This window comes from Poecile atricapillus, chromosome Z, assembly GCF_030490865.1.
Source record: "Poecile atricapillus isolate bPoeAtr1 chromosome Z, bPoeAtr1.hap1, whole genome shotgun sequence".
Classification (NCBI taxonomy): domain Eukaryota; kingdom Metazoa; phylum Chordata; class Aves; order Passeriformes; family Paridae; genus Poecile; species Poecile atricapillus.
Window position 1 is genome coordinate 45373846 of NC_081289.1, and position 72089 is coordinate 45445934.

Here is a 72089-nt window from a genome sequence, read left to right on the forward strand (position 1 = left end):
CATGGTGAGCAGATGGGAAATTAGAATTTACAGCTAACTTCCTAATGCTAAATTAGAATTTTTAAGAAGAGCCAACAGTTGCATAATTCATATTTATGCTGCATCATAAAATGAAACCAAATTTATGTAGTTTTAAATACATCCTGTAAACAGTGTTATATTGCAAACTTTTCTACACTACACAAAAGAACACTGAAGAATACTATACTGAAAAAAAACCCCTTTTCTTACTTTCCAATGGAAAGTGTTGATTGTAAACAGCCAGCAATATTACAGGAATGTAAATGTACTAGTAAACGCGGATTAATTTTTGTATGAGCTGGCAGTCCAAATGTGATCATTGTGTCATGGCTGTGGGTAATGATTAGTGTCCTCTGTTTCAGTGAAGGGACCACACCAACAGACCTTCTGGAGAGGAGCTGTCACTGCTGATGCCTCTTCAACCTCGACCTTCACATGCCTGAGGAAACCCTCAGCAGAGAAAGCCTAGAGGTCACTTAGTCCAACTCCCTTATCATCACAAGGCAATTTCAAAATTAAATCCAACAACATAGTCTGAGCAGGTTCCTTTGGGTCATATCTGGTGATGTACTAAATAACTTCAAAGACAGGTTTCCATGACTTTTCTGGCCAAAGTAGAGTAAATCTACATGGAAGTGAGAACAAAATAGAAAAGACCTAAAGAATAATAGATGATGGCAGAAAGAAGTGATGAATACTTTGCATAAAGCAAAAAGGTAGCTAAAAATCTAAATTTATGCACAGCTGAGATAGGAAAAAATACTAGACACTGTAATATTTCAAACAGTATAGAAAGAGTCTTAGTATTACCTGCTACTGAAAGTAAGAGTCTATAAGCAGAAACTTCTTTGTTCTGATTAATGTAGAATTATTTGTTTATAAGACTGTCCAGATAGAATTAAGACTGTCATCTAAGAGCAGAACATATAACTAAGAAAAGCATGACCATTTCATTTTTTAAAAATGGCAAAAAAGCTCTTTAAAAAGACTATTTATTTTTTTCACTTGCCTTTTTACCATCTTTTTCACTGAAATAGTATGGTAATCTTTCACAGAGAACCTGTGTACACATATCCTTATGGACCCCTCCCTCCTTGTAGCTCATGCAAGTTCTTTTAGGCTTGTCCTGGTACTTGTCACTACATGACTGCCATATAAACTTTCCCAGGTAGATGTCAGACTACTGTTTGAATACTGTTTGAACTTCTGCATGGCTGCATTTTAGATAGAACTCTCTAATCATTACAAAACTCTCTGAAAATATTGCTAGTGTGCTTCAGAAACAAAGAAACCTCTCTGATAGCTTTACAATTTCTATCAGTTTAACAGACATTTAGGAAAAAAAATGATGCTTTTTTCTTCTTAATAGTTAGCAGTAGTGTTACTGGTTCCTGAATGGGGTCAAAAATTTCTAGTTCTTCCACATACTCCTTAGGCATAGCAAAGAATCTTATGTTTACACTTAAAATATTTTATCTTGGCAAATTCTGACTGAAGTCAAAGGGCCATTAGCTTTTCCATTATGAACCCAATTAAAATGTCCTAGTCTTTATTGATTTAAATAATATTAAGGATATTACTTAAACATAGTTTTGTGTTCATCATAGAGCTAATTTGAAATCTAACCAGCAATCGCATTTGTTCTTTCCCTCTAAACATTTTCTCAGCTTTCCAAATTATCCATAATCCTTTATTTTGCATTCCAGAGTTTGTCTGTGGTTTGGACTCCAGTGATTTTTTAATAGACTATTATGTGCTCTGAGGTTTATTTTTTGACTGTCTTGCAGTGAAGGGAATACCTGAAGAACTATCCTACAGAACACCACATCTGCCCACAGTCTGAAATTAAGTCCTGTCTTCCTTGACAAGTTTTGGCCCTCCAGGAAACTTTTAGGGCAATTGTCAATAAATCTTGCATTTTTCTCTAAGAGTGATGACAAAGGAAGTCAAGTCACACAAGTTTCAGTCATTTAAGAAATTATTTCTTAGACTGGTTTTGTCCCTCAGCCACAACACTGCAAGCAGAATTTAGCATGTACCTTGGCCTCAGAATTTAGCTTTATTAGAAATGTCTTCATTCCAGCATCATTGAATCCTACAAAAGGCTTTTGGTTTAAGCCCAAACCTCAGGCTATAAAAACCAAGAAGGTTAGGTTAGGTTAGGTTAGGTTAGGTTAGGTTAGGTTAGGTTAGGTTAGGTTAGGTTAGGTTAGGTTAGGTTAGGTTAGGTTAGGCAGGGCTGAGTAGTGCTAAATTGCATTGGTTTGGGTTAGGGGCATGATATTCAATGGCAGAATTTACATATTTCAGAGTGTAAATTTTACACAAGAATTTAATGTTGTTTGACTTCTCTGGTTTTTGAAGGTAGAGAGTGCAGGAAGAGGAGACCTCTCAGGTAAGATACAGGGCAGCGGTTCTTGCAGAGACAATTGGCAGTTTTGCCTGAGTTCTGGAAGACACTTCTTCCATGTCCTTGAAATTCCATATTAAAATTAATTTTGGAAATGGCATGCCCTATCATAAATACATTTTCCAGATTGTGACATTTACACACCGTGATTCTCAGCAACCCATAAACATTGGGTGAATATCCAACCTAGAAATTAAAGCCAGAAATTTGAGGCCAGTGTTTCAGACACACTGAGGACAGGTTTTTAGTAGTGATGATGAGAGATTCACCCAGGACTTTACTGAATGACATCTAAAAAAGTTTGTAAGGAAAATGGAAGGACAAATTGCATTTGCAATTCAATGATTTCCACATCAGTGTCACTGAGGGCTGAACTCAGACAACCTGGGAAACTGGGATCTACAGGCTAATGTAGCTTCTCCTGAAGCTGGGCACCTGTAACATCATTGTGGGTAGAAAGGAGAAGTTCATCCTTACCTCTAAGAATGTGGCTCACAGTATTCAATCCCATCATGGTTCAGAGACTTGCTCAGGAAGTGGGATCCCCCTGTCCCAGAGAGATGCGAAGTTACAAACTCTTATGTAAAAGTTACGGCCTATGTCTCCTGCTGATGCAGAGCTCATGCTTCTGGAGATGGAAAGAGATCATGCTAAAGAAATTTTAAATCTCCAGTTTACTTCTTGCAGCTCTCAGCTGCAAGATCTGAACCTCTCTACAATTTTGAACAAACCAGTTATGCTGCATCATACTGGACTAGCCAATCCCTATTTTTCCAACACAAGACTGTAAATTTATTTATACACTGAATTATTTTTGGGGCAGGAACTCTTTTAAAGTGCTTTAGTTTATTTGTTTAAGGTTTTTTTTCTGAGGGCACTTTTCTTGCTCACAACTTTCTTGACCTACAGAAACATGAAACTGTAAAATAAAAATAATAAAAATAGTAAAAATACTTAAACTCCCTTGCTGAGTTTTCACACTACAGAAAATCAATTTAATTCTTCTATTGTTACTTTTTCTCTTTACAATTTGTATTAAATAAGATGAGGCAACTTCTTCATTGAAATCTCCACATTTTAACTTTGGGGCAACAAAACACCTGATTCTTCTTTCCCCCTCCTACTCTCAAAACCTTTCAGGCAAATGAAGCATAGATGAGCACTCCCTAGGAATCTCAAAAGAAGGGAGATTTCCTACTCATTGAGACTTTTGCTAAACTATCCTTTAAAGAAAAAAGCATTTAATGTTTACCAGTACCTAGATGGACTCAGATCTCAAAAGTCCTCTAAAGGCCAAATTCATTGCCGTTACGTGAGCCAGAGAATTATAAGTCTTTGATCGAACAATAATTCATTTTACTTTCTGTGATTGTTCAGTTCCAAGTGGAGCTTGCTTACATGGTCCAGAAGCTTTTTCAAGTATCAATGACACTATAGATTTTTCTGACAATTCCAAACACAATATTGTTTGCTGAAATTGTGAGGACAAAAATTGTGGGGGAAAGGTGATCTGGTAAATAGAAGGATTTAAAAAGTATGCAGGTAATTAACTCTCTCTGCCAGCCAGGAAGCAAAAGAAAGAGGTATACATTCAGAGGCATGTCCAACAGTTAAGGGAGGAAAGCCAAATTACCAGGAAATTTAAACTAAACAAAGAGGGCTAATCTCTGAGCACAATGTGGATAATCTCTGCTTTTGAAAAAAAAAAAAATAAAACCCAACCTAGCTACAATTCACAATTACCTCACTTCCTCACATATTTGGCTTTACAAGGACTGAAAATACTCAAACCAGAGGCATGGTGTATCTGAGGAATTTTGCTGTGCTTGTGGCTGTCAGTTCCTTGACAAACAACTAGAAAGTCTCACATTCCTGATCTGCATCTTCATGAAAACAAGGCTTCTTTTCCCAAAGACTCCCCTTAGCTTGCTGTCTAAAGATACAGTCACAAAGCAAAACGCAAACTGCAAAGATCCTGAAGGGAGCAAACACAGAAAAAGACTACATAAAGCACAACACCTTCAGACACTTTGATGGCCAGAACAGCATGAAGTGATATATTTAACCACAAAATCCCAGAGGAGATTATTTGGTCTCATAATAGCATCAGGGTGCAATTTCTGGTCCTTACCCCACCTTGTTTGATTTAATCCAGGAATCTCAGTACCATACTCCATTACACACTCTATGTTCTCAACTGCAGTATTTGCCTACATCCAGGAACTCAGCTTTTACCACGAGTGTCATGACAAAAGTCATTGTAAATTCAGAGTGAACTTTAGCATCTCTTCAGTGCTTCTTCCCGCTCATCAAATTCAGTTCTGTCACTGGAAATCAATTCAGGTAATTACTCTTTCAGATACAAAAGTCAAGAACACTAAATTACTATGATTTCTAATGTTACTTAGCAGTGAAAATTTTAGTGTACAGATAGTATACAAGTTTTTCACTTTGATGTGATGCCCAACATGGTCACCTAGGCTACTGTGTTTCTGTAGGTAGCAGCTCTGAGGAAAAAAGGAAATTGGCCAAAACCTAGCAATTTTGGTGAAGGATTTTTAAAAATTTTCCTTCATTTAGATAAAAAAGCCTCATCCCATTCACAATTAGCTCTGCAAGAGAGAGAATGGATAATAAAACAAAGTCTGTTTTAATCTTCCCATAGATTATTTCTTGTAGATGTTTTTCATTTTACAAGTTTTGCAAATGTACTCATTAATAAACTCCTAATTATTCAGAAGCTGCTAAACATTGACAAATGCAAGCCTGGCATAGACTTGAGAAAAATATTTTTGAAAACAATTGTGATTCGTAATGTTTATTCAGCTTTTGTTGCCATTATAATTTCTTTTCAGGAAAGGTAATATTGCTTAGTCTAACTCAGTACAGCACCTAGGATATTCTGTGCACTGTCAGCAACTACTGCTAAGTAATCTTCTTCCCACTTATTCATGTTTATTTCAAAAGTAGTCCATTCCTCAGTGCCCAAGTTAATATCCTATTAAAAAAAAAAGTAAAAAAAAAAACATTTAATTTCCATGTGTTGAATTTCAATCTAAGTGTAGAGGGGAAATGTGCAATGACTTTTTGGGACTGTGGTGTGCAGAATAGGTCTGCTTCTGGTGCACAATTTCTGTTCCTGATTGCCAGCATTGTGCATCCTCTTTTAGTTATTAACATTCATCTGCAACTCATGTACATCTAGTAGTGAGGACACCTGTGAAGGCAAGGCATGCATGTACAGGCTTTGTACTCTTTCTTAAGAACAGTAATGCTGTTGTTCTAAACAAGTGAGGTAATTGATAATCTTTTTCCTTTCTAAAGTACATGTCAGAAATATCCAGCAGTTCTATTATGTTGACTCAGGCTATTGTTAGCGTGAAGAGGATTGAGTTCTTCTGTCGCTTCTCGCTCAGAAGCATCCTGAGTTACCAAATGAGACATAACCTTCTATATTTCATGCTTTTTCTTAATACTGATATGACATTTTGTTTTCTAAAGAAAGTCTATCCATTATTCAGATCCACATTACCTGCAGAAGGATTTCTAATTAAATTCAACTGTTTCCTTTGGAGTAGTTCAATCTTAGCTTTACATTTGATTATTGCATTCCATAGCTTTACATTTAAACAAATGTCATTGCAGATAATAAAATTAGGGTTGCAAAGATTTTTATCTGGTTAATGATTTCTAGGGGAAAAGTTCATTCAGATTATAGGGGATTAGCAAAGTATATTTGTAAAGAGGAGCTGTGTGGTCAAATGGAAAACTGGATCTTTAATTCTGAATCTCCCTTTGTACAAGACAAAAGCTTTTTTTATCACAACACACAATAAGTTTCTTGTTACCTATTTACTTGAACAAGAGAAAATCCTATCTCTCAGCTGTGATTTGGATTATATATTATAATCAGCATTATTATAATGCCACAGAATAACAGAAATCGTTGGACAAGTACTAACACACTACCCACAACTGCCATTAGGAAATTATTAGAGTTAAGAAAAAAAACAGTTAAGTGAATCCTTCACAAAATGCTAAAAGCAAATTCTCAAAATACAAAAAAAAGCATTTTAAATCTTTCAACTATGAAAACTGGCATATTTTAAAAACATAATTATACTTTAAATATATTGTTAAAAAAATATATTTACTTTAAATATACACTCTTTCTTTTTCCTTCTGGATGGATTTGACCACTCTGAATTTTATTTAACTAGGTGATCTATGCATCCTTGCTTCATTAAATTTATTCAATTTGATGATTAAAGCCTTTTGAGGGAAAAATGTTTGACACATTAATGTAAGATGATGTTTAAGAGTAACCTATGTGAATACATGTAGAATAAATTTATTATCTACACAAATAAACACCAGTTTTAGGTTTCAAGTAATGTATTTTTTTAAGTTCTATATAAGTAAGAAGTTATAGACATTAAAATAAACATCAAAGCTACAAAAAAATAACAACAACAAACAACCTTAGGCATACTGACACTTGTGTATAGCTTTCTGAGTTTGTTTAAAATGCAATTAGCTGTCCCTTGACAGGTCTTCTTTCCCAATAGCTGTGAAATATAGCATGCAATGATAATATTTTTCAGGACTGTAATGAAGGACTTCAAAAAGAAAAAAAAAAAGAGATAAATAAAACAAAAGTACTTCAAAACCAAGATTTGGGTTATTAAATTTTTTTAGCAGTGAAAGTGACAGTGAAAAGAACATAATCATTACATTTCCAATCAGAAAAATTAAGATCAGAGCTAACAGTAAGAGCATCTAAGCTGTATACTGGTGTCCACTATCCGTGACATCATGGGAGTGCACATTTTAATTTGTGTATTTTGGAACATAATGCTATCCAGGCTGAAGTGGTGACAGTAGTTCCTCTCTTCTAAGATCTCCCTGTACCTCACACCATATTTTTTTCCCATTCAGAATATAAAGGTCTTTTACAGCACTTACCAGATTTCGTGAGAGGTTCTTGTTTATTTTTTCATTAGTGAAGCATCCCTGTTAGCTGTCTTTGTAAGATTCCTCCTGTGGCTTGAAAAATAATCCATACCTTTTGTAAACTTTCAAATTTAGTGATTTTTTTCATGCAATTTACCCTTAACTTTTTAATGTCTAAATGACTTCTGCCCTTATTCAGTAGCTCCCCATAGTTTCTGACTATTTTGTCAGAATTTCTGACTATTTAGATCAAAGCCACCAGCTGCCCTTTTATCTTTTTACCTATTGGTAACCTCAGAGAGAACGGCCACAATGAAAATGTCATTATTCCTATCTGGACAGAGTCAGGTTAGCAACAGGGAAAGCAGGGGTCTTTTTTGTCCTCTACTTGTGAATACTGCTGAGAAATTGATGGCAGGGTAAAATAAAGCCCATCAGAATGGAGTATGAATTGAAAAGCATCCAGGAAACAGAAAGGAGTAAGGTGGAGGCTTGGAGAGCTGGATGTAATGAACAATGATTGAGAAAAGCCAATGACAAAAGTGGAGACTAAAGAGTCTCCAAAAGACAAAGACAAAGAAGCAACAGCAAGGAGATGAAACAGTAACTTCATTCCCTTGAGAACTATCCACTGTAGCACAACCATGTCAGCACATGGCACAAATATTGGTTACTCCAATTCTCTCTTTTGATCATATAGCTGCTTCAAAGATACCTCTCAGGATCATCTACCAACTTAAAGAAATGATCACATTTTATGAAAAGTTTTCTCAACACTCAGCAAGGTCTGATAGCACATGAACTTACAGAGAAAGGTAATTTTTTTTTATTTTCCTCTCTCCTGAGACAAGAATCAAAGATTACTCTCAGTTTAGGTGTTTACTCGGAATGTGTTCTATATTCTTTTCATAAATTTTATTATGAAAATGACATCTCTTCCCTTTAGAAAAAGTCCTCACAGAGGTTTGCTTCATTAAATTTAATCAAACAGAAAAAACTGCTCTATGGGGCCTTTATGAGATAGTGTCTGTATAGAGAGTCGATCTGAGAACTTTCAGATTATTGAATGATTATTACTATTCTTTTAATAGTGTTACAAGCTGCCTGAAGGATCAAAAGTGTCCTGATGCAAAGTATTTGGTTCAAGACACACAGTTATAGTGCTGTAATCTGCATTTAGTAAGGCATGATGTTATTTGCCCATTTTATGCCAGTACATTGCAACATGTGATAAACTCTTTTTTATCACAGTGACCTGGTAATAATACAGTAATAGTAAATAGAAGGACAAATTTTCTTTTTTAAGCTTTAGTGTTATGGACAGGCAGGAAAGATGACAGAAAATATGCGTAAAACTAGGCAGATGGAAACTCATTATGGAATTTTTCAGTCAGAATATCCTGTTTTGACCAAATTACATCATTTTGGAGAAATGCAGCAGCTTTTCCTGTTTTGTTTTCTAATGGGAAGAAGGCTCAAGACAAATGATGAGTTCTCATTCAATTATTTAAGTTCACTTCCTTCACTTGTTATTAGCTGGTGCTTTTAATACAAAACTTTAACTTCACAGAAGGGGTGAGACTATAGTGTCCTTACTCCGCACAGGGCAAAGGCTCTGAGAATCACTAGGAAAGAGAAGAAATTAGAAGGTACAGAGGACATATGGAGGGACAAGGTCAGATGCTATCGGGTCACCTGGAAACAGGGAGCAGGTGGTTAAGGATTCATGAGCTGGACTGGGAGAGCAGTTCGGACCACTGCAGCTGAAACTGGTAATCGAGTCCTTAGAATGAGGCAGTTTGAAGGGTTCTTAGAAGTAAAGAGGAGAAAGGGAGGGGATAAATGGGAGAAGGAAATGAAGGAATTCTCTTGTGTTCACAGTGGGCTTGGTTTAAGTGCCTTGTCCTTCCCACAAAGATCTTACTGATCCTAGGGTGATTCTGAATTGTATCCGTTATCCGTGTGTTTTTCAGACCCTATCCTCATTCTACCAACTTCCATGAAAATTCATCGGTGAATGAAAACACATCAGTGTTCAGCAATGACACTGAAAATAAACCATAATTTCAGTCAAAATGCAGTAATTTGAATCACAAATATGAAATCTGGTTTGTATGGAAATGGAAAAACCTCAAATAAATATTTTGCTTTATGCCAAGAAAGGCTCCTGTTTCCATCTGTGTCATGAGACTAAAGACATAAATATAACTTTGAAAATACTATCCATAAGGTGAGATATAAGACCCACTGCTAGATGCAGGTGAATTATTTTATTTTTGCCAGTTAGTTCTGAAATCTTAACTTTTTTGAGCTGAATTAAATTTTTTTCTATTTCTGCTCTAATGAAGCCACGGCAGTGAACTTCCTCAAGGTTCTCACTCGTAAGTTCTCTTAGCATTAGCAGAATACTCATCAGAGCAAGCTTCAGACGTGGCACAGATTATCCTTCCTTTCCTCAGAGCTGGCACTCGACTTTGTGTGCATGTTGATAATTCTAAATAAACTTACTGCATTCGACATGGATGCATATAGTGCCTATGTACCAGGGAAGCTTGGAATGTTAAATATCACTTCAGGAAAACTGTATTTACACACATGCTGACAGTTCTTTTCCAGGTAGGAGCTTCTCAGCTGATTTGTACACAGCCTCAATCTCTAGTCTTCCCACTGTGAAATTTTAGACAGCTTGTCTGCTGAGCTCTGGCCAGGCCTATTAATATTTATACATTCCATGCACATTTCAGTCAGAGCATGTAAGTTGCAGATCTCCCTGATTTAGAAGCTATTAAGATTCATGACCCCTTTAGCTATTTCATCTATGGTCTTAAAGCCTTTGCAATCAGCTTACACTTGAAGAAGAAAGGACAAATCATTACTGCTCAAATATTGTCTTGCACAGTGTCCATTTGTAGTCCATCAAAGAGTAGTTAAGAACTTCAATGCATTCATTTATCTCAGAGACACAGGTTATTATAGGAGCCATTTTTTCCTTGGAAGAAGAGAGAATAGGAATGTTATTTATTCAGTTGCATTTAATTTTGGATTAATGGCCTTTTTAGCTGTGGCTGCTTCTCTGCATATGAAATTGATCTAATTCATTTTTTTGTTCTCACATCTTGTCATGCATTTGGGTACATTTTACAAGGATACATTGATATTTTTGTCAAGGATATCCATGTAGAAAAAACACAGTCTGACTTCTGAAATGTAGTGGTAACTCCACTAGAAGGAGTCAGTATCCTCCCCTTCTTAAAGGTTTATATGTCTTAGAATAGTGCAGTGTTCCATCACAGACTTTTTCAGGATCCATGGGAGATCTCAAAGACAGTTTTTTTCTAAATCCAAGTCAGTTTTTCTTCTTGAACGGTTGTTCAAGAGTGATTTTGATCTCCACAGCTCTCAATGAATGCAATGAATGATAGGAATTCAGCATCTCTAAAGATTTATGTCTGAAGCCTGTGAAGGAATACATCTCTGTAGAAGAAAGCAGTGATGATAAAAAAAAAATAAAATAAATGTTAGAAGTCTGATGATACCCAGATTTCAAAACAGAATTTGTAACTATGATCTTAAGAGCCTACTGAGAGCTTCCCTTCTGTACACTTAGGACTGGATACTCTTTCACATTGGGACATCAGTGATTATCATCATACAATCAGCATCACCATTGTGCTGCTTTCTTGGAAATAACAAATGTTATACACTGGTGGATTTTGAAAACCCAATCACTTATTTTTTAAAATTCTAGGCAAAATTTTTGCCTGAAAAATTCAAAGAAAACACTGAAATTTTACTGGTATTCTTACACAGAAATAAAAATAAATTATGATTTCTTTAAATGTTTCTCTCAATAAGTTTTTTTTTATTTTGTCTTGTGTGGAAAAGCACATTATGATCAGAAAGTAATTTCAGAAATTTGGGGTTTTTGTGCTGTTTGTTTGTGGGGGGGGTTTGGGTTTTGGTTTTTTTTTGTTGTTGTTGTTGTTGTTTTCTTTGTGAAAAATAGAGTAATGCTTGAAATTTTGAAACCTGTGAAATTTTTAAAGCCTGTGGTTAGACATTCTCCTCCTGGGAACCTGAGTACATATATCATAAACACTTGTGGAAATTTTCACTACTGACTTCAACAGGAAGAAGACATATAGCATTTTTAGCATATGCAGTCCATCATATATATTTTGCACCTTTTTTTTTTTTTGCTTTTTTATGTCTAGAAATACTCAATACAATCTTTAATTAAAAGAATTTGTTCTCAGCTGCTGCCTTCTTACAGAAAGTCATAAAGTCATAAAGTTTCTGTCAGCAATATTGTTTTCTGTGTGATAAAATGATGTGTTGGCAACAGTTTAAATCATAGTTTATCTAGAAGTTTAATTCCTAAGCAGTTTGTAAAAAGTTTAGATATAACAATGTGTTCCTGTTAACAGTAAGCAACTGTTGGCCTTCTAGTGTGAGACAGGCCAACATTTTGTGCAGATCTTACAGTGTGCAACCCCCTGACTTTAGAGCACATCCCATCAATATGCTTGCAGTTTTTCTCATCACTTCACTCTTCAAACAAAGATTCCAGTTGACAAAGTGTGGCTGAATTATGACTTGTGGAGATGACACATTTGAAATTCTATTATCAGCAGAGGGAAGATCAGGTTCTAAGTAGAGCTGTCCTAAAAACAGAATATGCATTTTGCTGGAAATTCTGAAACTGTGACATCATTTTCATCCTGCTTCAGAATGGACAGGTGAAAAATATGCCATTTTTATCAGATGTCAAGGGTTAAAAGCAATATTTTTGGAATAAAAAGAATTTGAGTTAGAAATTTTGACCTGGGATCCTGGCTCATAAGCAAAAATCTGGCAAGCTCTGGAATATTCCTATTTTCTCATATTGAGAGGAAAAATATTTCCTCTGAAAAATTATTATAAATGTACCTGTTGATTCAATAAATCTTGTGATAGACAGGACAAGAAGAGAAAACTGACAGACATACTTAAGCTTTCGTAAATACAGGAGCAAATGTGTACAGGCACACAGTGATGTTTGAAGAAAACTGGGAACACTGAAGATGCTATAGGTGCCAGAACACTGTGTGGCTGCTACAACTTACCTCTGACTGACCTATTGAAGTAGTTTGTAAAGGAGATGATTACATAAAGGAAAAAAAAAAAAAAAGTAGTATTTTGTCAAATTCTCACTGAGTGTTCAAGAAATTATAAAGTCCTGGAAAATTAAAATTAAGGGTCTGGTGAGGGTTGTACTGAGTTCAGTGATGGGGTAAGAGGTGACCTAATCTCTGAGACAGGACTGGAAACCAGTGGTGCCCAGTTCTTCACAGACACCCACTGCTTTCCTGGCAGCAGCTCAGAGCCTTGTACACCAAACTTGAGTATGCTTTCAACAGGCTAGTCTCAGTGGGTAACTTTTCAGAACTGGTCCTTAAAATCTCAAGAGCCTGTGGACCCCCATTTCAAAAGTACTGAGTCTCATTCAAGGACTGGTATGCTCAAATGTTCCTGACTTTAATTTCTCTTCTGTGCACAGCTGTCCACTTCTTTGGATAGCAGCAAGGAAATCCTATGGCAAAAAAATAGTGTTCAAACAATGAAACAAAAATTCACTGAAACAGAATTCAGACCTGACAAGCCATCTGCTGCATTATAGTAACATGAGGAGTTTTTAAAAGTTTCACTAATGAAGTAAAGGAAAATAAATCATTACCATATAGACTTCTGAATAACAGTTTTAATGCATAACAAGCAGCATTTTCTGATGTCTTTAGTACAGATGTCGAATAAATGTACATTTCCACTAACAGACAGATTTGATGCTTTTTTTGGCAATGAGAATTACATGTTCCTGGCAAGGTGAAAAATCCTTCTATTAGGACTGGGCTGGCACCCCAGTACTTCCAAGCAATTGTGCAATGGGCAGTCGCAAGCTGTCGACTTTCCTATGATTATGAAGAAGACATGCTACTATTAGGAACTAATATAAATTTATAGTGCAAAATGGGACAACATAGCAGAACTTCCTTTAGAGCTCTAAAGGGCAAAAAATAAGAGCTTAATCATTGGAGGACTGTGAAAGCTGTCCCTCCCCTTTGCACCTCCCTGCAGTGCAATGTATAATTCACACACAGCAAAAGCACAGTTGCAGCTGTGCACAGTGTGAAAAAAGCACAAAATCATTCAGTGAAGAGATCTGCAAGAATCTGATTCATGCTGTCTCTTTAAAATGCTGATTCCTCAGACCCTTCTTTCATTTTCTTTACCTTCTGCTATACCACTGACAACTTCTGACCCGCCTTCCATTGCAACCAAACATTCTCTTTGGTAGCAAACCTGAGTTGTGCTTTTCAAGGAGGTTTTGCAGTACATTATTAACTATTTCGGTTTCTTGACATAGCAGGTCATCCATTTAATTATGCAAAGTTGCTGTAAAGGTTGTCATAAATTAGCAGGTTTCATTTTAGGGCCTAAATAATCCCCAAGTATATTAGGAAGCACTACAGAAGAAGGTAGAAGAATGAAAATAATATATGCATACATTTTTATGCTATTGTCATTGAAAAACTCTTATTTCATGGTAATTCACATGGTAATTGAGCTAGGAAATGCTTGTAAGGATATGCAGCTAATATGCAACAAGTGGTAATAAGATGCATTTACGTTACTGCAGCGCAAACTGTGCAAATTCAATTCTCTGGATGTCTCAAGGACATACTCACTCTGTGAGACAAACATCTAAATATAGTTTTCCAAAAGGTGCCAATAGAGAGGTATTTCTTCTGCTAGACATATTAAAGACGAATTACATTTGGAACAGATCCATTTAGTTATAAAACTACCCCATATGCCTATTTTGTCTTTTAAGGCTCCCAAGCAGAAAACCCTATATATGATAAGCCATCTGGAGATGTGTTATTAGAAAATCATTACTGTAAGCTGTCCCTGATCCAGTTCACAGGTGTATAACTCAGTTAATTTCAGTGGCATTTTAAATAATGTCTGGTTGGATACTTGACTTGCTCTTCATAGTAGGAACATTTGTCTTAATAACATGAGTATGGTGTTGCCATTTCCTTTAAGTCACAGTGATTTGGAAATTTGCATATTTGCATCATACACAAATATTCATCCTTAAAGCTTTTCCATCCCCAAGTCTGTATTTCCTAGTACATACATTTATGTGAGCAAATTACTGAAGATGTTTGGTTTGTAATAACACAGGCAGAAGATACATTTAAATTATCTGACATGGTTTATGGTATACCTTGCACAAAGGAAAAAATGTGAAACTTTGTTTTTCTGACTTTCTTTTCCTGAAGAATTTATTAATATGTAAAGCAAATAAAGCCCAGTTAGCTTCTTCTGAATAGCTTTTTAAAACCATTTACATAAACAAAAGAAAATTAAGATGGTTTGGAATAGATATTGGTTAGGCAAAATTTACTCCATTCTTGATCTTCCCTGGGAAAGAGAGAGTTAAAAATAGTATTGCAAGGTCTTTTACTTGCAAAGATGAGTTAAGCCTCAATTCTACTTAAAAATATTTGAATACAAGAGAATAGGTCGGTGGCAGGGATTCAGCTGGCAGAGATCAGACTGACTCCAGTTAAATGATAATATTTTTCCTCCTTCAAGGTTTCCAAATGTGCCTCAGAAAGGGAAATGGAATGTGTTGCAGTTTTTGCTCCCATCAATTTTTCTGAGACACTTCAAAAGAGGATTAAGTCCGGGACCTAACACAAAGGACACAGTCACTAGTTTCAGAGAGATTTTTAATGAGAAATTAAAATTAAAAATGCACATCTTTTTTTTGTTTTTTTTTTTTCTCCAGCAATGGTTACCCATTGTTATAAACTGAAAATAAAGAATATAGGAGAAATATAACCTGATATATATAAGGAACAGGGGGACAAATATGCTATTTGCATACACCATTACTCAATGGCAGAATCATCAGGGTCCTGTTTGGGTTCTAAATGGAAAAGTAATAAGAAAAATAGGATTATTTAAGTAATCAGAATTTCCCTCTAGATGACCTCCTGAAAGAGGATATGTTTATATTAGATATTAGGAAGATATTCCTTATTATGAGGGTGGTGAGGTACAGGAACAGGTTACACAGAGAAATTATGGACGCCCCATTCCTGGTCAAGGCCAGGCTGGATGGAGCTTTGTGCAGCCTGGTCTAGTGGAATATGTTCCCTCCCATGACAGGGGAATTTTAACTAGATTATCTTTAAGGTTCCTCCCAGCCCAAACCACCCTTTGCTTAGGCTGAATGTTATTCATCAAAACTTTGTACTGATGATCACTTCTGGGCAAATACCTCTGTGCTAGAAAATTCTAGTGCTTATGCAGTGCAGAATATTTACTGTTGAAATTATAAGGAGCTACTTTAATCAGATTATCATCTCCTTGAAATTTAAAATTAGACATTAATTACACTGTCTTCTATTGTCCTCTCATTCTTTAGGTTTTCTTCTTTGCCTGAATGATGTTTTTATATGAGTGCATTTATTTATTCATTTATTTATTTATTTATTTATTTATTTATTTATTTATTTATGTACAATATACATATACATATGCAGTGTATTATTTAAAAAATAAGTACTTATTAGAATATATATTGATTTAACAGTTATTTTACAAGTTTACTCTAACTAGCTGCATGTTGTATATTTGATATACAAAAAGAAGGGAATTTTTCAAGAAGTTTATCAGGGACACAGAGTCATGTCTCTTCTTCCCTTCCCCCTTTTTAGCTCCTCCCTACACAAACATGAGCCTAGAGGAGCAGAAAACCCAGCTGTAGTACCAATTCATGTCCCAGACTGTGCAGCTCAGAAAGTGTTTTGCTCATGGCTCCTAGCTCCATGTCTGGGGTTGCCTGTTTCTCTTCTGTGTGACACAACATGACAGAAATTGAAGCCTGTATGATCCCACTTTAAAATTTCATGTAGATTTTTAATTAATTCAGTTACCTTCATGAATAAGGTAACTAGATAATAAGCAACGTAAAGGTGACCTACCTGTGCAGCCAGAATGGAATTGCCCTTAAACATGTCCATCTGTATCTCTCAGAATGCGAGTTATACAGATAAGTTATTATAAATAAATAATCTGATATCCATGTTAATTATTATGATTTAATTACGGTGTCTTACTCCTTGTAGGCATATTTATGAGTTATTTTTTCTGTGTTGTTCCAGAGAACATTATTAATACACATCGAAGGACACAGTTTAACCATGAATACTAATGACCCATTCAAAGTAAAGTTATGCATGAAATTCTGTGAAGCAGTAGGTTTCACTCATTAATTCCACTTAGAGCACCACTACAGTTATGTTGTCATTAGTTAAAAAACACTAGATTGTGTATGGAAGTATTGCCCTTCCATACTCATTATAGCAATTTTTCATACAATAAATATGACTCTCATATGTGTAATGTAGAAACCATGTACTATACTAAGAAATCCCACCATTTGCAATATATTTGGAGTTGCTTTATAGCATTTATGAGTTCAACATAATAAGAAATAAGGTATAATTTTGAGCAGCAGTAAGATAAAGTTCAGTCAATTTCTTCTAGAATGTAGAAGAAATTGGTGAAAAATTAATTAACTCTTTAATAAAAAAAAATCATTAATTATATGTGCTTTACCCAATTTCTAACACAATTTTTTAAGCTACTTAAAAATTTGGAAGTAGTTGTCTCACACGTGTTCTGGCTTGACTGTCAGAGCAGCTTACTTTTTTTGGTTGTAATCAAGAATAAAACCAAAACAATGTTTTCTAGATCCTTTCAGTGTGATACTTGACTTAGTGGATCTATTCAAATGAATAAGTATGGGTAGTGAATGAAATTCTGGACACCTCAAAAATATCCCACCTAGACTGCAGATGCTGCTGCAGGAAGGGAGCCCATGTTTCATAGGTCTCTGTGCACATCTCAGGCTATTCAGGTTGTTTAGAATGGTGCTAGATGTCTATGCTTACGTTCACAACCTTCCTTCTAAGCACCAAAAAACTAAGTTCGTTGTCCAGATTTCCTGTGTGATTAAGCGAAAGCCAGGAGCATTTCCAGAGTACAATTTTTTCTTTTCCTAAAGTGGAAGTCTAAGGTAAGATGGATGTCCATCATTTATGCTTTACTGTAGTATGGTGTGGATTATCAACTTCCACTTAGACATGTCAGGCACACACTGTGACTGGAGATGCCCCAGACCTCACAGATGTGGCCTAGGAAAAAGCATGCCACTGAGAATGAGCAGGTGAACCAGGATATCCCACAGAGACTTCTAAATTGTACCAAGCATCTGTGATTGCACAGATGAACTTTAAAATGGCATCCAGGATGAGATTCAGGCATCTTAATATTAATGTCCATATTGTCTCCATTAGAATTAGTTCTTTCAACTCCAGCAGGCTCAGAGGTGATGCAGGGCATAATGTTTTGCCTGGATGTAGAAACTTAGTGCCCTGCAAGACCCCTAAGAATATTTGATACAACCTTGTACATGGACTTAGTACTGAGACAGGATCCTCTGAAATGGCATTTGGAGTCCAGGTCTCCCATCCCAGGGCATCCTAAATGGGTGAGTGAACCTACACCACTGACAATACAGACAGTGGTGTCAAGAGATGTTTACCCACGACATAAGTATCATGTCTCAAATGAACCTGCTTATGTTTAGAAAACTGAATTGCAACTTTCATTTTTGATGAGATAAGGGGAGTGTTTACTGTATTAATCATCATGGGCCTCCAGAGATCATAATGGCAACTGAGACACCCTTTAAAAGTATATACAACTGCTCTGTATTCACCTAAATTTAGATACATCGTCAAACAAGACATCGAAAAAGGAAAAATAAACCAAATTCCAGATGTTAGAGATTAAAATCTCATTTGAGGTGTTTTAAAATCATGTGTTAGTTCTTTGTCACTCCAGTCTCTCTAACAAACTTCAGTCTGGAGTGAAAACTTATGTTTGTGTGTGGCTACACACAATGTCAACAACTCAACAAGTCACTGAAGAGACAAAGTGGTAGGGGCTTTCACTCACTTATGGATGACTTTTAAAACTTGTCAGTGTTGTCAAGCATTTGTTGGATGTTCTGCTTGAGTGATCTGACTTAAAATGAGTCCTGCATGTTTGGAAGTAGTCTGCTTTAATTCAGCTGACACTTAACTACTGTTCATTGATAGAAGGCATTGGAGTAGACAGGTGCACTCCTGTAGGAGTACTTTTCTTGAATTCATTAGTTTAGTGAGAAATCTCATAATTATTTTGAATCCTATTATGTTCTGATAGAAAGAGAGAAGTAGAGTTGCAATTGAATAGCTTAAATCCTGTTTATGCTCAAGTTTCCTGGCAAATTGAAAGTGCTTGAAATAGAGAAAGAAGTCATTACCAAAAAGGTAGTTTTAGCAGAAACCCTTAAATGATAAAAGCTGTATCTTTCCCTTTGATGTACATGTGAATCTTCCACTGAAGTCAACTGGAACAGCATTCATACCTTCAGGATCTGGATTTGTTCATAATCCTCTGAATTTTAAATTCTCATTCTATTATATCAAGGAAAGGAGAGAGGATTAGTTGGCAGTATCTGAGAGCTTTAATTTTTTTATGGGATTTGTACATCTAGTAGAAAACTAAATGAAAAATTGAGAATGCATTACTCATGAAGATGAGCATTTTATAATGTGTCTTTTACAAACCTTGATTTTTGCATCAAGAACCATTTCACTGTCTTTATTATTAACCAGTAGGTAGGAAAAAAAGAAATTAGAATTTTCAACAAAGAGAGGCACTTTCTTTTGGATTGCATATACACAGATGAGGTTCACAAAATCCACATGTTCACGTTTTGCTGTTTGCCTTATGCAGAGGAGAGTCTATCCGTTCTGAATTGTAGTCTGCTTGAATTTTTCTTCTTTCATCACTTCTTTGATGAACACCATGATAGTTTTACAATATTTTATTGTTTATCCATAACAGTTGGTTTGAATACAGGCTTTTCAGAATGTCAAATATGTAGAAGATAATAGCATGCAACAGAAAAACTTATCATGATGCTCTGTTAGATCATTACCCCACAGAATTATCAGCAGTAATTTAAATCTCCCAAGTGTTTCATCTCCCACAGACAATTCAAGTAAAGCTTTCATTGCTAGTCAATTAATGTATTTTCCACTTATTTTAAGTCTATTGTTTCAAACATGTTTAATCATCGACATGTAAGGTCAGAATTCAAAATTTTTAGTTCCTAAATGTAAGGCTAAATGGATTGAAAGAGCATGGGATTTATTAAGTTACCCGGTTGCAGATTATTTGTGTATTTGTATAAAAGAAATAATAGGTAATAAGGAAAATGAAAGATTAAGCCCACAGACACTTCTGCAGTAATATGAAAAATGGTATTGGAGACAGCAGTGAAGACTAGACATCTTTGGTTTTTTGCCTGATGGGTCACTGAAGGATTTTCTCAGACACAGCCTTTCAGAGGGTCAGTCCAAAATTTGTCACTGGAAATAAGGGGGCAAGGATATAATTGTGAGTATTTTGGGATATCAGGAGGAACTTGTAAGGTTATGTAAACCTTGTTGAGAGGTGTTTAGGGGAAGCACCAGGGGTGTGGAAAGGAAAAGATGATCATGGAGGAGCAAACATGGGAGAGTGAAGAAGAAGTGGGAATAAAAAGAGCAAGACAATGTGCTATTCTGTCTGAGCCCAGAGCCTTGCTACAGCCTGTCATATTGTGCTTTATGGAGGCTAGCTTTGGAGCAAGCTGCAGGCCCCATGGCCTGCCAGCCCTGCCTGAGAAGCTAGCCTGGGAAATTCATGGGAGGATTCAAAACAATCCTCAAAGACAGAAAACAGCCTGCAGGTGCTGTTTGTCTGTTCCCGTGTTTTCCTTGCAGGAGAGGGTCAGGGGGGTGGTGAACCCCACTGACCAATGATGGTAATGTAGTATTTTACTAACCAATAAGAGTTTCCTTTCTGTACTCTTCACGAACTAGTCTATATAACATGGCTGTAGCAATAAACTAGAGATTCTCTCCTGTTCTGACTCCCTTGAGAGTCCGTGTCGTTCTTCCTGCCGTTCCCAATTAGAACAACAGTGCTTCTAAATTCTATTCTTACTTTTTTTCAGTGTAATTCAGTCTACTCTATGTGTGATTGCTGCAGTCTAAGTGCCAGCAACAGGAGAAAAGGTCACAACACCAGTAGGTCTAGGTCCCAGCAGCCAGAGGGGCCAGCAAGTACAAGGTTAGTTGGCAGCAACCAGAGACCTGTGGGTATTTGTCTTGTCCCAGTGATTTACACAAGAACACCTATATTCAAGAAGTTCATGTTAAAAGCTGTTCATTCGGGTATGCATCTGTAATCCACTAACTTTGAGCTGGACTCGCTCAAAAGCAGGAGGAGACCTGCATCTGGAACCACTCAAGGTCTGAGTAAGCGATAGGCAAGGAGGCCTGAGGTCTGGGCATTGACATTAGGCATAAAAGAGAGAGCTCATACAAGACCTAAGGGAACTGCAACAGTGGGAGTGCCTGTGAGATGAGTATGAGTACATACATAAGGCTGCAGAAGATCAAACTGGACAAGCTGCTGAGTGGGGGAAGGTCTGTACACAGGGAGAGGGGGCCCAGGGTTTGGGCATGGGTGTTACACAGAATTAGAGACTGTGCTGCTATTCAAGGCCACTATCACTGTGGGTCTGTGAACTGGGGAATTTTCCTGTGAATTCTCTCCTGAATTTGGATACTATGTGTGTGGGGCTGGTTTTCATTAGAAAACTTTAATATTGATCAGCCAGGGGGCAGAAAGTAGGTATGGCCCTCTCTGTATCTCTGTTTTCTGGAAATTTTCACAGTGGCACATATTCATGTTGCTAAAGACAACAGTCTGCATGGTCAGCTGCATTAGTTATGTGTGTGCATTATGTGTGTGCTCCAGCCTCTCTGAAATACCCACTGAGTGCTGCAACTGGCTGGACCCGGACATGGGCACAGCAGCAGCCTCATTTACTGGGATGGAGACCCTCAGGTGCTGAGACATCCTGGCTGGACTGCAGTGACCGGGAGGAAATACCTTCCATATCCTGGAGACTGCTCCCTTCACATCCTCATCATCTTCATTAGCTGCTGTCAGTTCCACTTTGTGTATCTCATTCAAGTTTATTATATCTAGCTTTTAAAGCACATAAATTCCTTTTACTGCTACGAATGGAATTAGAAAGCCTGATACAAATGAAACTGACAGTTTCTGATTTTGCAAGGTTTATTTTTCACTTCAGAGTTTGGAGATCTTGATGGATGCCAGCCTTTTATCATGCCATCTGATAGAAAAATAAAGAATACAAAAAGAAAGCAAACCAAAGCAAGGATTTGACCTTTTGCAAAAAAAAACCAAAAAAAAACCAACAAAAAACATCTCTCTGAAAGTGGCAATAGTTACCATCTGTCAAAACTTAGAAAATGCTAAAAATTCAAAAGAAAAAATTAAATTAATAATTTAATAGATTAAGCTACTAAAAACCCCAACCCCATCACTTTTTAAAATCTGAGTAGAGATCTTTTTTCTTAAAAAATACATTTCTTTGAGAGGAAAAAAATCTAACCCAATTAAATCCCAAATAATAAAAGATAAACCTTTACAGAATTTAATAGTTCTGATTTGAAGATATTGAAAGAAAATTCTACTCATGGAAGAATAATTTTTTTTGCTTATACTGATATTTTGCTTTTTCTCTAAGCATCTGCTGCCAGCAGACATCAAAGATGGAGTACAGATTTAGATGAATGTTTCTTCTGTTCTTACATTAAAAAACTTATTTCTGTTCTTGCCACTCTTGAGTTAAACAGCTATGGAGGTCCTGTTAAAAATTATGATATCAAGCTGTTTGGATTGAAATTAGAACATAATACCATTGGTACCAGAACGGTTCTTCCTTACCATGCTGGTTTGTAAAATGTTTTTTGAACTATTTACATAATCTTACAGAGCTTGTTCAAGTTCAGCAAAAAAAAATCCAGTGTAAGCTACTAGGCATTGTGGAGTCAGGTCTAGATCCAATGAGGCATTTAAATTTCTAGCATCTACTTAGTTCTTCAATTGCCCATTTAAACAGCTAGGAACCTAGACAATAAATTATCAACTGGATCTGAGACTGTTCTGCACTGTGATGCAAACTCATCCTCAATAAAGGCCAAAATCATTTTGTCATGAAACTGTGGCTAATTAGGATGCTACCAGTTGTCTAGACAGTCACAGCTGCCCTGAAACCACTCTTGGAAACAATTAAAATTGATGGCCTTCAGCCTTTTGATGATCTTTGCATCAAGGGAGTATCAGCTGTTACAGTCCTCTTGACTCTGTAGACTCTCATCACAAAAGACTCTTAATAAAAGCCAAGGAGCTGTCTTTATTAGTTACTCAATGTTATTAGCAATGTGTTTCACATTACTGATTTTGAATGCACTAAGTAGCAATGCTTTTTCCTTTTTTCATCTCCCAGCACCACTGCATTTGAATTCTCTACATGACAATAATATGAAAGCCAAGGAGCTCTCAGTGGAGACTGATCCTACTGCATCATACCCTGAATTATTCACAACTTGCCTGTGGAGTGTGTGAATACATGTGAATTCACAGGCAATAATCCACTATTGCTCCTAGGCCAGATTAATCTAAGCTTCCATAAAAGCTGAAAAGAAATGGTTGGGCAGAAAGAAAGGGGAAGAAAATTTAACCTTAGCTCATACAGCTTTAGCAGAGTGTCCACTCATATACTGGCAGCAATGTCGAAAAAAGCAATGCACGGTGTTCAAATTTCAAAATTTCTTGCAACTTTTCACTGAGCCATTTGTGTTGTTACAAGACAAATATTTTCTCTTTGATCCTTTTTTTATGCAAGTCAAATTGCTGCTGAACTTTGTGCTGGAGGATTGAGGATGGGGTATGAGAACTGGATGGAGAAAAAGGGCTGCAGCACAGCCCAGCAGGCCCCTGTCACCACTTCCCAGTACTTGTCATCAAGAAGAGTGAGCCAGATTTAGCAAGATGATAAGCACAGGCCAGACTGCCCTTTACACAATGATGACCCTACATAAATTCAGTGCCACTGATTAGATTTATGCCTGTGGAAATCAAGTACTCAGTTTTGTCCTTCGAGAGCTTTCTGTTTCTCCTAGCCTCAGGGCACCTTATTGAACGACCTCCAGGCACCTTCAGAAATGCTCTTGCCATCGTGTCAGTTCCACAGCTGTTAGGAAGTCAAAAAGAAGCCTTCTGGGTATGACTTTTGTACACACCTTGAAACAAAGTACATTGAACTTTGTCAAAAAATCAGTTGAGTGACTTGGAAAATGACTGTGAGTATCAGATGCCATCAGATTTCCCAGATAATATTCATTGCTGAAATAAGATTGCAACAAGTACTTTGATCCTTTGAAAGCCACCTGACAACTTTTCTTTAATATGATGTTTCTTATCTGTCTAAGATGTGGCATGCATTGCTGTTATAAACAAAATATAACAATTTCAGCTCTATTTCCAACACTTGAAGCACATGCTATTGATTTTTCCCTCTCTTATTTCAGGTGTCTCAATGGCTTATCTCCTTGTCTGTCTTTGCCACAGTCAGAGCAACTTCTAAGCCAAGTACTATCCAAGTTCTGCTCAAAATAATTAGAAGTTAGCTTTGAATCCTAAAAACTTGCTTATCGAGGTCTGATGATCAGTCTGCATGCATCCAATGTGAAATTATACTTCTGGAAAAGGTGGTTCTACTGTTCAAAAATTGATTACTTAGCTAGGTAAACGTATGATTCTTCCAGAAACAGCATTAATCACCAAGACACACTAAAACCAGTGAATTTGAAGACAATGGCAAAAGTTTATGTCTAAGTATAGAGAGGCCTGGCTAAAAAATTATTTCTCTTTCCATAAGGTTGAAGAGCAGATATGAATGTCATTTCAGATAAGATCAATCACGATTCAGGAGCTTATAGTCACGGATTGTAGGCTGTGTATTAGCATCACAGAAAGGCCTCCTTGCTACTCTGAGGATGCAGCTGTGTCTTGCTGCAAAGAGTAAGCGATTTACTATCTTTTTAAAATAAAAACATAACCTCCCCAGGCAAAACCAGGCACAAGAGATGGTTCTGTTCCCATCTGACAGAAAGGAGTAATGCTCACAGCAAAGCATGTTTCTAACAGTGTGTTAACAAGTGAACTGCAGCAGTTCATAATACTGTTTAATAAACAGGAGAAGTTTACAGCACTTTCTGATGGGGAATTTCTGTAAATACTATGGAGAACTTTAGTCAGTGAGTATTAATTTGTTTTAAGTGGGAAAGAGGCTACTGGATGAGGCTACTAATTACCAAATAACCTAAAGAGGTTAACAACTTCGAGTTACAGGTTATTCATTACCATCTATTTGATTGCAGTCTGTAAAGAGCTATTTTTATAATATAAAACCAGTAACAGACTGTTCTTACATGTAGTCATCTGTTAAGTAATCAGAAAATTTTCTTTACAGTACAGGTTGGTAGCTTTTCCTTTTTACTATAAAAAAAAAAAAAAAAAAAAAAATGTGTACTTATAAATGGATCCAAAAGTGACATTACACCTTTGTGGTGTTTGGAATGCTTAGTGTCAGTGTTTTATAAGAAGATTGCTTTGTGTTTGCTTTTTTTTTCCTCATTCTTTTGTCAAAGGACAATTTGATGGTTTAGGCTTTATATATCCTCTTCTCCTTCTAAAAAGAAACAGGAAACATAGCATTTAGTTGTGAAAGAGACTAAAATGAAAGCATTTTGTGGCAGATGGGATTTTTATGAGCTGTTTGTCACTATATACCAGTCTTGTTAAGGAGAAATCGTTTTCTGCTTCATTACACTAAGATAGCTCTGTTTAGGGTTCCACTCAGCTGTGAAATTACTTTAAAATTTCTATAAGGAATGGAGATGGGATTTTTTTATAAAAAAAAAAAGATTGCTAACACAGTATAAGGATAAGAAATAAAATGGTCAAACACACTGTTTTTTTAGTAGCAGAAGGGAATGTAGAAATGTTGCACTGCATACTTACACTTAATCTGCTGGTTTACGATAAAAGGAGGCTCCAGAGTACTATTATTTTCTACAGCTAAAAAGGGCAACATTCACATTAGTCTACATAAAAAGACTGACAAGATATTAGGGGAAAAATTAAAATTATACTGGATTCTTTATGCTGCTTTTGAGGCAGATAAAGTACAAACAAAAGAATTAGATGGACACAGATATAAGTATAAAAATACTGGGCCAGATCCTCATTTGCCATCCATCCATGGACTCTGGCAGGACTGTGCGGTTCTTATGCTTTTCTCAAGTGTAAGCTCTGAATCCTTAGACCTTGCATCTTGCCCTGGGCAATTTTACATACAATTTAACATACTCCACATAACCTCTTTCTGCGGTAATTCTTCACTTTTAATATGTTTCTGTCCCATTTTTCCATGTCATTCCCCTTTCTCTCTTTTTTAATGCCACATCAAGCCTTTATTCTATGATATGAACTTTATATAATCTGCAATAAAACCCTTTAATTCTGCTTTTATGCTTTTATGGAAAGTTCACCAGGAAAGAGACTTGTCACAAGGTAAAGCTGGTTTGCAAGGATGTGGTTGACCCATCTACAGCCAGGGGTCAAACACACCTAGTGGGCAGTTCCTCTTTGTCCTGCCCTGCTTGCACTGGTGTGAACTCAAAACATTGGTGTATGTTCATGTAGAAAAGGTTGATCCCTGTCAGCCCCTCCATCTCTATTTATGTTTTAAAAGTTAGTAAATCCAAGTGTCTGACCCTAACTCCAGTCCTCAGGTCAACTTCAGGGAATGGTCTATTCTTTTCGCAGCTGGAAGCTTTCCCTTAACCTTCAAGGTCATTGTCAAGCTCTCCCCTTCTAATATTGCACAGGCTATGTGGAAAGACACATTTTCTGACTTTCTTACTCTTTCTACAAATGGGCAAGAAAGAAAGGAATTTGCACCTGCTGTAAAAATGTTGTACACTACCATCTTCTGGGAATGACTGTACCTGGAGAAGTCCAAATGATCTGTTTCATCACTGTCAGTCACTCCCAATCTCCTGCTTCAACTGAGAAGATCTTCATCTGAGAAGATTTCAAGGGAAATGTTGTATTTCCCTTGGGACTCCTCAGCAGAATTTCTAAAATTTTGGATTCTACATCTAATTTGTCATATTCCACAGAATATTTCCTTAATGTTGGTAAATCTCAACAGGACATCCATATATGAGGTAATCACACCAGACTATTATAACTAATGGATAAAATATGCACTTAATGCTATAGTTGTCTACCTTTGAGTTACAACTTTTTTGGATGAGCTGAAATATGGTCAACACTCAGTCAGAGTAAGTCCTTCTGAGAAAGAAGGCACTAGCTGATTAATATTGATGAGCAGGTTTCCTATTGTATTACTGTTGTGAGGTGCCTCAGAGAGGCAAAGAATTAGTTTCAAATAAGCATTGTTAAAGTGAGAGGCATGGCTGTAAGCCATGTGTGTGAATTTTGACCCCCTGTGTTGGGGGATGGGCATGTGAGCCCTGGATGAAATTGTCCCACCCCAAACCCCTTGTGAAGGGCGGCCCAGGAGTTCTGATTGGGTTTGAGTCCCTGGGGGTTTCTCCCTTGTTGTATTTCTGGTGGTCCTTAACCCTGAACTCCACCCTCAAAGGTGGAGACACTCAAGAGTTCTGTCCCTCAAAAACCCCTGCCCTGCCTTTGTTCGGTGCTCTCTGTTCTGGATCTGAGTTGTTCCCATGCTGAATAAATAGTTTCATTAACACAGGCCCATCTCGTTGTATTAAATGCTGGTTCCCTGAAAATAATGCCCCTGGACCTGATCCTGCAGTTGCTGACTACAAAATATTACCCCAAGTTTTATCAAGAATAAAATAAGTGTTTAGTCTGGACAAGAATATTTAAACAGGAGTAACTTTTTCTTAAGAAATTTTTTTGTCAAAAACCTGGGTACATACTGTCTTTATGCATATGCATTTACAGAAGTGACATGAGTAGCAATTAAATTCTAATCTTTTGTGGGGCCTTGGTTTTCAGATTTACTTGTATATTCTTCTTACCAGTTTTTTTTTTAAAAAAATCTCCTGATCCTGTTTGCCATGGGGAACTGATTACTTGAAAGTGTGCTAATTAGGTGTTAACCTGCACAAAGAAATTCACTGGTCAACAATCTTGAAGGAAAGGTCATATGGATTAGCTTTAGATATACCTTGACTAGTGAGAAAAACAGGCATTTAGATCTTTTTTTTTGCACAAGAACTGTTCATTATACAATTTACAATGTAAGCAGAACTTGTGTAAGCAGAAATATATCTTTTTATCAAAGGTCCATCTCCGTATTATTTATATAAATAAATAAATAAATAAAATCAACATAGCAGACTTTAGAAAGAGGCTCTCAGACTACCTTTTTATTTTCACAAAGTAATAAAATTTCTTGATGTCATACCATTGATTACTGAGATGGAACACTGGGCAAATGCTCTAGATTACTCTTATTTTTGGGGACTTTTCTGTATTGTTGTCATCTTTGTAGAAAAATGTTGGACTTGTTTGAGCAACTCCTCATGTAATTGGGGGTGATTGTTCCTTCTAGTCATATAGTTAGTTGTGCATGGGAAATGGTTACTGGTACAGTTACACTTAAAATTATTGTAATTTTCTCCCAGTATGTGAGAATAAAACTATGTTACTGAGCATAGGTTTTTCTGTCCAAGTGAGCTAAAATTAGAAAAGGCAAAATAAGTAGTACAAATGGATAGAAAAACTTATTTTTAACTGCTTCTTGAGCTATTGAAATCAAAATAAATCCTACCTTAGACACATTTAACAGTCTGAAATTAGAGTCTTAACTGATAGAAAAAGACATAACTCTGTGACAGCCACAGGCAGTTTATCTAAGCTGAGGATCTGTTTTACAATATTTTTCTCAAATTATGTCTCTAAGCTATTAACATGACTAACAAGGAAGTCAAAATCTGTCCTTTGGCCACCAATTATGACCTGATGTGTAGCACGCTAACTGAAGTCATATTTCAAACTGAACATACTTACCAGCTGTAAAAAGGCTTGAGAATCCAGTTAAGGAAACTTCAAATGACTAAACTCACAATTTGAAAGAAGCAGTTGGTTTGCTTGCCTACAGAGAATTTGAAGGCAGATTTTATTATGAAAAAGCTCAAGTCCTCCAGGCTTAGTGACAGCTGAATTCTACAATATGCTCCATTTGGCAGTAACTCTTAGAAGAGATATGTCTCCTTTTCCTGTTAAAGATAGATGTTACATCTTCAGTATTACTGGTGCTGATTATAAAAGCTCCCGTCATAAAAATGAAGAACTAGATAGTTACTCTGAGGTGGCTCAACTAGATAGGTTTTTATAATCTTGCTATACTTCAGAATGTCAGGCATTTCTTTATTCCAAAAAATGTAGAAGGATAAAACTCACAAGAAAGGAAATTAGAATTAGAGGAACCAACTAAACTTCTGAGCAACTCTATTTTCTTTGCTGTCCTGTGTCAGTTCATCTGTTTCTCTGCTTCTTTCTTTATGCTCCAAATTTCTCAATGGCTTTCTGCAGTGTCTAGGGGGCATAACTGAGTTTGTTTGTTGTGTTGGTTTTGTGGGTTTTCCCCTGCAAACTTATGGATTTTTGACTTAGGATGTTACAGCTGTAGATTTTTTAGGTTAAAAATAAAAATATTCTCCTTAAATACCACAGGTCATTTATTCCCACTATTCAGATAGTTTCCTAGGGCTGGAAGTGCTGGAAGTCTTCCACAAGGGCAGCACCATTCATATATGGGTCACAGAGAGACCTAAGCATGCATTTGTTTGGAAATGACAACTTCTGGAAAGACATATGCATTTCCATATTTTTTTTATTACTTTTTAGAACATAATTCCACAAAGAGTATATAAATTACCAGTTAGAAGACCTTGATTGTTAACTAAGTGCTGTTAGCAGGTGCAGGTGCTCACATCGAGACTGAATCTTCAATGGAGATTTTGTTTAAGTCTTGACTCTTAAACATGCGAGCAAGGCCCACTCTGTTAAATGACATACAAATATTGCTAAGAGAGCAGTTATAAGAAAAGACTGAAGTGCCTAAATGATTTTGAAGTGCAAAGGACTTCTGGACCCAGAAGTCTTCTTATTTGCCATTCTATAATCTCTTCAGTGAACACAAACATGATTTTTTAATCTGAAACTTCCCCACATTCTTTCTGTAATTGTCCCCCATTACCTTAGGCAAGCTGCTGGGTGCCTTAGCTTCAGAGTTGCATAAAAGAAGTCTTGCAGTGACTACAGCCCATGAACAACCTGATCTAATAGGGATCCACTAAGGTACAATTCATCAGAAGTAATACCCTTGGCAGAGGCCTTGAAGCTTGGGGAAAAGCAAGGAGCTATTCAGACTCAGAGTAAAGTGACACAACTCATTTTTCTCAAATATAGTACTCTGGTGCCATTCCAGTGACCTGGGATATTCCACCTCTCCTCTAGCCACATCCCGATACACTCATGGCTACATCAAACCCCAAGTCATCCCTGCCTTGTGCGTATCTTGTACACCACAGGCAGTGTTATCTCACTAGACAAGGCTCCAAGGAACATGGTTGAGTGGCAAACTTTAGACAAGGAAAGTTTAGTGGTGAACTTGTCAGTGTTACATTTACAGTTGGACTTGATGATCTCCATGGTCTTTTTCAACATAAATGATCCTAACCTTCTATGATTTTATGAGCTGAACACCTACATTTGGACAACCAAATCCTGCCCTAAATTACCAACCTTGCTGTTGAGATATTTTCCTTCTTTCATTCCTTATTCTTTTTTTTTAATATCTTGGATAAATTTTCAGTTAGGAGATGGCATATTTTCTAAATTCACCAGGATCATACACTTTTGCAGGAAGCCTCTGAAACTCTGGGGTCAGTTTCTGATCAGACACCAATATGCTAAGACATCATCTGCTATAAAGGATTTAGAGGAAAGAAAGAAGAGACAACACAGAAAATGTTTTTACACAAAATGTAAACAAAAATGCACAAAGAGGTACTTACTTAAGGAGGTAACAGCCTTCTATTGTAGCTGGGCAAAAGGGTGGGATTTACCAAATTTTTTGAGAAAGGATGAATAGTTATGAAAACTGAGTTTGAAATAAAGCAAATGTAGTATTTCTCTATACACTGAAAGCTTCAGCTCTCAGTTCACACTGCGGATAAGCAGCTTGGAACACAAGGGTACAGCCCATAAGTATATTTCTGTGAGTAGGTGAAAATGGGTGAAATACGTACCATTTACTCTAGGATACTGAAAATCTGTTGTCTCTACTGTCTCTGCAGGCCTTACTCTTTGCTGTCTTGCTCTGGCTGGACTGCAATGGCAACTTTACTGTTTACCTTTTTTTTCTCTTCTAGGCATGGACACCCCAGAGCCACTTATGGCAGCTTGCTTTTCTCAGGCACAAGCCAGGGTCTACTGCTTTCTTCTGCATGCCAGATAAACAAGCTGAGACTCAAGTATGTGTTGCAGAAAATAAAAGATTTTTGAGCATGGATAGTAAAGGGATTGAAACTAAAATAATTGACTTTTCTTCAAGCATAAGCGGTAAGTGGTGGGGATTAGTGTTCCTTTTTTTTTTTTTTTCCTTTTTGATAAGTCTCCTGTTGTCAGTGTGTTTTTTATTTAATTATTGCCACACACAGTAAATCATTTCCTTGTTTCCAAATTATGACAGCTTTAGCCACTTTTAGAATAAGAGCTGTTGTAGTGTGAAACAAAATCCAAACAAATGTATGCTTCAAAATGATTATTTCACCCTAGAGACTTAATTTATACAAAACAGATTACCAGAATACAGTAAAATTCCCATTAAAACATAAGTCATCAATTTTCTGTTGAGTGAAGCATAACTTAAATTATGAGGATTTAATTATAGTAATGATTATACTGTTGGGGTTGAAAGGTGATTCATGTTCTGAGCTTGATTTTTTGTGCTTCCTTTTCTGTATTTCTCATTAGCTTTGTTCTATATGTTCCCAAAATCTTTCTCTTATAAGAGTAACTGAGTCACTTCATAACCATGACTTTGTTTTCCCAGAAGCTGCTTGAATTTTGAAGGTAATCAAATAAGATGTTTTTGAAATACAGAACATGTCTCTGGTTAGTGCAATAGGTCACACTTGGCACCTAGGGATCTGCAGGGATTGCTCCACAATGGTTTAGGATGCAAGAGTGCCATTTGGAAATCACTTCCTACTTTCAGATTCCCTGCCACAGGAGCATGCTGCCTCCAGCTTCCTTCTTCCCTCCAGCCGATTCTTGTCTGGAGACTGACAGGCAGCTTCACTGCTGTTTCTCAGTAAAAATATTACATTTTAGCACATTTGTCCCCTCTTCCTATTGCTTAGCTCCTTTATTTCTCTTTGTCTGGCTTTGCCCTCTGCCTGGAGGGAGGCCAGCTACCAGCAGCCTGTTCTGCTGAATGTGTGCCAGCAGCCCACCCTGCAAAATGCGCACACCTGCGGAAGCCTCGCATCCGCTGCCTTGGCCTCACCTCACCCGGCCAGGGGAAGGAAGGAGCAAGGTCACAGCTCAGCCTGCCGAGGGAATGATCTGGCAATCTCCTGAGAAAGTAGCAATGTGCAGCTGGAGAGGGAGGAATGGCAAGTCCAAACCAGAGTCAGCCCGGTGTGTCTGCTGGCATGGGATCACAGGGTGACGTATTGGCCTTTCAGGAGGGGCACTCAAGGAAACAAGGCCTCAGGAGGCCTCTTGTGCAGCCCCCCCGTTCAAAGCAGCTTCCCTCAGAAGCTGAGGTTCAATGGTTTGTTCATCCTCACAGCTAAACGACAGAAAATAATCTAGAACCTTCCCTTTAAATTTACGCTCTTTATAAATTGCTGACAACATACCTGTCTGGGCCTAGTTTTTCATCACCTCTACGTATACAAATATTTAGTCTTGTACAAGGAGCACAAGGCAAAAGGAAAGCTTAATTCTGATTTTGCATTAATGTTATGATTTTCACATTTTGAACTGATTTGTCAGGCTTCCTAGAAAAGATATGTGTCTCTGTAACACAATATTTATCTTTCAGCTGATCTTTAGTAACTTTACTACTCCGTTATTTTCAGAATTCAAATATTTTTATCATGCTGTGTTTTAGGGGAATAAAGGTGGCTTTTAAACTCCTACATATTGGGATTATATATGTCATAAGACAAGTGAAGTTAGAAGGACATCTTTCAGTTCAAAATTGTCTTCTGCTTAGGCAAAGAGATCAAATTGACCTATGCAGGATTCCAGTCTTAACACAATAATTTAAATCAATATTCATATACTGAAAATCATATGAAAATCTTTTTAATCACACAAGGCTCAAAATTTTTACTTTGAGTGTCAGATATTTTAATTGTTGAGATATTTTTTAAAACTTCTTTTGAATATGAAAATCTACAGTTCCCAGAATATTCCTTACTTAAAGTTAATAGAAATAATAAACCTTTCTTGGTAGGATTTTTCTTATTTTTCTGATCATGACACAATTACAAAAAAATCCAAACCCAATTTAGTCATTTTTAGTGCTGCCTAATTAAAATTTAAGAACAAACCAAAAAAAAAAAACAAAAAAAACCCACAAGCACATGAAAATAATATCTCTGACATCCTTAGGGTATAACCTCACAAAAAACAAAAAAAAAAACCAAACAAAACAAAAAATCCCAAACAAACAAAAAAACCCAAACAACAAAAAACCCAGAGTCAGAGAGACATATAATTATTAATGTTTTAATAGCGCTTTAGCTTTTTTAACATCTTGGCTTCAAAATGAACAGCTTGTACTGTAGAAATGGGGCCATACATTGAAAATATGTGATTTTTCTAGATAAATCTGAACATGATTTTTGTTGAAGCTGATTTTTTTGTGTTACTCTACTGTGAAACCAACTGTGAAGTTTCCAAAAGTACTAAGTATAGCTGTTAATATTCAGATAAACCTGCTGCATTAAAAAGCTACCGCTAAACCAGAAAAAAGATTTCCTCTGACTTGCAAGTAAAATTAAATTCAATAGAATCAAAATCTAGTGAAGCTACCTGATCAGCAAGTGCAAGTCTGCTTTATAAAAAAAAAATCAGATTTTTCACAGTCAGTTTCTAAAGCCAATATATATATGAACAACTACAGTCAGTGTTTACCAATCTGAGCATTTAAATGTGAAGAATTTATGTGTCTATACGGAGACACTAGGTGCATAAATACTACATCTACATATGAACCATAACAATGATAAAAGACATAATAATGAAAGAGAAGGCATATGTTTTATATAGAGAAGTCTAACCAGCTAAAGAAAAGTCACTTCACCTTTTAATTCCAAGAAGCAAATCTAGTGGAAAATGTAATTAGTGCACTTGCTTCCAGAAGATGGATTTACAATCATATTTTAAAATATTGCTCTCCTTATTTTAAAGAATATACTTTGATTCTTAGTTTGAATACTTTTTTGTCTTCAAGAGTGTCTGTCTTCTGGAGAATTTACACCACTAAACAAGTGAAGTCTGACTAATCTGATACTGGGAAGCTCTATAGAGAACATTTAAAAAATTAAATTAATCTTTATAAAAATGGACCTGCACACTGAGTGGACTGGGTGGACAGATAGAACAAATTCCTCTCACATCTCACTCTCTTATAGTTCCTAGGACTTAGCCTGCAATTTTCTTATTTATTCATCATCCGCTTCCAAACCATTGGATTTTCTTCTCTATTCCTACAGCCTTCATGCCACATATGAATCATGAAATCAGAGAATTGCTTGGGTTGGAAGGGTCCTTAAATTCATCAAGTTCCAACTTCTACCATGGGCAAGCACAACTTCCACAAGACCAGGTTTCTCTAAGCCCTGTCCAACCTGGCCTTGAGCACTGCCAGGGATGGGACATCCACAGCATCACTGGAAAACCTCTTCTTGTGTCTCACCACCCTCACAGTAAATAATTTCTTTCTAATCTAATCTAAACATAATCATTTCAGTTTAAATGTCATTCCTGTCACTACATGTCCTTGTAGAAAGTCCCTGTCCAGCTCTTTTGTCCCTTGACCGTTTGATCATGTCCATTTTGATGCAGTTCAGAACACAATTGACTCATGTCCAGCCTCTCCTCCACCAGCACCCCTAAGTCCTTCTCAGCAAGGCTGCTCTGATCTGTTCATCTCCAGCCTGTTCTGATACCAGGGTTTGCCCCATCCAGGTGCAGCACCTTGCACTAGGCCTTGTCAAACCACATGAAATTCCCACAGGCCCAGTTCTCAAGCCTGTCCAGGTCCCTCTGGATGGCATCCCATCCTTCAGGTGTGTCAACTGCACCACTCAGCTTGGTGTCAACTGCAAACTTGCTGGGGATGCGCTTGATCCCTTCATCTCTGTCATTAATGAAGGCATTAAAGAACCATAGTCCCAGTAGAGACCCCCAAGGGACACCACATATTGTGGATGTCCATCAGAACTCTGAACTTTTGACCATTACCCCCTGTATGTGGCTGTCCAACCAATTTATTTTCTATCTAAGAGTCCCAAGTGACTAATCAACAAGCTGTCATGGAATGTAGCAGATGAGTAATTTCACCATCAGCAACTTCCCTGCAGCTCTCAAGAATCTGTAACCAGATCCCAGTGACTGACTATTGCACACAGTATCAGGACGTTGATAAAGCTTCTTCCACTGGGGTTTCCACCAGTTTCTTAGATTCAACTCATAAAGACAGGTTCCAGTTTGGGAACCTTGCTACTCACCTCACCAGTGCTAATAATTTACTCCAATTTTTCTGTTAAATCAACTTTTTTCAAATGATCCCTATATTACCTCTTGGTCTCACAAAAACCTTAGGAGGTTTCTTTTCCCTCAACTGGTACCTTTCTGGAAACCTCATGTTTAGCTAAAGACAATATAATTTCAAATAATCCCTATAATGCCTTTTCAACTTTTCAATTTCCAAATGTAATCCTCAATTTTATTCTCTAAATACTGTTGTGATCTTTCTCTTGTGCTTTCATTCTTACAAGACTGTTGTATGTTTTGACTGTGCTCATACAAGGTAAATAATCTATTTACTTTCTCATAGTTACATCTCATGTTCTACCCATAGCTACATGTAGGACTGTTGTGTTTCTTCCTTTGGACTTTTGCAGCTTGCTATTCCAAGAAGCAATCCTTGTCTCTAATCTCTTCTTCATGACACAGCATAACTTTTAAGCAATCTGCATTGCATACTTTTGGAATGCCCGATTTGTAAAGACATCAGCTAAATCTTGTGGCAGTGGCCTCAGGGGAGACAAAGAGTTACACTGTCCCACCCCAAACCCCTTGTGAAGGGCGGCCCAGGAGTTCTGATTGAGTTTGAGTCCCTGGGGGGTTCTCCCTTGGTGTGCTTCTACTGGTCCCTGAACCTGAACTCCACCCTCAAGGGTGGAAATCCTCAAAAGTTCTGTCCCTCAAAAACCCCTGCTGTGCCTCTGTTCAGGGCTCTCTGTTCTGGACCTGAGTTTGTTCCCATGCTGAATAAATGGTTTCGTGAACCGGGAGCTCACCTCGTTGGTGTTTCATGCTGGTCCCCAGAATCCTGCTGCTTCCCTGGACGAGATCCTGAGGTTGCTGACTGCAACAAAATCTGAATTATTAAGTGTATGTTTATAAAGACCATATACTGACCATATCTTGAGTGAAAAAATTTCCTTTATTGTAAGCAATTGAGCCCATGCTTACTTACAGTATTCAATTCATGCTGTCTGTTACTGCCCTATTAGCACTAAATGTTCATCGCAGCTGTGTTCTCAAAGACCTTAATACTTTGCTTGAAAGCAATTTATGCTGTTAATGTCTTTCTAGCTTTTCAGAGATCCTTTCAATCATTAATGAAATTTGTCTTTTTGATGAGCTAAAACCTTTTTATGTCCAGTGTGATGCTCATAATATTCTAGCCATTGTAACCAATTTTCTTAGAGTTAAATATGGCTTTGAATCTGAAGTAATTATGTTTATTTGGAGTAGGAATTAATGATATGTAGAAATTTTTTTTCTTTAACTAAAAATAAAATTTAACACAGTTTTAAGACAAACAAGAGTCTATGCAAATTTATGCTGTATATATTACATTCTCTGGTGTTTATATTAAATATTGTCTGGGTATGATTCAGCAGTCTTATCTGTCTTCTAGGATGAAACTCAAGAGCTTAAATCATGAGTCAATGAAACATAATCCAGCTCAACTGGAGTTCTGCCTTTTAAAACTACCTATCATATACTGTTTAGATTATATACTGATTGTTTAATCTCTTCACAAATATTCTTCAGTGGCTAGGTAGATTGCACTGAAACTCAAAATTTTACCAAATAATTCAGAAATGTAGTGTTACAGCTGTGGAGAAACAGGTTTCTTATTCTGTCATCCCATTTGTCTTAGATGGGGCAAGATGCCATTCTGTGGCTCTATGTGGGTTTGCTTTTCTTAGCTTTTCTTTTTGTGATTAGCATGCAGTTGTAGCAAGAAGCATCCTAACAAGGTTGTATTTCTAGCAGAAACTGAAATATAGAAAACTGTGGAGGCAACCATTGGTAAAAATTAGCCTAGTACAGCATGAACACTCTTAAATGCACAAATAATAAAAAAAAAAAGCATTAAATTCCTTTAGCTGCCATAGGTAGACAAAAAGACTGTTAAGATGGTAAGAAGTGCTTAGTTTGTTAAAAGCAGACCAGAGAGGTATGCGTGGTTTGTTTCATAAATAAAGAAAAGGAGGGTTCTGAGAGAACCCTACAGATGGTGTGAGTTCCCTGTTAGGGAAGAGAGAAATTATAGGAATGGTAGAATGAAACCCATATAAGATCATGAGACATAAAAATTCAATCAGGAATAAATATAGACTTGTGACTAAAAGACTTCTGAGAGAAGCAGAATCTAGAGTACTCTTCAAAGAGCTTGTTTTTACTTTAAAGTTTAGCAAATTTATAGGAGGGATTATCTGATACAATTCTGGCCACTTTCCCTAAAAGATGTCTTCCATTCCCATAATCTCACAATTCTATTTCCTAGCAGGTTATCAACTGTCTTAATATCTAAATAATTAGTATTTATAATGCAAAGTCTTTCTTTAATATTTAGAACCTCTAGGAGAAAAACATTGCTGGGGGTATCTCATATATTACCAGAGAAAACCCCATGTCCTCCATTCTTGTTCAAAATACCAAATTTCTTTTTGCAGAGCTGATTTTTAGAAGTGTTTATTTTACATCTTTGATGGGCACATGCTTTTAGCTTGTTTATTCATGAAATGGAACATCCTCTGCCATTATCAGAATGTTTCTTCCAGTGCTGTCTCCTAATCAAAACCTCCTTTTACCTAATTCAAAAATTCAAAATTCTTTGGTTTAATAAGCTGTACTGAGATTCACTATAAGAATATAAGGTAAAAAAAAGGATGTTCTAACAATGGGCCTTATGTGTCCCTTAGGCCTGCTTGATGCTTTTATCACAATTTGCAAGTGGTGTTGCAAATTCATTTGACTGTATGTCACAATAATCTTCTGTGTATATCTGTTTGCAGTATTATGACACATAATTTAAAAAATAATTATATAACTTGAAATAGCCAGTAATATCTAAGTACTGAACCAGCAAACAAAGAAATCTACAAGCAATCTGATCCATTTCAGTGCTTGCAAAGTGTTAACTGCATTTGTCTGACAGCTGCAGTCCTAATCTGAGTACAAAAATATAGAGTATTGGGATCTAAAATCATGTGCAAGAAAAAGGTCAATCAAATAAACTAAGGAGTATGCCAAGAAAAACAAACAACTGTACCTAAATAATTGCTATAGCATATATTTAGAATAAATTGTTTGATCTTTTGATCAACAAACCCAATCAATTTTTTTTACCATTCATCACCTCGCCTGACTTTACAAGAAATATAGTTGATACCACGATAATATGTTTATGACAATAAACCAGACCTCTCTAGATAAATACCCAAATGAAATGAGGATTTTAAGGTGTTATGAAATTATATGCAAACATCATCACTTCTACATGTGAAGAGTAGCACTTCAGAAGGTATTGTCATATAAAGGAAAAATACAGAATAGGAGATACTCGTCATTTGGTTGTAATAGTTTGGGGGCATATTCTCCTTTTGGAAATACATAGATATATAACTTTCATGTCTCTATCAAGGCAAACTTTTGAATGCATAGAATCTGTAAGCCTGTTTTTTCACCTTTCTTTATTATACTTGACATGCTTCCTAGTGTTCATCACTTTCATAATTCCACTGATGCTCTTTTACTGCATGTCTCGATAAATTTGTCTGATCCGCACACCATCTACAACTGCTGCAGTAAAAGCTGTCAGTAGCTGGGGAAATGTGCCTTCTATAAATAGCAGATATATCTCTTTTCTTCTCCTACATTATCCAAAAAACTTTTTCATTCTCTGCCACAGCACACAGCTTATTAATGACAAAATTACAATAATCTGTTTGACAGAGTAGTTAACACTGGCACTTATATAATGGAAAAATAAACTTAATTAATATGTCATTCTGAGGTGTTGAACGTGGGGTGCAGCTTTGAAATCTCGTGATTGGAATGGCTTCTTAGGAAAGGCAAAAAATCTCTATGCAATAAAGTTCAACTACATTATTTCTACATTTAATTGGCACAGGAATAAACTCAGATACCAGAAAGAATCTTAACTAGGAACTTCAGTCTGTTTTCTATTTTTAAACTATTTCAGTCTATTTCTATTTTAAACTATTTCAACTCTGTAGACTGGTTTGTTAGGGGAACTTTTACACAATCCAGTGTATGGAAAAGAATGGCAAAGACAAAATTGTACCTTAGTCCTAGTAATTTAAGGATCATGAAATTAAATAGAAACTGTATGTGCACATGTGTGAGAGTGCATTGTCAAAACTTCACAGCTTCTTCCATATTACCTTAGATTTGCAGAAAAGAATATTGAACTGTGCTAGTAGTTTTTCCTCACAATACCCTTTTTTCCTCACAGGCATTTATCTCTATTTTTAACCTCAAAAAGATTATCTAATCTAGAGGCATGCATTAAGGAGCATTTTACACCTTCTGTATTATTACAAAAATAAATATTGCATTGTGTAAGCTTTTTAGTTCAGCCTGGACAAGAGAAATTCTTAATTTTAAATCTGGAAAAATCCTGCAAATTGTCTCCTACACTAGTGATACAACAAGACTGAATGAGTTGGAACTACTTAAGGAACAATATACTTGGAAGGACTTTATAATAATGTTTAACATATTAAGAAATAGTTTTTTCAATTTTCATGAATTTCATTTGTTCATGAATTTAATGAACACAGTGGACTATGCCAATAGGTTGACTAGGAATAGTTTTTTATTTATATAACTTCCTATAAAAGTTCACATGCACTTTGTTGTATATAGCAATAAAAAGCATTCACTATATTCACCATAAATTACAAAAGATTTTACTTCTCATCATTTTTTTGAGCTTCTGCTTCTCACACTACAAACAACCTTGCAAGCACTCTACAGTGACAATGTAAAAGTTAGTATTGAATGCATTTTTCTTCTCCATTCCATCACTCAGTACTTCAGTGCATCTAATATTTATACTGAAATATGTCGCATGTGCTGGGCAAGAAGAGATACCTCTTTTGACATGTTTCAACAATGCCTGCTCAAGTAATTTTTTATGAATATGGGGGAAAATTACTTTAATTAAGCAAAAGTTTCAATTTATTTTTTGCATTCCTATCTCAGGAATTTGTATAAAGGATTAAGCATATTAAGAAGATGTGGGTTCTGTATCACTGAATGCAGGCATATATGTAAACAGCAGCTGAGGAAATGTTTTTCCGTATGGTCTCTCTTTTGCAAGCTCTAATCCTAGGAGAAATGTTGAGCAGAAGCAACAGTGACTATATGGGTGAGTGAAAGAATGCATTTACTGAATGCCCATAGCACTGACCAGCTAGATATTTTCAGTCAGCACAATTCACAGTCTCTCATCCCTGTCACACTTCCAGTCTGGTCTGGTGACAGCAACAGAGAAGAGCTAAGAACATTGACAAATTCTTGTCATCGGTGTCCTTCAGAGGCACGCAGAAAAGGTGAGAAATCCCATGTAGTAAGGAAAAATTACAAAATATAAAATACTCCCTAAAAAAAAATCGGCCTGACTGTTAACCATTTTATTTTTATAACCATCTGTTTACCATTTATACCAATTTAATATTTCCATGTTTTTTTTGTTTAATTAAACATGCTTATATCTAAAGGTACAATAAATATTTTTAAGCTTCTCCATGCAATCGACTCTGCATCACCTGTCCCCAAAGGCAGCTAATATTAATACTTTAAATTTATTACATACTTTTATTCTGAATTAATCAGAGGGCTCTGTGATTGCTTTACACTTCATAATTTTTGAACACATTAAAAAATATCTCAGGAAGTGAAATGGAGACTTCAGAAGCTCCACCAGAACCAGAACTCTTTGAAAACCACTGAAGTAGGTTCAAACAAAGTTTAATTCCGTATCTCCAAGACACAAGAGACAGTAAAAAGGAAACAAAGCAGAAAACAGCTTACTTTCTGGCAGTAACTAGTTCTTTAGCACTAGATAGTTATACTTCTATAACTTCATTCAGCTAATTCAGAAAATGTTAACTATCAAACTATATTATTTCAAGCATGAGGAGACCTGTACAAAAAAAAAAAAAAAAAAAAAAAAAGCAAAGAAAACTAAACAACAAACAAAAACCCAACAACTTTTAGATTGACTGTACTGGAATTCTTTAGTTTAGTAAGTGCTTCATTAGGATTTGAGTTATAGTTACATGTCAGAGCTTCATGCACTTGTTTCAAAATACTGTCCCTGCCTTGAATTTTCCAAAAGTTTTTGCAGATTTCTCATAGTCCACCAATTAAGTAATAAGACACACTTCTTGAAGGGAATGTAACTCAGGAATGGGAAAGATTTTCTTTAGCAGATGGCAAGTTCACTGAAAATTGAGAGTTTGGAACATCTGAAATTGTTCACAAAATCAAGTCAAATATTGTTTCAGATAATTAGAAACATGGACAGTAAGCAATAAAATTTAGTGAACTCTGAATCATTTCCTGATCCTTAATTAATTCTGCCTTACACAAGGCTCAAAAAAGAGACAGCTCACAAAGAGCCTTAAACTTTTGATTGCTCTGCTCTTATGGTCCAAAGACAACCTACATCCCAAGACAGTTTTGCAGGAATCACACCCTATTTTGATGAGCTTGGACTACCATATCTGACATATGTGAAATGCACCATTTTAGGAGAGGGCACTATATACACTGAGAAGATTGGCTTCCTAGGGAGTTCTGGGGTTACAAGCCCTCCTTTCAGAAGAGCTGAAACTATCAAGCTAATATGTCAGAGTAGATTCAGTCAAAAAAAAGTGTTTCTCATTAATTTTATTTCCTATTGCAAATTTTGACCAAATTTTAATGTCATAATCTGAGGATTGAATCACTCAACTCATATATTGCATGTACAAGACATGTATTTCATATAAGAATAATTCTGCAATATAATGCACCACTCTGAGTTGTTATAGCTAGGCACTTTGTAGGAGATTGATAATTTCAAGCCCTCACTCAGTATATAATTTAGTAGTGCATTGTATGATGTCTTCCTTCATTAGAAAAGGGGAAGGAAAACAACTACAGCAAGCAAAAAATATGACTTCATTTGCAATTGAGGCTCAAGTAATTATGTTTACAGCACGAATTTTAAAATTTTCTTGCTACTCAAGACTTTAGTCTGCTTTTAATTAAGACTTCCATGTTGGTTGAAAAAATAAAGCACATTTGCATAGAAATAATCATGGCAAGCAGGAATCTTAATTTTAAGTAATTTTAATCACTTTCCTGGACTGGTAATTATTTTTAGTTGATCCATTTGAAGTCATTCCTTGCAGCAATTGAATATATTCACACCAATTGAAGTTTTCCCTGGGACTGAGAGATGTGCATATGATATCTCTGGGAGGGGGCAAACCATATTTTTTATCACAGCCTAACAATTAACAGAAATTCTTAGTCCATCTTGCCTGAGCTCCAAAAAATAACATTATAATTACTTGTAGCTCCAGGTAAGGTAAATATTTGATGTTATAGTGGCGAATCAGTTTTAGTGATATACAAGTCAGCTCATGATAAACATGCTCTGAGCCTTAGCCTTTAATAGTACTGTGGGTATTAATAACAAAGGCAAGGTCAATTCTGCTGCATCTGCTGTTGTTGGTTTGTGCTACAGGCAGATAACCTGGGAGACAGACCCAGCAGAGCATCCAGCTAATGAACTCCCTTGAGACTGATGCTTTTCATAAGCTGAAAAACAGAAGATTGCTATTAGCAACCTCAGTAATGGAAAAATAGTTAATAATATATTTTGCTGCTAAAATATCTTAAAAAGGTGACAAAAGTAATTCTCTTCAATGCAAAGATCCTGTACCATGTTCTAATTTAAACCAATAATTCTTTTGCAAGCTGAAAACACTGGACATAAACTGGATTTCTTCAGACTTCTTATGAGTGTTGCTTTTTTTTTTTTGTTTCCTCCTGAAATTTTCAAAAAGAAAAAATGGACATACTATAAATTACAGAAGCCCCCTCCATTTTTATCTGTGAAGGGACAAGAAACTTTGTCTGGAAAGCTAATGATGCTGTTACAATTCCTAATTGACACTGATGATTTGGGGTTATGTGGAATAACTGTCTAGCACAATGTAGCAGAGTTTTCCAGAGCACTTTTACTTCTCTATTAAAAATATACTTCAGTAAGAAAATTTCACTAATAGATGGAACATCTGAAGAATATGTTAGCTTAGTGCATCACACTCAGAAACATTGAATCAGCTGTTTTGGAGTACTCTGAAAATATTGCAGAGGATATTTGATGCAGGACTGATGTGATTTACAGACTGAGAGATATCCAAAGGATATATCTGAGTCTGTAAACTTTGTAGTTATGTAAGTTGCAATGTTTGCATCCCACTGTAATTCCTGGTCTTTAATTTAATCTTACATTTAGCTGAGCATTTTGTAGGATTGCTTCACATATTTTTATTTTACAGATTCACATAGCCCAAGGATGAAAAAAGCAAACATGTGGGAAGGAAGTCATATGGACTCAAGTGCTTAATATGAAGGAGGTGAGAAGAGAAAGGGAAATTATGACAAGATGAATCACCTTACATGTTCACAAATGCCTTCAAGTTTTTCAGGTTTTGTCTGAAAGATATATTTTAAAAAGAAAAAAAAAAGATGAATGAAATAAAGACATTGCTTAAATATTAGTGGAAATATTTATGGCATATTAGGAAACAAAATTTCAGAAAATCCTTATTGCAGAAGAGTATGTTTGTGAAAAAACATCTTTATCCCAAGTGTGGATGCTGGCCTGGGGAAAAAATCCCAAGCAGCATTTGCATTCTGCTCATCTTACTTCGCTTACATAGCAACTCTTCAAGAAATTAAAATTACTTTCTCCAAAAATTGGGAAGGACTAACTCAAAAAGTTTTTGTAGTTTCAGGCAAGCATAGGAAACTGAAAACTTTGCCAGAGAAATCGAGATGAAGTCAGTATGGAAGGCAGAGGTTTAGGAGTGAAGAGGAGGAGGTAGGCAGGAGTTCACATTTCACAGTTCTTAAAAATCATTAATTTTGCACAGGGATAACAGAGTCCTAGACAGGATTTGCCACTGAGGTCTGTTGTTAATGCATGTGTGTTGCCAAGGGCATGCAAATAAGGAAAGTGATGGATGCTGTTGGCAATATTTAGTTATCTACTGCTATAACAATTAAGTTTAGGTTTCTTTTAGCACATACATCAGGACTAAACTCAGTTTTTCCCTGATGCAAAAAGGCTTAGGTTTTTTCTCCCTTTTTTCCCTCTTTGATTTCCTATTTTATTTTATCTTTTTGCTTCTATGTCAGAGATCAAAGGCCAAAAAAATAACACCATCTATACTGAGGGGGAAAGAACAAAGAAGGAGACAGAAAAGCTTTCTTTGCTAGGTGTGGATAGCTTGCAAATTGTGATGGCGGATAGAGATGATAACAACCCTTCTCACTAAATGGTTGTGCAAAGCGCAGCGTCAAGTCCCACACCTGGATTTATAATCTCCAGTGTGCTTAAGATGAAGCAAATGAAGAAGCTCTGTGGAAAAGGCAGGACCAGACCATACACACTCCAATGTATCCCAAAGTTATACCTGGGTAAGAATTTACACTGGGTCTTCTTACACTGGTTCCTCTTGGGCATATAGCTCAAAAGACTTTTACTTATCTGGTCTCCAAATAGAAACCATGAAAAGTCTCCTTCCCTGCCCTTTAAATAAGGGAATCTATCAAAATAACATCAAATAAGATTTGTCCATTTATTTTAATATTCAAATCATTTTTAATGTAACATACACTGGAGTGCCTGATATTGAATGTTAACTTTCAGATTCTATATCCTGTGCAGCAGGAACCACAACTACTGGGCTTAAGCACAAGTGCATTTTATAATAAATATAGCAAGAGTAATTAACACAATATTATCTGTATTCCTTTTTCAAGGCATTTATGTAAGGTGTACAGAAAGAACAAGATTAGGTAACAGGTCTGTATGTCTTTCTGTTTAACATGTGTGGAAACTCAGAATGAGAGATCCTCCAGATGCAAATATCTTCACTAGCTTCGCTTGCTCAGAAGGGTAAGACTTAGGTATCCAACATTAATAAATATAAAATTCAGTCCTATATATTAGCTGGACCCCTACATTCATTGTTTTCTCATTCACTGAATCCAAATACCATCAGGAATGGCCAAGAGAGTTTATATTTTAACTGAATGGCTGACTTTACCTAGTTGCTTCAAATGGAAACAGAGAATTAAAAAATAATTTCTACATTGTCATAAATTAAATAATGGCAGGGCAGTTACATTCTTCTGCACTATACAGGAAAGTTTACATACTACTTTTCAAATTCTTTTTCATTATATATGAAATTATTTGAGGGAAGAAAAAACAAATAATTGGAACTAATAATGTTATAACAAGAAAAATGGGGTTTTTTTATAGAAATGGTCCCTCATTTAACTTTTGTTAGCAACTAAACTCTAACTAATGTTATAATTCTGCATGGCATTTTAGTTCCAATTTGTCATTGGTTAAAAATTTGAGTGACTGTTAATTATCTTTAATCTCTTGAAAGAAGTACCTAAAATAATAATAATAATAATAATAATGAAAATAATATATTTAAGTTAAAGAAAAAAATCGCCATAGATCTTCATTACATATAAATTAAATACAGAGTTGGAGAGCTAAATTCAATTCCTAAAAAAGCTTGTCTTGATTTTTAATTCTAGAGACATTATACATAAGATAAAATGTGCATTTTCTATCAGCCTCCTTAATCATGATAGTAGTTACGATTGGCCAGACAAGTACTTATGAAGTATGGCATTGCTGTCGGCAAAACTATTTATCTGTATGACACTGTATGTCACTTTTGAACTTCAACTTGACATCCATAAAATTACATTTTCATCACACTGAAAGATCAAGCTTTCTGTGCTGACTCACTTGGGTCAACATTTTGCAAATGACTGGATTTACCACTTCAACGATAAACCCTTTGTGAATAATTTTGTGCATTGATGTCTGATAGCCTAGAGCACAGATCATAATTTCTGAGCTAAAGAAGAGGTGTGAAAGCAAAATTAATTTCTTTTTTGCATATCAGATTACTATATACTATTCCAAATTCCTTTCTCATGTGGTGGTTGTTAAATGTCTTACATACTGTTAAATTAGATGAATTTTCAGACACTCTAAAACTACCTAATTCCCTCAAGACTTATTTTTAGTGTCTTTATAGTAGTTTGAAAGATCAACCGCCCCAGTAGACTAAAAGCTTTTAATTGATAATGGATTTTTTTCCTGGTGGGAAGTCTTTGGCTTGATTTCCAGGTAGTGTTTACAAGCTCAGCAGAGATATGAAGTGCAGATGAGCGTGCAAAATAGAAAAGCTGCTGGTTTTTTCAATTGACTGGAGTGATTGGTGGTGTTTCATCTGTCTGAGCATCTGCAGCTTCGAGATGGATGAGATGTAACACACAGCTGGATAGCTGATCTCAAAAGAGCAATAGCCCATTGTGCCCTATATGCCCTGGTTATCTGAAATGCTAGCTGAAAGTCTGCACAAAACTTTTATATTAAGAAGTTTTAAGTAAGCAACTGCAGGCCTTGTCTTTTTTAGATGGCAAAATATTTTCAGTAAAACAAAGCTGCACTGAAAAAAGGTTAGTTATCCAGGCTTTCTGAAATGTTTCCCTCAAAACAAAATTGGTTACACAAGCTTAAGCACAGCCCAAGGGAAGATAACAGGTGACTGCCTAGGATTCCTTTAAAGTTTACACAGACTCTATGTTGGTAGAATTTACAGAATCCCTTGGGATCTAGTTTAGCCCAAAACATCTCCATCCACCCAGATAAAGCAGCCTTGCAGTTGTCTGCAGTTTTTTCATGGAGCTGATATCCTAAGACCACTTCCATGAATATATTTTAGGAAACCTTCAAATGCTCTAGTATCCTATCTAGTATCTCCTTATCCAAGAAACAGGAATGACTTACAGTAATCTCTCACCTAGACTCTATACCCAAGAATAGGAGTGGGCACTGTTCTCTCCAGTAGCCCACTTCACTGTAATGTCACTGTGTATGACGTGATTTCTACATGAACATGCCAAGTTTCAAGCTTGGATTTTATTTTCAGACACGTACTATCTGCATGTTCATCCATCCTTGCAGTGTTGTGCTTTTATGTGTAGCTAGGACAGTGTTGGTAACACGGGGATGGCTTGGCTACAGCTGAGCAGTGCTACAAAGCATCACGGCTGACTTTCACACCCACAAAGGCCGGTAGGCTGGCCGTGGGCAAGGCACTGGGAGGGGATGCAAGACAGCTGATCCAAAATCACCAAAGGGATAATCCATGCCATGTGATGTCATGCTTAACAACAAAAGCTGAGAGGGAGAGGAAGGGAGGAGGCAGACTTTTGTTTTGCAATGCAACCACTACAGAGAGAGGCCTTCCTTCCCAGGGAGTTGCTGGACATCACCTGCTGATGGGAAGTAGAAAATAAATAATTTTGGTTTTGTTTGCTTCTATGAGTGGCCCTTTGCTTTTCCTTACTAAACTGTCTTTTTTTTTGATCCATGAGGTTTTAATCTTATTTTCTTCCCCTGTCTTGCTGAGGAAGGGTGAGTGATAGAGCAGCTTGCCAGGCATACAGGGGCCACCACAGTTACATGCAAACTCACTTCTTTATTGCATTCTTGAAGGCAACTGGAAGCACATCAGAGAAAATGCTGTTTCTCCACTATGTATTTTGTACAGTTTATGAAGGTATAAAACTTCCATTTCCCTCGTGTTTTTTATATGTCAGTGCAAAGAAAGTGAAAAATGACCTGCCAGATGCAAGCATGAAGAAACGTTCTGAACATCAATAAACTCAGTTTCTGTCTTCTGTAGGTGAAGTGAAAATAGCTACCTACAGATGTAAAGCTAAGGATGAGTTGAGGAAAAGAAATCAACGGACCTCTTGAAAATGAAATAAATTTGGGAACTTATTTGATGTATGACTGGGCATGATCAGCAAGGAGCAAAAATTATGAAATAGATTATGCATACAAATTTTTCTTCTGTGCATTACTATTATGTCAGGACAGATTATTTGAGGACAATTACTCAGGGTTTGGGCTCTGGGCTCCCTTCTTTCCTCTTCCCACAACTATTGCGGGATGTCAAATACTCCCAGAGAACTCAAGGTCTGTAATCCAAGGTTTCAATCAGTGATGGACTTTTCCTATGTGTGAGTACAAGTCATGGTACAGCCTCAAAAGTGGGTCAAGTTGGTCTTCCAGAATCCTTTTCCCTCACAGTCATAAAGCAAATCCAGATTTTCTCCTCAACAAAGGGGTTATATAGGCCTGTCATTCTGATTAATAGGATGATTTCTTCACTGCTGCCATTCCTGTATCTTCCTTGACCTTAAAGGAAACCTAAATTCCCTAATACCCTTTAATTCACAAGAGTGTAATGACCAGAATGAGGAATATGAGACTTTTTGTTATTTGAGAGATGGTATTGGGAGTGCTCTGTGCTGTTTTGGGTACCTTTAAGTTTATATTCACCATAATTATATTTTAAATAGCATTAGTATTATAATTTTAACCAGTAGGAATTTTCTATTTTATTATTCTTTCTGAATCACTCTCTTTCTCATATAATACAAGATCCTTTTTTTGTCATGCAGTTTTAGCAGAAGCCATTTGAACTCATACAGTTTCCTATTAAATCTCAAAGTTGAGAATTGCATTTCTTGTATCAGTGAAGACTTCTGAAATCTCCCTCTTAATTTCCAGTAGCTATGTCAGGAACAGAAAAATCCATATCATGTGGTTGCTCAAAGTTTTTTTCGCTCCACTTACTAGAAAATTCAGTTTTACCACTAAATTTGTTGCCTGATAAATTAAACATTAATAGATTCTTTGCAAACTCTGTGATGCAATCCACAGATTGAACCAAGAATATCATTTATTGTCTGTGGTTTCTGCAGTGATTTTCACTTCTTTTTCCTCCAGTTTGCTGCAGCTTCTTAAAAGATTGATCTTGTAGCCATGCATGAAAGACTGTTTCTCATGATGAAAGCACACGAGCATTGTTGACTGCTGTGCCAGATTGAAGCTAAATCTGTGGTAGAGGCTCTGACATATATAATCTGTACATAGTTTATAGATGTAGATCAGGTTATTTGGTGATGATGGTTCCACTCACTATTAACAACAACAGTCATCATCATTAAGAGCCTAGTCAGTCTGTCATCAGCAGTCTTTACGTGATTCTGTTTTGCAAATAAAGTACATTCAGTGGCTTAATACGTTGTTTAACTGTTATGTAAACTAATAGTGCTTTGATTTAAGTACTTCAGATACATCCTCAGAAACAGTTTCATGTTTTCATTTAAAAATTTGTAATCACCAGTTTTTTTGGAAGAAAGTTATTATTAGGATGCCTCCACATCAGTTATTCCTTTTTCTAGGTAGCTAATAAGAACTATGAAATCATCAAACTGAGTGTGAGTTTTATCTCCTACTGGATGTCATAAAATTGCATCTTTTTGCTCAGTAGTTAAATTAATAACAGTTACATACTGCTCAGTATGAACAGTAGGCTGAAGTAGGCTTCAGTCATGGAAAATTCTGTCCTTCTCTGAGCTATCAAAGATTTATTTTTGCTTGTAATGTTCAGACTAGAGCTTTTGCAGTCATACATTTTCCCCAGTACTTCTAAATTAAAATCTCATCACAGTTGTTGCTTTTTTCCCCTTCACAGTAAATAAGATATGAAGGAATCACATGTTTTCAGTGGGATTTAAGAAAATACAGAATCCTTTACAGTGCTAAACTGAGATGTGAAGTGTGCTTGCTATTGTACTTTATGAAGACACACAGCACTTTTCCTTGTACCTGCTAATGAAAGTCATTATTGCATTGTAAATCCACTCTCAAACTCACTGCATCCTAACTTCCCTGTCTAGATGGTCTCTAAATAGATGCATTTACTGCTACTTTATGGCATCCCTAGCTACATATTTGACTGAAAACTGAATGCTTCTGTTAAATGACAAATGTTAGAATATGCATAGAAGGCAAAATCATTTGAATTCAGGACATGAAAAATGTCAGTGCACATTTTCATTATTTCATCTCAAATCAAACAAACTCTAGTTTTTCCTGTTTATTTTATTTTGGGAGTTTTGGCCTGCAAACAGAATTTCTCTCTTCCCATAAGTGTGGATGATTAAATTCTGATGATTTAGTTCTGAACCTGTCAGAAGGTGCCTTGCCACCATCATAACCCCTATGCAGGCTATATGGACACTGTGAGGAGCTGGCACCCACCTAGTGGTGACAGGACAGGGGGCAGGACATGGGTGTTACGTCTCAGGGATGTGTAGGTGACTTGGCAGGAGGATCTCCTCTACTTACAGATTGCTGAGAGCTCTGGGGCACACTTGGCCCCAGAACATCCAGATCTCCTCCAGAAGAGGTGTGCAAGGGTATTACTCACACTCCTGGGTCAGGATGTGCATGCAACCCACATTGCTGGGGGACAAATGTGACTATTGGTATTAGTACAGAATTACAGAATCAATCACAGAATCACAGTAGTGGGCAAGATTGGAAGGGACCACCAGTGGGTCATCTGGGCCAACCACCCTGCTCAAGCAGGTCATCCTAGAGCATGCACAGGGTTGTGTCCAGAGAGTTCTTGAGTATCTCCAGTGAGAGAGACTCCACAACTTCTCTGGGCAATCTGTTCCAGAGCATGGTCACTTGCACAGTAAAGTTCTTCCTCATGTTCAGGTGGAACTCCCTGTGCATCAGTTTCTGCCCATTGCCTCTTGTCCTATTGCTTGGAACCACCAAGCAGAGCCTGGCTCCATCCTCTTGACACCTTCCCTTCTGCTACTGATAAACATTGGTGTGGTCACCCCTCAGTCATCTCTTCCTGAGGCTGAACAGACACAGCTCCCTCAGCCTTTCCCCATAAGAGAGTTGCTCCATTCCCCTGATCATCTCTGTCACCCTCTGTGGGACCCACTCCAGGAGCTCCATGTCTCTCTTGCACTCAGGAGCCCAGAACTGGACACAGCACTGCAGATGTGCCTCCCCAGGGCTGAGTGGAGGGCAGGATCACCTCCTGTGCCCTGCTGGCAATGCTCTTCCTAATGCAGCCCAGGATCCCACTGGCCTTCCTGGTCACAAGGGCACTGCCGGCTCATGGACAGGTTCTTGTCCACCAGGATCCCCAGGTCCTTCTCCACAGAGCAAACAGAATATTTTGGGAAGCATTACATTTGGGTAGGAATTCACAAGTGCATATTAACCCTTATAAGTATCTGATATTGTGTTTTACCTCTTATATTGTGCTTCATCTGTTCCACTGCAAATATTGATCTTGGTCTCATGGTTCACTGATTGCTGGTTAATTACATGTTGTTAATAAATCAATAAACCACTTTGATTCTGATTTGGTTAAACTATGTGGACTGAGAAGTTTTGCCTTTTGCCATCTGGTGTAGAAGGTCAACTGCATTCTGCTCCTTATTTTAAAGAAACAAATGGTTCCTAACTAGGTCAGGAGCTAGACTCCTCCTACCTCCAATACAGCTTTCTGCTCAGTTCTTACTTAAACTTTGCATAATAGCAAGAGTTTTCAATACTGCTGACTCATTAGTAATCAATGTGAATTCATTTTTACCCCTCTATATGCTGAGGAGAAATGAGTTAAGCCCAAGTGCAACCTAAAAAGCTGATAAGCCTAATTTTTTGAGTCATTAAATGCTTTGAAATGGAGGATTACACTTACCAGAAAGTAATGAGGTCAGATCAAGTAATATCCTGATATATTGTATGAAACATACATGTGTATTTAACTTCAAGATAACATTTCTTTGTTAATTCAGACAGAAAGTTTTCTTCCCTTTTGTAGTTGGTTATTGTTCAATGAATAAGTGTTTTCATTAATATAATTAATATACATATAATTCTGGGCTACATTATAGTCTTCATAGTCATTTATAGGTGAATGTCATGAGTAATAGTTTACTGTCAGATTAAAAGTATTTCATAGGTACTTAATAAACACAGGCCTTTGATATGACATTTCCAATAGGGTGATTCCTCAGGTAGCCAGGAACTTTCTCCTCTCTGATCCTCTATCCAGACCATCCTGACTTTAAGAAAACCAAATGAGGCTCTATCCAGGAGGACCATTTTTCATTCTTTTGGGTGACATCTGTCCTGAATGACAGTTTAAACCAAATTCATATTTTTACCTGCCATTTTCAGTATTCCCATTCAGCATGAAATAATTTCATTTGTTCATAGTTTTTAGAAGAATGGTGCTTGCTGGGGAAGGCCAGGTCTGGACAAGGTCCCAGTCCTGCAGCTCTGCTGATGTAATTGCAAGTCCTCCAGGGTATCCAGGCATTGTGACCAAATCTGACTGCTGGTCTGACAGCTGAGGGAAAACAAGAGAAGTCAAAGCAGAGAGACTGGAGGGACTGGAGAGAGGAGGGAAGGAAATGGCACCTGGGCATTGAAGGGGAATTGATCAGGCTGGAAGAATAGGAGATTTGAATGGGGTTTCTTTTTAAGACAGGAACAGTGAACAGGAAGTGGAACAAAAATGGAGCAAGAAGCACAGGGGAAATGGGGAACGACAGTCTCTGGGTGACTAGAGTTCTGACTTGGCAAAAAAGCTATGAGCATGAACTGCATGCAAGCAAAGATCTCAAGTCAGCAACCCAGAAAATAAAGAAAACTAAGAGCATTTAATCTGCTTGTTAAGTCATTTGGTGTATGTCATATAGGAGCCCTGTAGCAGCCAGTTAAAACACCCAGGTCTTCAAGGTAGTGTACATCTGCCCTCCTCTGGCTACTCTTTTCAAAACTCTTCCTTTATTACATACATGCGTTTAAGCAATTACTAAAGTTGAAACCAGAATGTTTTAGAGAATTACTACATAATCCTCAGAGCTCTAGCCATCCTGTGCACTAGTTAAAGGAGCAATTGTGCAAAAAAAGAAAGAAGAAGGGATTATGTAATAAAAGTCTACATCCAGAACTATATAGTCTGCTGAGAAAGTGAATCTAAATGAGGAGTTTTGTATCTTTTGAATCCTTCACTTTGCAACCTCAATAATTTATTTTCCTACTGGGAATTTTCTTGACTGAAGTCAAATGTATGTTACCCCAGAAGCCCCAAAGTGTTCACAGCATAAAAGGACAACTGCTGGTACAAGGATGTAGTCATGTACTGCATCACAAAACTAGAAGTCAAGCATATGTTGATATGCTTTCGTCACCACTTTGGAGGATTGGCCAGCTGGCAGCTGTCAGGGCAGCTTTACAGGGCAATGGATGCTGTACCAGAGTTACTGCTGACCATGGGAAAAGGAGGCAGCAGATGATACCTCAGAGAGACAAATAACTAAATTGAAAGGCATTAGGCAGGCAAAAAAGTAAAAGGAACTAAACCTTAAAACATTTGCAGCAGGACAAAGGCTTTGACCTTGACATGGTGGAACAGGTAAAGCAAGTGCTTAATCACCCATGCAGCATCCTAAACAGCTGTTCTGGTCTTCATGTAGATATTCATACAGTCTGACAATTTGGTTAGCCTTTCAATTAATAAAACATTTTATGAGGAATCAGTTGTATATCAAATTCTCATCTTTTATGTAGGTTTTAATTTCTTATTAAACACTTGCAGTCTTGCTCGGACTATACATGCTGAAAAATAATTTGGCCTTTCTGAAATGAATCATCAAAACTAATTTTGCACAGAATTTCCCATCAGATAGAAGCACAGGAACAGGCCCTGCCTCAATAAAATGTTAATATCCTGGGGTAGAGTAAATTTTTATTTTCCAAAGGCTTCTAGTTTTCCCAAGATAACTTTCCTTAAACTTTACTCCAAAATTGCTTGTGACATAAAAGAAAATTTTCTTCAAGAATTATCCAACCACGGTATTTCCTAGAATTAGAGAGTTCCTTATCCACTGATGGTACTGTTGAGCTGTGCAGAAGTTAATCACAGTGACAAGTCTCTCTCAGGTCCCAGATAAGAAGATTGGCATGGTACTCCCACTAATCTCCAAGGATCCTCTACCCAGGCTTTACTTACACCAACTGCTGCACAAAACCTGAATGTTTGAGCCAAAATGACTGCTCACAGATGTCCTCAACACAACATTACCCACCTCCTGTCCATTGGCATGCTAAATCACCCATTGATCCCAGGAATATTTCACACTAAAACAAACCCAAATGGTTATTGGAAATTAATTTTAAATGTTTAAGCATTGATGAAATTTCAATGTAAAAGTGGTATTTAGAAAATGCAATGCAAAAAAATAAAAAATTTGGTCTCCAATTGTTTTGATAAATAAAAGTGTAGGGAAAACATCCCCTGAAATTGAGGCCAATATTTAATGAAATGTATTCCTACATTTTGTCTAGCATTTTAATTCTTTTGTTACTTTTATGCCCAGAATATGTAAATGAGTAAACTATAGCTGCTGCTGAATGGAAATATGACAAAATGACATTTTTCGTCTTTTTATTTTGGATTCAGGATCCATATTCGTCAAGAAACACTGTTATGATCAAAGAGAATATATATTTGATAAGTCTTTCTCTGGAGAAATATTGATATCCCGGTTTTTCTAGTTTTAGTTGTTCAAGAAAAAAAAAATCCAAGACTTCAGGGCTGCACTATTGAGATAATGTTTATCAATAATATTGCAATAAAATATGTGGGGTTGGAATTAAATACTTTTTAATAGGTAGAAAACAAATACAGCATTGGTCTGGAAATGAAAAATTAATCACTAAGAATACAGAGAAGGACCACCTTTGATGATAAACTAATACTGGAAAGGGTTGGGGAAATTAAGAACAGTAATGCAGCTTTAATATTTTTGTATGCTGTTATCTCATTAAGTAAGTATAGATAAGCATTTTGTACTTTCTTTATTGTGACCAATCCAGCTTTCACTGTGACTCTGCACCACAGCAATCCTCCACTGCAAAATTCCAGAGCATGAGTTATTTTTTTCATAAATATTAACAGACACAATATAACTTTTTAAGGAATAATCTGATTAGATTTGTTTGCTGTAAATCACAGCCAAAAGCTCAGCAGTACATTTTCTTAATGACAAACACATAGAAATTCAAGGACAACATATTATTTAGTACAATATAGTGAGCAAAGATTTCCTTCCAGCTCAATAAAAATGATGTATACTAATATGGTACCTTGTAATTAAACCAAAGAGACAAACATAATTGTACAAATCTTATAAACCAAAATTACTAGTTTTCTCAGCTGCTCTATTTTCTCTTTATCTCCCTGTTGAGTTGTTTCCTTAATGATTAGATTTGTATTGATGATGATTTCTCATTAATATGTTATGCAAAATTATATTATGAGTATATCAGTGTTTTTTTCACACTATTTCATTCCTGCATAAATAGATTATTTTTTTAATGCAAAGACAGCTTCAAATTCAGATGACTGCTAGAATGGGTGAATAATGTTCAATATCTGTATTAATTAAAGTTTGTGTCTTAGTTTATACACTGCCTGGCTGTGGAGGCTGCAAAACATATGTAAATGTATGTAAAACATACATTTATTTTTAGCTCTATAACCAGTTTCTCCAAATGATTTTTGCTTCTGATTCATTTTTAAACAGCTTATTAAAAACATAAAGTAGAAAATATTGTTTTTTCTACCCACAGGGTAAATTTTTGTTATTTGATTAATTTCACTTCTGCACTTGGTTTTCCAATGTAACTGCACATTTTTTAGTCAAAAACTATTTTATAGAAATAATTTCCACTAAAATAGAAATCAAGTTTAATCAAACAGTGTATATATAAACATATAAAGATGCATTTAGCATGATTGTGCAGTGGAATATCTATGAGCAGGTTATATTTCCTAAATCTCATTAATTATTGAAAAAAAAAAAATGCTTTTGAAAACTTTTAAATCTACAGGTTTCTTGTAAAGGTTTCTCTGTGATTATAAAAACAGTAACTAGAAAAATGTGTGTTTACTGACCAACAAAGCAGATAAGCTTTCCAGCACACCATGTAGTCCTATTTTAATTTAGCCCTGGTTTATCCACACAAGTGCCTTTCATGCCAAGCTACAGAAGAGAAAGCACAGTGTATGTCTCAGCGTGGCCTCAAGGCAGGGCTGAGATATCAACAGTTAGAAGACACTGCTGGGCTAGATGTGATCTCTACTGCTCAGCTGTCTTTGCTTAGGGTAACACTGTTTTTTCTTTTCTCGCCTAAGCATGCAGTATTTCTGGGTGTAAATACTCATCTTTTAAAAACACTGTGCATTTCATAAATGTAAAGTTAAATTTACACAAGGACTTGCAGGAAAGTTCAATATTTAACTATCAGATAGTCAAATAATAAAATAATCAGGGCAACCAAATAAGGTGAAAGGTGAGTATAGATAATCCAAATAATTTTTTAAAGTTTATTGCTGATGTTTGCTGTTTACTGTTACATAATAGTGCCTGTGAATCTCAGGAAATCCTCTAATATCACAGGAGCATTTTTATCTCCACTGAGAAGGACATCTCCCCATTGTCAAGATCCTTGCAAAGTTTGTTCCCTTATAATATTGTCAGCGTGTTTGGGGCACTGTTGCAGTTTTAAGAATGGTCCTCATAATCAGCTGTGTCTTGCTGTTGTCTATTCGACTTAAAAGAACAAACCAAATCTTGGAAAAATAAGGAAGAAAATTTTAAAAATTTTAAAAATAAAGAAGAAATTTTAAGATTTGCATCATGCAAGTGTTGTGAGCAGACACATTTTTATTTTTTTTTTTTCACTTTGATTTTATGCTGGAATTCATTTGCTGCTCAGAACATGCTCAGAGATACTGACAGATATTCAGGATGTGGATATGAGCACATGCAAACACAGAGAGGCCAAGCTGAGTGCTGGGAATTGGCATAGGGACCAATGGATATACAAAAACACGATGACAAGAGTTTCTGGAAGGAAAAAGTATCTGTTTATCAGTCTGTTGATTGCAGGATTTGCCTTCTTAATGACTGGATATGGGTAACATGATATCCAAGTATATTGCTACAAACTGATAGCCTTGTTTAAGTGGCTTTTATTTTTGCTTCTCTAAATATTGCCTGGATTTGTGAATTAAAAATAATATTTTAGCTGAATCACTTGCTTTGTCATCTTTGATGAGGAGGGCTACATATTTGTAATCTTGGCTTATTTTACCAGTTCATGCACTGCACAGAAAACTGCAGAGAGGTACCCGTGGGAAGGAGGAATGCCATGACCCTCTTAAAAGAGCTTATTAATATTATTTCATCAGATATGCAGTTGTTCCATTTCTTTGACAGTCTGCCTGTTAGCATTCCAGTCAGTATTGCAGACATCCCTCAGAACCACCCGCCCACACTCTGAATGTGTTGTTCTGCCAGCTCTTGCAAGGAGTATTCCCCAGCAGAGAATAACTTCCTTGTTTAATCTAGAGAAGTGGTAAAAATGTAATACCATCCTAGGTCTTACGAGCTCTTGGATTTTAGCTCTACTTCACTCAGATAACAGAGTAATCTTCTTTTTAAGATCAAAACTACAGAACCTAATCTCAATGTAAATTTTAAATTTACTTTGTTGTATTTTACTAATGTCTAATTTCGTCCTATCAAAAAATTAGAGAAATATGCTTTCTCTTTTTTTACCATTTTGTTGTAGTATACCACCCAAGATCCAGCCACTATGTCTTCATCTATTTAATCTGACAAGCCACATATATAGATTCAGTTCAGTGTTTATCACAGTATGAAAGTTATAAAGCTCTGAAAAATGTGGTTTCAAACATAATAGAAATGGTGACATACCCTAACCTATTGTGGCAGTAACAACACTGCTATAATATAAAAGGTTACTAAGACATATTGGCAGTAAAGGCTGCTTGCACTGCTATGATTGCTCTTTTTATAGGTATGGTAATGCAGCTCAGTTCCCAAGTATCACACATTGGCAAATGAGGGTATAGTAGTCAGGAAATATTCTTCCACACTAAAAGACATTTTATTTTGTGTCTTAAAGCACTGGTAATGACATTTTCTGAGCTGGAAGGCCAAGTCTAGGAGAAGCTACCAGTCCAATCTCTCATTCTAGGAAGAAAAGTGCTGTTGAGAAGAAATGTTTAATGTTGTTTAGCAAAAGGCTAAAGATAATTAGGGGCATAGAATGACAAGTTTTGAGGTATGATAATATCTTTTCTCCAGAAACAGAAGGGATTTCTAGAATGTGTTATGCTGGTATGCAAAGTACTGCCAGCATACAAAGAGGAAAGTGATAAAGAGGATACTATAGTTAAAATGTCAGCATTATGTTCATTGGGAATAGAGTAAGGAATATGTAGGTGGAAAAAGGAGGAATATAAAAATCTGTTCTTATATATCTTGTTATTGAAATGAAATTCTAAAGGATGCTTGCTCTCAAGGATTACCTAGGGCTGCGAAAATAAGTATATAACAGGTGAAATTAAAAGAATAGTAATAAAATAGTGTAATTACCCAGGTGCCAGAGAGGAAGAGAAGAAAGAAACCTACCAAAGAGTTGGGTAATTCAATAAACATTTTGGCACAGACATAGAGAAAGTCTCCAAGCCCACTCACCACAGCTAAATAAAAGAGCCCAGAAAGCTACAGTCATTCTGCACAGTCCTGAGTCCTGGGTGTCCTCCAAGTCTGTGCAAATAAAACCTTGCACTTCAGAATCATGGTTCTCATTCCTTCTGTTTTCTTAAGCTTAAAGATCTGAAATATTTTAAGGGTTAATTTATAGCTCTTCATAGTGGCATTGTTAGCAGTGTGAAACTGATAGTCCTTGCTTTTGAGGTGTGTTGTGTTTTACTCCACTAAACTAGTGATTAAGAGATTATTGTTGTTTGAGAAACTCCTGGAACAGTTTTGGAGGTCTGTCCTGAGAGGAGAGAAGCAAAACCTCATTCAGCCTCACATATAATTGATTTTGGAAATGGTCCCTGTTGCATAAATCTCCCAACCCTTGCCCAGCCATCCATCAAAAAGTGCTAATTGACCTGAGTCATTATGATGCCAGTTGTGTGCCAGCTATTTAGCACCAGCAAAAGCTTTTATCTGTCTTCATACAATATCTTGTCTTCTAGAAAAACTGACCACATTTCTCACCCAAGGTCTCATTTGGTCATTATCTCCCATTTGAGCTGCGGTTTCAAGGCTCTGATCATCTTTATCTTTCAAGACCCTAATGAATGTTTATTGGTATTAGTTTTAGCGTGCCAGTCACTGACAGTACTGCCATCAACAATGATATTATGCCCTCCAGCAAACACTCAAACTGTGAAAAGGAGGAGGTCCTGTGTGACAAGGCTTCAGCTGTGTCATTCCTATTATTACAGATGGGTCTGAAACTTTTTTAATTTCTAAGCTTCCTTACAAGAAGCAATAGTCATTATTTTCACATTGAGAACAAAATAGCAGGATATATAGTGGGTTAATTATTCAACAAGTAATTTTTTTCTTCCAAGGAACAACAAATATAAATTTAAGTCAACAGTGTAACACATCAGAGTAGCAGCATTTAAAAGCAGTTAACAAGGGGCCATCAGTCCTTCCAGCATTTGCTAAGTTGCAACTGAAACAAATCTATACAGCAAAAAAAATATCCTCTCCACAGCTCTAAAGCTCTGTTAGTGCTCCCCAAAGCTGGTGCTAGCTCATTTTTAGTATTGTAAACACCTGTGAATTCCTGAACTCGTGGTAACGAATTGTAAAATGAAAGTTACACACAATGATATTGGCAGCACACAAGACGTCTAAAATAATCTTTGACGTCTTATACTTTCTCCTTTTTGTCTCTGATTCCTCCTTGTGGACAAAGCTATAAATCATGAATTTTCTGCCAGACAAGCCTATTCAGGGTTTTTCCACAAGCCACCTAACCAAAAGCAGACACAGCCAGATCAGGTGACCTGTGAAAACAAATTTTGAACGTGAGGTACACATGTTATAAATTTGTATTGTGATATTGGCTTTCGCAGATGAATCTTATATGTTAAATACTTTTTAGCTATGTATGTACTTTTTTCTTACTAACAAGTCTTCAGCTTAAAAGAATTTCCTAGGTACAAGACAAGGAAACCCCAGAGGGCAAGGACAGTGGGGCCCAAGCTGTTATCAAGAGAACAATAGAGTCCAAACTGTTATCAGCGAAAGATATGAAGCCCAGATACCCTCAGAGGAAGGATGACAGGGGCCAGACTCTTATCAACAAGTGACCATTTGCAAGAAAAAGGAAATCAAACTCCAAAATAATGCTCATCAGCAAGAATAATGGTGACCAGCAAAAATAGTGCTGACCAGCAGAAAATTAAGTTGTGCAAAAGCATGATCTAAGAAGGCAGAACCAGGGAGGGGACACGCTTTGAATATGCATTAACCCCTCACAGCAGGGGGGGGGGGATAAAAAGAGTGTTCCTGAGATACCAGGTGTGTTCCTGGCAACTCACCAGGGCACCCGGCCGTTTTAACCCTTTGCTTTATTTCTTTTGTCTCCTAATTGTCTTTTTATTTATATTAAATTCTTTTTATAATTTATTAAGTGAATCTCGTTTTTAAGACACAGGTTATTACTAATTGCACTCATGAGGAATTTATATCTTTACCCAAGGCCCATCTTTCAAAGCAAGTAGTAAGTATAAACCTGTGTTGTGTGACAGGCAAAAAAAAATAAAATAAAAACCAAAACAAACAAACAAAAAAAACCAACCAAAAAAAAACCCAAAAAAAACTAGCTTTTTAAAAAGCAGAACTGGAAAATCCAAAACACATTTTCACATTCAATATGGAAAAAGGACAGGGCTTGGTAAAAAGAAAGGGAAAAACAGGAGAAGCAATATTTGTACCATAAGAGTTGACAGAAAAACACTAAATAGACCATTTTACTGTCTTCTTCTATAATTTTACATGTTAATTTGTTCCAATTATATACAAAGGACATTGTCCAAAATTTCTCAAGCACTGGGAGTCTGAAATAAAGGAATAAAGGAATAAATTGTGAAATCCTTAAAGAAGAAACAGGCATCTGCTGATGACAAGAGACTCCACTCCTCACCCCAGAGCTAGGCAGAGGGAGAAGGCTACAAGAAGAGAATAGCTCCTGCTAAGTGTGCACAGCAAAGCTGTCAAACAGCTGCACATCCCTGATGACCAGAAGGTTCCTGTGCAAAATGTGATTATGGCATGAGAAATGGCCTGTGAACCTAAAAAAAACCAACAAAACAAAACAAAACAAAGAGAAAAAAAGAGGTTCTCAAATACTTTGAAAGTCACAAAACTGGAATTGACTTTCAAAAGACTGAAAAATTCTTCATTATCACTTTTCAATAATTTGAGCTGCTACTTTTCATTCTCAGTCCCTCAAGGCAAAATGGCCTTTCCCGCAAGAGGAACACCAATGTCGTTACCAAAATTGACTCAGCTCAACTGGCTGATCTTCATTTGTACCTTTGTGCTCAGATGTAGCAAAACCTTAAGGAATTGAGGTGTTTTTTTTTTTTTCTATTCATATCCACTAATGCTCTTTTTTAAATTTAACACATTTAAATTTAATTTAATAAATTTAAATAAATATATGATGTGTCTACACATCTATCTACTATAGATAAGCACATGTATTTCTATTTCTATATGCAGGCAGACATGGACATATGCACTGCCATTATGCTAAGGGACATAAAAGGAACAGTTTGAATATCTGATCCAATTTACTTTTTTTTCCTCTTCTGTGTACATACTGAGGTTCCCAAATTAGATTTTATACACCTTCAAGATTTATGTCTTTTTTGAGCTTTCTTCTTTTGCCCTTTTTTATTTGCAATTAGCACCAACATAGCCTGCAGAATTAATTTGTCTTAGCAATGTAATTACGTAGCATGTACTTAAAATGAAATTAAGTACTCCTACAATTTATGCTGGAGTCCTTTGACTACTCCTGTATAAGGCTGGTAGCAATGAAGTCAAAAGATCTTTGATAAAAGCAAATAGGTGCTGTTATATTCTGTTACAGATTTAAATCAACTAGCTCCTTTGAAGTGAAGGATTTATATTGACATAAAATCAATATAAGAATCAAAATCCAAGCCTATAAAATGTAAACTATGTCTAAAATTGACACAAGTTATTTAACTCCATTGATTTCTTGGTAGACAGTCTGTGAGGTTTGAATGGGAAGCACTTTTTGTTTAAACATATTCTTGAAATGCTGCCTGCTAGCCTTGGCTTTCTGGATTTTTTACTTTGGCTGACAGTGAAAAATGGTTAATGTTGAGGTCATCGTGAACTAAGGCCAAACTACTACATACCAGACCATTAACTCATCTCATTACTCAATTAAAGTTTTAGTCCTGAGAGAGGCTCAGCACTCTCAGATTTCTTACCTGCTTGTCAGGTGAAGGAGCCAACTGAAGTAAAACGGTATCACTCAAGCTCCTGTACCACACCTGCTTTGAAGCTCCCTACAGTGCCTCAGCTATTGCAGTTGTTATGTGCTGAATTATGGGCACACTTTTGGCTCATTTAGGAAAGGCGTAGGCTTTTCAACAGGCTCATCCTACTTTGTGGAACTGTGGATGCAAGACAGGCACCACCCTTTCAAAATGGTAAAGCCAGATCTTCAACTGCCTTCTCCATGATAATTATGAACTGCAAAACAGAGGCTCTAGCACATTACAAACCTGTGGGATATATGAGAGCTCTGAGTGGGTTGGATGTAACTTTAGTCAAATAGAAATTATTTTTAAGGTATCTACAAGGTTTTACTTGTTCGGAAGAATAGCAAATATTTCCAGCTTTATTTGGTTGCCCATGCACAGGTCATTAATACCACTCTAGGTATCTCAGGCTGTCTCAACTGGAAAACCAGAAGCGTGAATAACTTTTGTGTTTGGGGATGTCTTCCAGCTTTATATGGATATCTCTCAGATACAACAAAATATCTACGTCAAAAGTTATTGCTTTTTTTTAAAATGCTTCTTTTTAAATGAATAGGTCAGACTTTCCACTATGGAATTCATGCCATGTCTTCGTCTCTCTATAATAGGATAAGTAAATCACAGTGACTACTTCTTGTTATTGTCTGCAGATGCTTTGCTTTTTCTAGGTGACATTCAGATGGCAAAGAAAGATAATGTGATTCCTCTCAATGTTTCTAGGACGAGGTTTGTGAAAACCTGATTTTTTTCTAAATATTTAGATTATGCTTTTGGAACTTGGGGGGAAGATCATAAACTATGATACTCCTGATGCAATCCATCCTCCTCACCCTTTCTCAGTTTCCCTTATAACAGTTCTTCTATTTGCAAAATGAGGAGCCAAGAACCCACCTGGCTGACTAGAAAATATATGTAGAAGGTAAGATTTAGTATCTGTACAGACTTTCTCAGACTCATAATATTTACTTATTACAAACAGTAACTCATTAAATCACACTAAAAGAAGATGAAATCATCTTTCTCTGTGCAAAGAAATTTACCTGGTTTAAATATTTTGGCACAGTTTCTTGGGAAAACACTTCATGTTACAATGCCTTTTTATCTCGAATAGGGTGACTGCAACAGGGATTCTTGGCAGTTTCAAATTGAAGGGCCATGCGGAGCAAAGGTACTCCTGCATCAGCACTGGATGCATAGGGGCATATTTCTGAGTCATGTGACATGGATACAGGCCATATCTATGTAATTCCTTCCTCCAATCATTCATATGAAGCTGTTTTTTCATTCAGGGGTAGACATAACAATATAAAATCCTCCAAATATTGGTTCTGAACATTTCTCTGTATTAAGTTCTTATGGAGAAACAAATGAGTTCTGAATCTAATACTTTCCAATTAAAAAAAAAATCTCAAATTACAAGTAATTCTAAGGTATAAGTGTATAGGAGTCCTGACTAACACTATATTCCAGTAATTAATTTTCCCAGGAAAAATAAATGGCACCATTTTTAAGTGTTATGAGTGGGAGACATAAGCTCCCACAGTCCCCAGCATCTAGGTCTGCTGAGCACAATGGCTGCAATGATATGTTTCTGACTGCCTTCAGGAATAACACTGAGCATGAATTTACAAAGAGGGAAAGCAATGAAAAATGTATAAACCCATTCTTTAAAAAAGAAGTTAATCAATGCTAGAAGGCTGGTTCATATGCAGACAAAAATATGTGAGTACAAGGAACTTCTTATGCTATTAAGCCCCATATCCTTTTATTGTAGGTAATCAGTTTATAAGACCTGATACTTAATCCCATCATTCACTGTCTTAAATGTAGGCAGGAAATACTTACCTGAACATTAACATGCTGCAGCTTCAACAGGACTGCTGATGTATATTTACTTTATGAGGGAACTGTCTATTTGACACTTGCAAATGCACAGGGGAAAAAATAATCAGTGTTCAAGTACTCCAACATCAGGTTCGTTTATCAGTCTTGGGGTTATAGACACTGGTATGAAGGTATAGACTTAAAATGGATCTATCCATAATTCAGTTGTGACAGAAACTCAGTGCTGAGGGAAATAGGTAACCACAGAATAATATGCTTTTATAAACTGTATAAGCAACTGAGGATGAAGGAAACTTGGACTTCATTACCTCAGCAGTTGTGATCTGACCTTTTGGCTGCAGTTTATAAAAAATTCTTTGTTCTTTGCATGCCAGGAATTAACATTTTTCCAAACTCCCTGATCTCAAGCTTAATAGATTGCAAACAGTATTTCAATGTCACATTTCTATAAGAGCATTATAGAACAGAACTAATTGCTGCCTGTAGTGGATGCAATTCCATTCACAGCAAGATAAATTGGATTTCTAAACTGCGGTTTCCTTTGTGTTACCTCCACATATCATGAGAGTTACACTGATGGGCACAGCAGTGACCTTACTTACCTATACACTGCTTTATCATCAAGCAGCATCTTGTTTTGCTCACCAATAAAAAAGACAAAAGGAACCCCAAAGTGTAACTGTAGAATGCCATCTGTTGGAAAGGGTTTAAAGAGAGTAACATAATTGTTTAGGCTGGCAAAAAGACCTCAAAGACCATAGAATGCAAACATTAATCCCACTCTGCCATGTTCAAACTAAATCATATACCCAAGTGCTACATCTACACGTCTTGAATACTTCCAGGGATAGCAACTCCAGCACTTCCCTGGGCAACTTGACAACACCTGGCCAATCTTCCAGTGAAGAACTTTTTCCTAATATCCAAACTAAACCTCCTCTGAAATAACTTGAGGCCATTTCCTCTGGTCCAGTCACCTGTTACCTGGGAAAAGAGATTGAAACCTCCAACAACCTTCTTCAGGCAGTTGATGCATACTGGCCTCTAATCAGACCCTTCCTGCAGGAGTAGAAAGTATGACTTCTACTCATTAATTTAATGATCATTCCAATTCAGCACTGAAGCTGCTTTCATTCTCTGTCTGGAAGAAAAAAGTTTTTCTTATACAGAATTGTAACTCCTAACATTAAAAAGATGTACCAGGCAAATTTTTAGTTTTGATATTTCACAAGTTTATACTGTAATTAAAAGAAAGGAAGAATCAAGAGGAAACAAGTAGTCCTCACTGTTCTAAAATGTCTGGGGAGAAAATTAAAAAGAACAAAACCTTCTGACTTGGCAGGCTCAGAGATTTGAAAATAGTGACACAGTTTTGAGCTGTAAGCCAAATATTAATGGTGTGATCCTGGTAGTAGGAACAATACTTTTAAATTTATACATTAACCATCTCTAAAACGGAGCCAAGAAAATCCTCATTGATTTTTTAAATGAAGCCAGACAGGGAGAAGGGCTGATATACCAGAGGGTCATGCTGCTACTCAGAGGTACCTTGACAGGCTGGAGAAATGAGCAAAGGAAGCCCAACAGGTTCAACAAAGGGAAATGCTGACTCCTGCACCTGGGGAAGAATAACCTCAGATACCAGTACTGGCTAGCTCCAGCCAGCTGGAAAACTGCTTGACAGGAAAATCCCTGGTGATCCTAGGAGGCACCAGGCTGCACATGAGCCAGCATTTACCCTTTCAGCAATCAAGCAAACAGCCACCTCAGCTCTATTAGCATGACCCTTGCCAGTAGTGATCCTACACCTCTGCTCAGCACTGGTGAGAAACACCTGCGGAGTGGGGTCCAGTTCTGGGCTCCCAGTACAAGAAAGACAGAGGCTGTGCTCCAGTGAAGAGTCACAAAGACTGACAACAGGATTGGAGTATCTCTCACATGAAAAAAGGCTGAGAGAGCTGTGACTGTTCAGTCCGGAGAAATGAGGTTCCAGAGGGATCTTATCAATGCATATCAATCCATAGCAGAATGGAGTAAAGTAGATGGAGTCTACTCCATCTACAGCCGTCTTAGTAGCGACCACTGACAGGACAAGAGACAATGGACACAAATTGAAACCCATTAAATTTTATCTGAACATAAGAAACTGTGAGATAAGTCAAATATTGGAACAGTTTGTCCAGAGATACCCATCTATTCTGTACACAAAACCTCACCTGACGCATCCCTCAGCAACTTCTAGCTGCCCCAGCTCTGAGCACAGGGTTGGACTAGGGATATCCAGATGTCTCTTCCATCCTCAGCAATTATGCCATGTTTAAAAGATGGCTCAACTGAAAATCCAAATAGTGGCAACTTTTTTATTAGAAGCAAGTGTTGCTTTGGAAGATTAGGGTTGCAATACTGCAATTCCACAAACAGGTTATTAGTTCAACAGAGAACTAAAAAACACTGCATCTGATTATGTGTAATAAGACACATCTCAGGGATTTAAATTCAAACCTGTGGTCTGAAAAATTTACATGAACAGCATAATTCAGACCATGATTTACAGCCAAAGGTACCAATGGACTATGAGATTCCATTTCAATTTAAAGCAAACTGCTGTCATGTATAAAGCAGAAATGATATTTTGAGCCCTTGTATTAAGAAAGAAATTCTTGAAGGATCAAGTGACTCAAAGGATTATCAGCAAGGAAAAAGGACTCTTGTTTGTCCTGGATGACACTGAACAAACTTCCTTAAAATTTCATATCTAGGTGTTGAAGAAGAAAATTTCTTTAGATTCTCACTTTGTGTGGACACTGGCCAGTGCCTTGACACCACTCTAGCGTAAGAGTGTGAATATCAGAGCTCATTCAACACCAGCTCTGTAGGCACAACAGAATTTTCCTGCATCTAGTAGGAAACATACCAAAATTTTATTTTTCTTTAACACTAGTGTCAATGACTTTCTATTTTGTGACAGTGAAAATCCAGTTCAAGAGAAAGAGACATCAGGGGAAGATTAGGGGAGCTGGGAGGAATCAACAGTTTCAAGGAGCAGTGGTAAGGGGCTGGGAGCAATAAGATAGAGCAGGGTTAACAAATATTTATGGGCTTTCAGAAGGGAGCTTCTCTGCTGCTCCTGGTGCTAGCATAAGGCTTGAAGACCAAGAGCAGACAAAATACCTGGATATAAGTAGCTAAATTTCATCCCATTGGGTTCCTCCTCCAATGCCTTTCCTTTGTATGAAATATAAACTTCACTTGTGATAAGCCGTCATAGAGCATTAACTGACCTCAGTAATTAAATCACTTAGTTCAGTTGCAATAAGCTTGATTCACCTAAAATAAACTAACAATATAAAATCATAGCACACAGGGCTAGGTGCTCTGAATTGACACCTGCATTGTTATCTGTGGTATTTTATATTATAATTTTCTTACTTGTGCCAGCTCTGAGGTGAACTTCCTTTCTTCTCTGGTCTGCTTTTCTTATTCAAATCGTCCATAAATCAATGGGACTGCTGCAATAAAATTTGACCTTCATAATTCCCAGCTGAAAGGTCACAAGACTCCACAAGGTTCACTTAGAATGTCACCTAGATTTACCTCCCCTGATTTGTGTGGGGAAAACACATATCTCCCTGATGTTCCTCACCATCATTTAAACACACTTTAATGTCATCTGTGTCAGATCAGTTGTGCAGAATTCTTGTGCAAATCATGGATCACCATGACAAAGACTCTTCCTGCTTGACAAAGAGCTCCCACAAGTGTGATTTATTAATCTGCCTCTGATTTTTTCACTCAACCTTTTTTCAAGGCATGTGTGTCATCTTCTAAGGAGCTGCAACTGTGGTAGTTACAGGAGAACTTTCTAATACTCTTGTATTTTATTGTTACCTATATGTATTTAGCTCTCTGTAAAACAATTAGTGTTTTACACTAATTGTTTTACACTGTGATTATACAAATCACTGTGATTATACAAATCACACCAGAGGTCAAATATTTATCCCAAATTCTTGAAGAAATCTCACATAAAGTAAAATCAAATTGAATATGTGACAAAAGAAACCTTGTTACAGAGCAGTTACAGCTGACCTTTTTTCTTTGATATCCCTGAAAGGCTACAGAAAGCATTAGAAACTCAGATCTTTACCTTGTCCACAGAACAAGGCAAGCAGACAATGTGTCCTGACTGAAGGACAACATATGTAGAATGCTGTGAAGGTTGTGAACTTGGTCTGTTCTAAACTCAGAGTGAGGAGCAGTAGATTGGATTAGACTTCTCGAACACTCTCCTTATCTTAAGATGGGCCTGTACCTTTGAGCACCTCCAGTGGCAACGTTTTCACATGATAGAGGTGATCTACCACAAAGAGATGGATTACAGAACATTTAAGGCAAGTCTAACAGCACATAAATACCCACCAATCCGCAGATGACGTACTTCCTTTTGGAGTCAAGGTTTACAAACTGGTCTTGCACATTATAGTCTGACAATAAGTATAGAAGTGATCCAAAACTTCCATGTTTAACCATGGGAGTTACAGGCTAGATATTGGGAAACATTTCTTTACTGAGAAGGTGGTCAGACACACAGAACAGCCTTAAGTAAGAAGCACAATGTCCCCAGGCTGTGAGTGTTCAAGATGAATTTTGACAATTCCCTTAATAATATGCTTTGACTTTTCATCAGCCCTGTAGTGCACAGGAAATTACTGTAGGTCTCTTCCAACTGGAACTGTTCTGATTTGTTCTGTTCTATTTCAGTCTACCCTAGCCCAGTCTAGTCTGCAGATCCTATGTTTTACGGTCTGTGTTTCAGACCTTTCGGTCTAAAAATGCTTTTAATTTCCTTTGCTCTTTTTCAGTCTGTGCACAATGCAGACTTGTCTCCCACAAACTCTGGCCTCCTTGTGCCCATCACTCCAGACCACTGCTGTTGCCACCGTATTTCTCAATTGTTCTGGATCCTATTGAAGGTTCAGTTTGGGGCAACTCACACCAGGATGTATGAGGTAAAAACAGGCAACTACACATGACTCAGGATAGTTTCAAATGGAAAATGTGAATAATTTCTGAACTGGGATTGAGACATACTATGGTAGATGTGAGACAGAAAGAGAGAATGATACTAGGGATGAAGACAGGTAATGGTGAAAGCGAGGAAGTTGATGGGTGCAAGATGGCCTACATACTGATGGAAGAACATGGAAAATTCCTTTCCATAGCAGATCTCCTGGCTGTCATTTGTGAATGTGACAGAAAAAAAAAATTACATATATTAATTGAAACAAGGACAGGACACAGAATTAAAAAAAAAAAATACATACATCTTTTGTATCTCTTGTGGGGCAGATTATGAAAGAAAGCACAGATCTCTCCAATTAGCTTTTTGATGCAAAGGTCTTTTGTTAAATTTCTAGTCACAATGGACTAGATATATATAAAAGATGTTTTCTTTTAATGCTTTTTGGCTTAAACACTCTTCTCTATGCTTCTTTGACTGTGTTTAATTTCTGCCAGGACACCCTTATAATTAGCTCTTAATTACAGTTGTGGCTGAAGTGACACGTATACAGGAAATTCTTATTTTCTCCTTTTAAAAGTTCTAGAATAAATAGACCTTTTAGAATGTTTTCTTTGGTATGTTTGTAGGGGTTGGGGGTTTGCTGTTGTTGGGTTTTAAATTTAAATTTTCAATCAAATAAATTCATGTAGGGTGTTTCAAAATCACATAGACAAACAAGATAGTTCACTACATTAATTTGAGGGGTTGTTTTTTGATATTTTTTTAATAACAAATCTTGTTTTGTCCTGGCCTGTATCAGCAATAGTGCAGTCTCCAGGATCAGGGAAGGGATTGTCCCCCCGTACTCAGCACTGCCAAGGCTGCACCTCGAGTGCTGTGTCCAGTTCTGGGCCCCTCACTACAAGAAGGACATTGAGGTCCTGGAGTAAGCCCTGAGAGGGAAACAGAGCTGGTGAGTTTGTCCATTTGTATGGAGCACAAATCTGACGAGGAGCAGTTGAAGGAGCTGGGGTTGTTGGACCTGGAGAAAAGGGGGCTCAGGGGAGACCACTACAACTGCCTGAAAGGAGGCTGTGGAAAAGTGCAGGTCAATCTCTTCTCCCAGATAGAAAGGACCAGGACAAGAGAAAATGGCCTCAACTTGTGCCAGGGGAGGTTGAGGTTGGATATTAGTGATTATTTCTTTACTGAAAGGGTGGTCAAGCAGTGCAACAGGCTGTACCAGGAAGTGTCTGAATCACCATCCCTGGAAGTATTTAAAATACATATAGATGTGGAACTTAGGGACGTGGTTTAGTGATGGACTTGACAGTTCTGGGTTAATGGTTGAACTCCATGATCTTAAAGGTCTTTGTCATCCTAAATAATTCTATGATTTATAACATCTATACACTTGTCCCCATGAGAAATGTAATACAAATGTATGATAGTAAAATATTGTTTACAGGCATGTTTATGTACATAGATAGATGTCAGTAGAGAAATGCAAATATTGCTAGTTATGTCCAGAGCATTAAATTCCACTCTGTAGGAATATCTTAAAGAGCAATAATTTGAGTATGAAATTTGTCCAAAATAATGACAAACAAAATTTATGATTAATTAGGACTGAGATATTTTAATAAAACAAAAGATATTTCTATTCCTCTTAAAGTGTTTGGCAAAATGCTGTTGTTATGTTAATCATTTTAATAAGGTAAAGAATAAAGAATAAAAATATAAACCATGAAGATTAGAAATTCCAAGAGATAATTTGGTATTTCTTAACATTAAAAGCTGATCATTAAGGCTTTGTGAGTATGTAACTGTAAGAGCCTCGATCTGCAGGGGTTTCCCATCCCACAAGTTGGTCATGGTAATGTGTTCATAGGATTCAGTAATACCAAGCCCACAGAGTTTTTATTACAAACCACTTTTAAGGTATACACTTACGATTAATAAAGGAAATATATATCTGTATATGTAAACATATACACAAATATATATATATATATATATATATATATGCAAGCTATTATGAATTGCCACTAGTCAAAATCAAGTTGTTTTATTATGTATATGCATGCCTGTATAAATATTTTTTCATTCAAATTATACCAATAGAGTCCATTTAGCTGCTCCCAGGAATGGGGACAAAACAAGTGTGTAGTTAAGTTCACACAGAGGTACCTCTTGGAGAGAAAAGCTCATTTTGGGAACACAATGACTTACTCTTGTATTTTAATATGAATACGTAAGTGGGCTTAGGACACCAGTCTTTGTTGCTTAGTTCTGCTTTCTTAGGAGGTCAATTTGTAGGTTATAACAGTTTCTTTGTTCTGCAGGTCATGGCAGTTTATTTTTTGTGCTTATCAAGCATGCTGCAGAGCCCCAGCTGCACCTATCGAGGCCAACCCAAGCTCCCACCTGTGCTTGTCAAGGATGTTCCAGATTCTCAGGCTAG